The sequence below is a fragment of the Fusarium oxysporum genome, chromosome 6 (genome assembly GCF_000149955.1).
Source record: "Fusarium oxysporum f. sp. lycopersici 4287 chromosome 6, whole genome shotgun sequence".
Classification (NCBI taxonomy): Eukaryota; Fungi; Ascomycota; class Sordariomycetes; order Hypocreales; family Nectriaceae; genus Fusarium; species Fusarium oxysporum.
This window is the reverse complement of record NC_030991.1, coordinates 4,032,497-4,101,663: the sequence shown is the minus strand read 5'-3', so window position 1 is coordinate 4,101,663 and position 69,167 is coordinate 4,032,497. Positions and strand designations below refer to the sequence as shown.

The 69,167-nt window shown below is 45.9% G+C and overlaps 18 protein-coding genes across 18 annotated transcripts; 7 read left to right on the top strand and 11 right to left on the bottom strand.

Annotated features, from left to right (window-relative positions):
• Window positions 1-5,591: 5,591 nt before the first annotated feature.
• FOXG_21424 (uncharacterized protein) lies at window positions 5,592-6,304 on the top strand (the record flags this gene model as incomplete). The annotated part of the gene is made up of 3 exons (XM_018401759.1): window positions 5,592-6,068; window positions 6,177-6,218; window positions 6,272-6,304. 3 exons carry the CDS (start codon window positions 5,592-5,594, stop codon window positions 6,302-6,304), a joined length of 552 nt encoding a protein of 183 aa, XP_018253698.1.
• A 2,064-nt stretch (window positions 6,305-8,368) lies between these two features.
• FOXG_21423 (uncharacterized protein) lies at window positions 8,369-9,551 on the top strand (the record flags this gene model as incomplete). The annotated part of the gene is made up of 2 exons (XM_018401758.1): window positions 8,369-8,476; window positions 8,538-9,551. 2 exons carry the CDS (start codon window positions 8,369-8,371, stop codon window positions 9,549-9,551), a joined length of 1,122 nt encoding a protein of 373 aa, XP_018253697.1.
• A 1,876-nt stretch (window positions 9,552-11,427) lies between these two features.
• FOXG_21422 (uncharacterized protein) lies at window positions 11,428-12,420 on the bottom strand (the record flags this gene model as incomplete). Its single annotated transcript, XM_018401757.1, has 1 exon — window positions 11,428-12,420. One exon carries the CDS (start codon window positions 12,418-12,420, stop codon window positions 11,428-11,430), a length of 993 nt encoding a protein of 330 aa, XP_018253696.1.
• A 1,511-nt stretch (window positions 12,421-13,931) lies between these two features.
• FOXG_14109 (uncharacterized protein) lies at window positions 13,932-14,684 on the top strand (the record flags this gene model as incomplete). The annotated part of the gene is made up of 1 exon (XM_018394172.1): window positions 13,932-14,684. The coding sequence occupies one exon, from the start codon at window positions 13,932-13,934 to the stop codon at window positions 14,682-14,684; it is 753 nt and encodes a 250-aa protein (XP_018253695.1).
• A 3,197-nt stretch (window positions 14,685-17,881) lies between these two features.
• On the bottom strand, window positions 17,882-19,107 carry FOXG_14108 (uncharacterized protein; the record flags this gene model as incomplete). Its single annotated transcript, XM_018394171.1, has 2 exons — window positions 17,882-18,289; window positions 18,346-19,107. 2 exons carry the CDS (start codon window positions 19,105-19,107, stop codon window positions 17,882-17,884), a joined length of 1,170 nt encoding a protein of 389 aa, XP_018253694.1.
• Window positions 19,108-19,800: 693 nt separating this feature from the next.
• FOXG_14107 (uncharacterized protein) lies at window positions 19,801-20,394 on the top strand (the record flags this gene model as incomplete). The annotated part of the gene is made up of 2 exons (XM_018394170.1): window positions 19,801-19,856; window positions 19,962-20,394. 2 exons carry the CDS (start codon window positions 19,801-19,803, stop codon window positions 20,392-20,394), a joined length of 489 nt encoding a protein of 162 aa, XP_018253693.1.
• A 2,347-nt stretch (window positions 20,395-22,741) lies between these two features.
• FOXG_14106 (uncharacterized protein) lies at window positions 22,742-24,094 on the bottom strand (the record flags this gene model as incomplete). The annotated part of the gene is made up of 2 exons (XM_018394169.1): window positions 22,742-23,946; window positions 23,998-24,094. 2 exons carry the CDS (start codon window positions 24,092-24,094, stop codon window positions 22,742-22,744), a joined length of 1,302 nt encoding a protein of 433 aa, XP_018253692.1.
• Window positions 24,095-26,486: 2,392 nt separating this feature from the next.
• On the top strand, window positions 26,487-26,781 carry FOXG_21421 (uncharacterized protein; the record flags this gene model as incomplete). Its single annotated transcript, XM_018401756.1, is given in 2 exon segments — window positions 26,487-26,695; window positions 26,706-26,781. The coding sequence occupies 2 exon segments, from the start codon at window positions 26,487-26,489 to the stop codon at window positions 26,779-26,781; spliced, it is 285 nt and encodes a 94-aa protein (XP_018253691.1).
• Window positions 26,782-30,322: 3,541 nt separating this feature from the next.
• FOXG_21420 (uncharacterized protein) lies at window positions 30,323-31,117 on the bottom strand (the record flags this gene model as incomplete). Its single annotated transcript, XM_018401755.1, has 1 exon — window positions 30,323-31,117. The coding sequence occupies one exon, from the start codon at window positions 31,115-31,117 to the stop codon at window positions 30,323-30,325; it is 795 nt and encodes a 264-aa protein (XP_018253690.1).
• A 3,104-nt stretch (window positions 31,118-34,221) lies between these two features.
• FOXG_21419 (uncharacterized protein) lies at window positions 34,222-34,475 on the top strand (the record flags this gene model as incomplete). The annotated part of the gene is made up of 2 exons (XM_018401754.1): window positions 34,222-34,380; window positions 34,467-34,475. The coding sequence occupies 2 exons, from the start codon at window positions 34,222-34,224 to the stop codon at window positions 34,473-34,475; spliced, it is 168 nt and encodes a 55-aa protein (XP_018253689.1).
• A 1,063-nt stretch (window positions 34,476-35,538) lies between these two features.
• FOXG_14105 (uncharacterized protein) lies at window positions 35,539-37,468 on the top strand (the record flags this gene model as incomplete). Its single annotated transcript, XM_018394168.1, has 7 exons — window positions 35,539-35,600; window positions 35,649-35,765; window positions 35,820-36,259; window positions 36,307-36,386; window positions 36,469-36,952; window positions 37,006-37,212; window positions 37,272-37,468. The coding sequence occupies 7 exons, from the start codon at window positions 35,539-35,541 to the stop codon at window positions 37,466-37,468; spliced, it is 1,587 nt and encodes a 528-aa protein (XP_018253688.1).
• A 1,954-nt stretch (window positions 37,469-39,422) lies between these two features.
• FOXG_14104 (uncharacterized protein) lies at window positions 39,423-41,023 on the bottom strand (the record flags this gene model as incomplete). Its single annotated transcript, XM_018394167.1, has 2 exons — window positions 39,423-40,098; window positions 40,149-41,023. 2 exons carry the CDS (start codon window positions 41,021-41,023, stop codon window positions 39,423-39,425), a joined length of 1,551 nt encoding a protein of 516 aa, XP_018253687.1.
• Window positions 41,024-42,006: 983 nt separating this feature from the next.
• Window positions 42,007-42,320, bottom strand: FOXG_21418 (uncharacterized protein; the record flags this gene model as incomplete). Its single annotated transcript, XM_018401753.1, has 2 exons — window positions 42,007-42,091; window positions 42,232-42,320. 2 exons carry the CDS (start codon window positions 42,318-42,320, stop codon window positions 42,007-42,009), a joined length of 174 nt encoding a protein of 57 aa, XP_018253686.1.
• A 1,651-nt stretch (window positions 42,321-43,971) lies between these two features.
• On the bottom strand, window positions 43,972-44,466 carry FOXG_14103 (uncharacterized protein; the record flags this gene model as incomplete). The annotated part of the gene is made up of 1 exon (XM_018394166.1): window positions 43,972-44,466. The coding sequence occupies one exon, from the start codon at window positions 44,464-44,466 to the stop codon at window positions 43,972-43,974; it is 495 nt and encodes a 164-aa protein (XP_018253685.1).
• A 2,678-nt stretch (window positions 44,467-47,144) lies between these two features.
• On the bottom strand, window positions 47,145-48,647 carry FOXG_14102 (uncharacterized protein; the record flags this gene model as incomplete). The annotated part of the gene is made up of 2 exons (XM_018394165.1): window positions 47,145-48,288; window positions 48,346-48,647. 2 exons carry the CDS (start codon window positions 48,645-48,647, stop codon window positions 47,145-47,147), a joined length of 1,446 nt encoding a protein of 481 aa, XP_018253684.1.
• Window positions 48,648-50,823: 2,176 nt separating this feature from the next.
• On the bottom strand, window positions 50,824-51,441 carry FOXG_21417 (uncharacterized protein; the record flags this gene model as incomplete). Its single annotated transcript, XM_018401752.1, has 1 exon — window positions 50,824-51,441. The coding sequence occupies one exon, from the start codon at window positions 51,439-51,441 to the stop codon at window positions 50,824-50,826; it is 618 nt and encodes a 205-aa protein (XP_018253683.1).
• A 3,531-nt stretch (window positions 51,442-54,972) lies between these two features.
• FOXG_21416 (uncharacterized protein) lies at window positions 54,973-55,826 on the bottom strand (the record flags this gene model as incomplete). The annotated part of the gene is made up of 2 exons (XM_018401751.1): window positions 54,973-55,026; window positions 55,092-55,826. The coding sequence occupies 2 exons, from the start codon at window positions 55,824-55,826 to the stop codon at window positions 54,973-54,975; spliced, it is 789 nt and encodes a 262-aa protein (XP_018253682.1).
• Window positions 55,827-59,288: 3,462 nt separating this feature from the next.
• FOXG_21415 (uncharacterized protein) lies at window positions 59,289-60,372 on the bottom strand (the record flags this gene model as incomplete). The annotated part of the gene is made up of 2 exons (XM_018401750.1): window positions 59,289-59,333; window positions 59,428-60,372. The coding sequence occupies 2 exons, from the start codon at window positions 60,370-60,372 to the stop codon at window positions 59,289-59,291; spliced, it is 990 nt and encodes a 329-aa protein (XP_018253681.1).
• Window positions 60,373-69,167: the final 8,795 nt, after the last annotated feature.

Genomic DNA, 69,167 nt, shown 5'->3' with positions numbered 1-69,167 from the left:
TACACAAGTCCATTATCTAGATATATATCAAATACATCGATCATTGAGATGCTCCTTCGACATCGATAAGTTTGGATATTGCGTTCTGTTTCTGATAGGAGATGAACTCGACTCATCTCGGCATAAATGTTCCACGCGTTTGGAATGGTTCATTAAGGTGTGATATATCGCTGACAATGACAGGCACGTGACGGCTGTCGACATGAAGATGGAAAAAGGAGTGAAATCGACGCCAGTAACCCCGGAGTATCTGCTGGCAAGGTACTGCTGGCCGAGAAAGGAGAAAACGGCCGGGATGAGGTGGGTATAGATGTTGACCGACTCGTTGTGGATATATAGCAAACTGCACATCGAAGCTTGAAACGGACCTGAGATGTCTCTATAGCCGTATAGAATCCCCTCGTTGGATTCATGTTGAAACCATTTCGGCATCTGATCGAGCGAGAGAAGAACCGGTTATGCGGCTTTGGATGCGGTGTCGCTGATGGGTTCCCTTTGTTTCTTTTTGTGCGCCTCAGGCGTCTGCAGGGGCGGAACTCGGATTCGGAGGCCGAATGCCATTTGCTGGTGTACCTGATGATAATGTTAGGTAGGAAGGCCAGAATTTGAAAGTAAGTGGAAATGCAAGATGAATAAAAAGGGATTTTCTTCTTCCTTTATCTCTTGCGCTGCTGTCCTTTTCATAGGTTGTTCTTGGTAAGCGCCAACTGTCCATACCTTTTCATTGTATGTTACAGCCCCGACGGCTCCTGTGTGTAACCGGCCAAGCCAGGACCGAACCAGAATCAACCGCATCGGCGTGTTCAAGCCGCACATGGAGCAATAGGTCCTTGCAGTCGTGTGAGTTTACAAAGCCAACGGGAAGGCCATAGAAGTAGTAGAACTATTAGAACGTGTGGTCGCAAGGAAGAAGGTTATACCGTCTCTAACCCACCCAGGTCAATTATGGTTACAAAGGACACTTCAAGGTTGCTATAAAATTTTGAATGGTTCAACCAGCTAATATTCAAAAGTGCTTGCTGCGTCTACCAAATCTTTTTGTTATGTACCGGATATATTGTTATGGGAGCAGCTACATCATACCAGTTACTACACTTTTCACTCTTCGCATCATGCTATGATTCTTTTCAAGGTACAAGGTCTCCACATAAAAGGATTTGAGTGGCACGACACAACACCCGACTGGCTTACAGGAAGATCATGCTGTTATTGAATGCGAGCCTATCTCGGTCGTTTGGGTGGGACACGATACAATGGACCAATGACAGGTCCACAGTCCACTACTAGGTACAGTCCCTGTTATGATCCGTGCGCGGATGGAAAGCCGATTTCGATCCTTTCTGTATAGAATGCAACGTTTACAAGTAGATATCGTACCGTGGCTGCTTATATGCGCTGCAATTGATTCAATCTTTCTCGTACCTTACGGTAACCCATGAGAACCAAGCACTTATATGGCGCAAGGCCTGTGTAGCTCCCTAAGAGACGGCTGTCCATTGGTCTTGTGCGACTTTTTAACTACCAGGATGAGCTACTTCTTGTTCCGTAGGGTAAGAGAGAAAAAGTGATTCTGAATGATTTCTCACTCTTTGAGGAACTTATATAATGTTAGATAAGTTCACTTGTAGTTACATGGCTTTTATATTATCACTTACCGGTAGCGATCCGTAGCGTAGTGAGTGAACACTAATATAGATGTTTCGTTCCAGGGCTCTGACAAGGCAGTGATGTGTGTGTTATATATCGCAACTTGTTCGTTGTATATACGTATCCGTTAATAGAACAGAGTAAGCCGAGATAGGAGGACGTGAATAACTTCTTGCTGGCCACGGGCTGATATTCTATAATGCTGCTTCTGACGATCAAACATTTAAATATTTCAATCACGTATATCATGGCAGCATGCTTAGCAAGCTGTTGAAGCAGAATGGGTTTGCTCATTTACGAATAAGCAACCCTGCAATCTGTGCGGCGACGTAAAGGGGTGACATAGTCTAGACAAACAGCTGCTAGCTGGAAAATTCGAGATAAATTTGTGTGAGGATAGACTGTGCAAGAACAGGGATTTTAGGACTTTCTGAATGCCTATGTCTGTCAGAGATCCTTGCAGGTCCGTCGTGTCTCGCATGTTTTGTAGCATTGAAATGGCAGACTGGGCGGTCGCTGCATCCTCACCACCCAACTCAATGGTAGAGTGATACAGAGGCTGCAGGACAAAGTCGGCCGCCACTTGGTAACTCAGGTGTTAAGACCAAGTCATGAAAGAAATATTTGATTGGATCGGCAATACTGATAGTATCGATTTTAAAAATAGAGGATACAGGTAAGCCAAAGGAGTGGTATCCAGATTATTTGCGAGGAACTGGAGGTCACCTAAGGCCGCGTTTTTACGACATACTGAAAAACAAAGCGCTAGGTTTGGATCGGGCTGGATGTTCTATGGCATAACCAGATTGAAATCTTGGAGGGAGAGTTGATATCGCTGTACCTATCGCCGTCTATCTATTATCCAGTCTAGACCAACCTAAGGATCTTCAACGATTACACATTACAAGGCAATCATACAACCAAGGTCGAAAGTTCGGCTTGCAGCCTTCACTCAGGTAACCTCAGTTCAACCTCCACCAACCAGTGCATTACAGAAAGAGGACGACGAGATGCAGTCCTGTATTCAAAGGATTCATAGCCGCCGATCCTCAGATTCGAGCTTTTAATAAACGCATAGGTTATTACGACTGAAGGGCCCTACTTTGGCAAATACTGTACTCAATTACAAGGAGAAAAAAGTAATATAACCGCATCTTCCTTCTCAGAGTACAGCTTGAAAGTTGCATGTACTAAACTATTGGCAAGGGTAAATTTCATAGACGTAAATTAAGTACTGTACAAGGGGAACGATGGGGGGATGCAGTATAGAATTAGAAGAAATCCCATTTCGTAAGCCACATAGACCCATCAATCCTCAGAGCATGAATCCTTTACCTATCTCTCTCCACATTTTCTAAAATAGATTAGACTTGCCCTAAAACCATTCTCGAGTAATATCCTGGAATCAAGGCGTGGCCCTAGTAATAAGTAGCTAAACCTTCGCCTTCCAGACAGATTTAAAGTTTCCACATGGAATCTGAAAAGGTCCATTGGGATGATAGGATGGAAAGCCTCATCAGCTTCCTAGAGAACAGCCTCTCGGATCCTAATCAGGGTGTAGCAAGTAGTGCAGAGCCTATGTCCCTGTTGGGTATGTAAATAGATGTATGGAGGAGGGCAGTTGGCGGATGACGCTCCACGACCTGGTCTATGATTATTATGTAAGGCACGAAGGATAGGAACCACATACAGTGGGAGACTGAGGAACCAAGACCTCCTGACTGGTGCCAGAAGATTAATTATTAAGAATAGAAATGGAAGCATACCGTGGCAATAAATCTTCGTTACTCACCGGGCTGTGCAACTTCTAGGTGGTGAAGAGATAGAATGAGTCATCCAAGATGACAATCTCAGAAGGACGTTTCTATTTATAGTGTAAGGAGGGATAGATTAAGTAGGAGTAGTCTTACAATCTATGGGATTGATGCATTGCTCATCGTTCATCTGCTCATTCATTTCCAGGGTTCCAAAAACTAAGTTAACGCGAAAATAGACGATTTTAAGCCGTCAATGCATTGTGATTACGACCTCACTTTCCTTTTTAATTTTGTTTCTTCATTGCTTTCATGGCACATACAGTCAGCGCTTAACCCTTTCGAGACGGAAGGGCATTTTTTACCGTCACGGTCCCACCATCCATTTCGTCGTATTGTCTACGGATAGGAAAGAAAACGCCAATAAAAAACCGATTAAATACACATTGTTCTAACTGCAGAATTCTGCTCGGCAATTTTCGCCCACATTGTGCTTCGAAAAGCAATAACTGCCTTGAGGGTTTCAGACTGTAATGAAACCCTTGTCCGAGATCTCGCCATGTCCAGACAACACGCCGGAAAAGGTCGGTAAAAGAGGACAAGTTCATATTCAAGAAAGTAAAACTCTAGAATCTTTAACCGTATGAAATGGCAAAGTCCTCGCCTTGTAGGCAACAGGTCGATGTATCTTCTAAGAAGTGTTGCTCAAATAACGAACCTGCTTGTCTAGGGTAGTCGACGGCCAATAATGAGCCTGACATTGCCCGGTTTTAACCTAGTGCCAACATCAGCCAGGCCATTCATATCACCAAAGTATACAGCGCTACTACTAAGGGATTTGATGGGCAAGCAGATACCGTGTCTACACGCCCGAATACCATGAACGGAGGCAAGGCGGGTCGGCACCGCGATGACTACTGTTGAATCCGGATCATGTGGCGGCATATTTGTCATCCGCAGAAGTCAGGTGGAGCCATCGGAACTCGTGGGACCAGCCACCTGAGTTACCCTAGATTGGGTTGAATGTTGACGCGTCGATTTCACCCCCAACTCTCTCCTGTAAAAATTCTTTCTTGGCACGCACTGTTAGTGCGGTGCTAGGAGCGGGATTTTCTGCAGGCCACGCGACCACACAAAAACTGCGGGGACGCTATCGGCTCCCTAACAGCAGTTTTCAGAGAAGGAATTTTGGAGAGTTCGCCTTCTCTGACAACACCTTTGTCGGATCTAATGGCGGCACCTCAGAACCAGAACGCCTTAGATATCGGAGGGCGATGCCCCGGGCATTCGTAGCGACATCCTTCCGATCAACGACGCCGATTGCGATGGGTTTTTCTCCTTTAAAGGCAAGCCGCACCGTCGGCCTCTGATCCCTTCCCGAGGTTTTTCCCTGCCGCCGCGACAGTCGACTACGAGCTACAACTTGGTTACTGGAGATTGTGGACTGCGTCAGCAGATGTAGTGATGCGCGAGAGAATTCTGGTCGGTGGAAAAAGTTCGACAATAGATTGCCCTCGAACCCGCTGACGGGTGACGGGCTTGAGAAATACAGCACCTTTTGTGCCATTGGTATGCTGGATGGTGAAGGAAGCGGGGTATCCTGTACCTAGCTAGCTCAGCACGTCTTTTGCTCCAGTAGGAGATTTGGCTTCGTTACAGCCACCCAGACGAAAAATACACATACATACATACATACATAGTCGATTTCACCCCCACCTTTTGGCGCGGTTTCATTAAAGGTTTTAGGACACTGACACTCAACGTACAGGCTGGAGGTGCCAGTGAACTCGTACGCTACTGTGTCTCAATAATCCGCTTGACTTATGCCACGGCTTACTTGCGATTGATATACGTAATAGAGCTACTCACAGACACAAGTGAAGTGATCGAATGTAGAAGCTTCGACGCATTTAACCCAGTAAAGGCACGTTCCATTAACCAAGCTGGTGAATCTACGGTTACCCTTGCTGAGCCTAAAGTCCACATGATTCCTATTGCAAGCGTCTATCTGGTTGAGACTATCTCAAGTATGGGAATGCAGCTAGCTGTCTTATTTCACATAAAGACAGGCACACGACCATAGTCCGCTGCCGCGAAACTGATCTCGCGATTACCAAATACAGCTGAATCCCAGTAAACGCTCTGCATATCTCTTGATAAACTCGTTATTCGAAATTGTGGCTGACCATTATGAGCTCGTCTTTCCCTTACTATCGACCTGGGCTAAGGACCGCCGCCTACGCCGCCTTCACCCAACTCTCACTGTCTGAACAGGCAATTCGAGAAGAGAGCCAGTTGAACCTTTGCCGAGACATCCTTGAGGAGACCCTTTTGATTCTACGCCCTGAATGTCAGTTAACATTGAAGCTTCAAAATGCTCTTGATGAGGTTCGACGTCGATCTCTAGCAATGCTACCTAAAGAGGATGCCCGACAGCGCTATAGCAACTTGAGACACCACCCATCGCCATGTGCCATCAGCGATGATTCTGAATACAAACATTTCGACAACATATCGTGCGCTTCAGCTCAGGATCGCGTTGCATCGATGTCCAGCATTGAGATGGATGTTGACAAGAAAAATAGCACCGCCATGGCCACATCGGTATTCAGAGCTGTGCCGGCCGGAAATCGACACGCAACTCTGAATGACGACATCCAGAAACCCGTATATGCAGGCAAGAGGCATTGGGTAGACGTCAATACTAGAGTTTTTCCCGTCGCAAAGCGACTCAAAATCGGGAGCAATTAGCTATCAAACTGAATGGAATATCAGAAAGTTACTTCAGAATCACTCTACTTCACAATTGACCTGAAAGTCAGCTCCAGAGAAATCTGTCAGTCTGGCTTCCGCAACCATTTACTCCGTAGTGCAATGCGGTCTTCCTCAAGTTTCTCTTCTGAATGGAAAGGACTTCTATTGAGAAATGCGGAATCTAACGTTTGCTGTATCGGAACCAGTACGACTCCGCACAACTGATATCGTTTTATTTCACGCATTCCTACGGGGCTGAGGTTCCAGACCCACACGCGCTAGGCTACTTACTGCAGTATTGAGCGTTTACATTTTCTTCTTTCACATCAACGAGGTTGGTGGAGGCTCTGAGTAAATGTATATGCACTACTCGAGAGCACCCCTGTATGTGGCTGATGATGCTGACATGCCAATCATGCGGCTGCCTATATGGGACATCGCACCTGACATTTAAAGTAGTTCTTGATATGTCAAAGGCCGATAGGGGTGACAAAGACTGTGTTACTATAAATAGGAAGGTGAAAGTGCCCCCTACCGCTGCGCTTGGAGGGGTTAGAAACCGGGCTGCGTGATTTGGTCTGCATTGGCGCAGTGTGAAGGGGGTGTATCCGCTCACTTTTTCTTTCACCATGCAATCCTTTGCACCCAAAATAGACAGTTTCCCAAAGCTACTCACGTTGAAGACGATGGTCGTGGGTACAAATGGTACTGGACCTATAGGATATGCATATGGTACACCACCTCCGCGCGATCGAGTTCAGAATCTCTTGGGCTATTATTAGTCTACGAAAGAGTCTTTCGCTAGCTCTCGCGCCCTGGAGCCTTCGCTGTTTGCGCCATTTCACCAGATGTCTCTGGAGCAAGGTATACTCTCTAATATCTCCACTTGAGGCATGGCGTAATCTGCTTAGAGATTGTTCTGTGACTGCTTGGGAGTTTAGCTCTGATCCATGCATAGCACTACAAAGCTCCTTGCTTTCTGCTAGTAAATTCACGCCAGCCTGCTACGATATATCATCCGCCACCTCCTTCTGAAGCCACGGCTCAAGCTTTCTTGGAACGAGCCTTCTCGCGCCGATTTACTATGTGGAATGGCATCCTAGATGATCCTGTCCATCACAGTTGTATCGGCCACATAACTCTTCATCATGGCAAGGCTGACAGTTTTGCCATTCATGATGACTTGAACCAGTCTTTTGGCAGCCGACGAATGTTGGAGTACTAATGTAGCATAATGCCGTGGTCATTCGTCCTGCGTATGTCTGTCAGCATCCACGCCTAAAGGTCATCAATGTGGAGACATAAGATGTGTGAAAATCGTTCCAAATGACACTAGTTCCGCCACAACAGGAAGTGAGATGCACAGTGTCTGTGAATCAAAGGGCTGGGCACCTGAATGTCTTTGAGCTCCAACCCTTCACCCCAGCTTAGAAGTCACATTGAATAGAGTACAAGGTTCGCCAGTATTCAGGGTGGCAATTTGGGCAGAACGAGTGGGAACGAGAGCGGGCGATGCAGGAGTAATTTAGAAACGGCGAAAGGAGATCTAGTATGGAGAATATGGGTGATACCCACCATGGTGGCCTGTTAGGCGCGGGGCTGAGTGCTCGGAGTCGGCCGGATCATCGAGATGCATGTCTTGGTTCGAGGAGGGCGCATGTAGGCGGGCCACAGAGACAGTCAGAGGCGTTCTCTGTCGATGTCGAACATGAACAGCACACGGGACTGAGATGCTGGTGTGCACCGAGGCGCCAAGAGAAAGTCTCTCATTCTACCTTGGAGTAAAGTAACCATTACAGGACGCAAAAACACGAAGGTAGCCCACGCAGGTATACGGCTTTCGATGGCCATACGGCACTATACTTTGGATTAACTTGCATTTGTCAAGGGGCTACGCGGCTTGCGCCCGCCTTTTTGATTCGAGATAAGCAGTCGGGCCCGAGAATAGCACTTGCTGCGGAAGTATCAGAGAGATGCGGGTGGCAAGCGTATAAATTACACCATGATCTCAAAAATCAGCAAAGCACCAAGCGAACATAAAGTTTACAACCAATTTCACAAATTCATTCTACGGCAAGCCGATAGTTGCTCGACCACCCGGGGCATAATTATAGCTCAGACGTAACGGCTATCAGGATATTAATATGCTTTTCTCCGTTTCTTAGCTCTTCTTCGTCCTTGCTCTCACTTGCACCTAGCGTTAGAGCCGAATCATGACAAACATTGATAACCACCGTGCTAGTGATTCCATGAACCGCGTCGCCAGTACGCATGAATATGCAGAAGATATTTATTCATTCCTTATGGCTAGAGATAAAGAGGTAAAACCCCGTCATCCTTCCATTCGATTATGACTTGTGGCTCACCTGAAACTACCGCCAGCCTCTAGTGTTATACCCAAACTATCTCCGATGGCGAAAGCCCCTCGTGCAGACCATATTCAATACTTCGTTTTCGTTTAAGCTAGAGACCTGCGTGCTTGCAGTTAATCTAATAGACGTTTTTGCGTCAAGGAAAGGCCCATCTACTGTGATAGTAGCTGCCCACCTTCTAGGCCAGTTCGACGCAGAGACCGATGGCTGCATTATAGCGATAGCGACCTGGCAGAGGGACATGATTGCCCACGGAGCGACACAGTGGAGAGCGTTGTCATTGCTAGCCGGCACAGCGCTCATGGTTGCTTCCAAGTATGAGGAAAATCAGAATATCCAGGTAGGGATGACCGTTATAGCTGAGATTCTTCAAATTCATGACTTTACGAAACGGCAAAAGAGGCGACTCGCGATAATTGAAAGGATATTCTTACAGGTGATCGATTGGAATTTGGGTGTTCCAGGGCCTCTGCCATTTCTACAACATTTTATTCACGAGCGAAGAATGAGACCAGAGGCCGTAATTAGTGGCAACGAGACCAATGAGCAATACGAGAATCACCATTCTAATCAAGAATATGCTCGCAAAAGAGCAAGCACGTCAAACGAAGCTCTCGTTGAAGTCGTAGCAGAAAGTTGTATTCGGATTGCGATGACACAACATGATGCTGCCTGGTATGATCCCAATGTGATGGCCGGGATATGTTATCAATTAGCCCTATATGTCGTTCAGAGCGCTAAGCCAGACGGCTACAAGGACTTGTTCACAGAGCATGATGCTAGGATGATATATTTGGTCTCGCGAACGAAACTCAGTGCGTGGCAGGTTAGACGCGCAATACGGACCTTGCTGTTATACATTTTGAACGACCCTTTCTCGGATCCACGCTTTTGCTGGTGGAAGATGCTTCCGGAGATGAGATGCCTAAACAATCAGCTTCTGACCGAAGAGAACCTTTATCTGCAACAGTTATCTCGAAGCTTATGCCACAACGTTTACTCGCCTGAGTTAGCACGCCGTTGATCGGAGTAGAAGGAAGAAGATGTCTTCTAAAGGGTTCAGTGTCTAGAATTCATACTCTTGACCGCCTCGTCGATATACGGATGAGGGCCGTTATCACAAATAGTCAGCTTCTACACAGCAGCAACACAGGCATACCCATTATGGCCGAGAATCTCATCTTTTATTGTAATGACTTCACCGACCCAGATAACTTGGCCACGGCTATGGCCATATGGAAGGTGACGTACTAGCGACCAAACACCTGGTTGATTACATCTTGGAGCCTCGTCAGGTATGCTTCGGGGTTTCTATGACGGCAGAGCAGATGTTTGAGTGTGAGAGACTGGCAGCAATTCTCAACCTTGTACTAAATAAATAGATTATTGTGTGTTTAAATCCTTAGCACTATACTCTTAAAGCTGCGATATTGTTATAGTATGTTATGTAGGATTCTCGTCATTTGACACCGACTGCAGATTTAGCCCCGTTTCGGAATACTGCTCTGAATAAACCGTATAGTATTCAATGTCTGAATCTGAGAGGATGGCCGCCGGCTGTAGATGAGCTGATTTTGTGATCAGACCCTCATCAGCGGAAAGGTTGGCGGGCCGCTGCGAAGCTCGTTCCAACTATGCATTGATTGAATTTGAGTTTGACTTTCTGATCTGCCATTGACCAAATTGACAGCTTAAAAAGAATCCACCTTCCATATATTTCAGCCACTCTGTACGATGTCCTTCTTCGTGGCAACTATCACCCCATTTTCAATCACGTGTAGATCAAGAGAGACACGCAAAACACCAAGTGGAGGAGGCGGCTGGGGGGAATTGCTCATGTACTTATAATTTCCGGCCCCGGTGGCGAAATGATTTATCTACTTGATGTTATCAGTACTCGCTATCGCTGTACCTGGCAATACTGGCCCAGTGTCTCGCCGCGATCTCATATAAAGCATTTTTGGTTGTAGTTGGTAATTATTATCCCATCATCGCCACTATATGTCCTTATTCGGTACAGATTGAGTGAAGCGCAAATGCGCTCCAATTCCTAAAGGGATCATGTTTGACCGAGCCTCCTGAAGGAACCGAAAAACTCAGGCAAGGGCTTTTCCCGCAATATATGCTATGCAATCCAGCCGGCCTTGTGGCTAAATGCTGGTTACAAAGAGAAATCATGCGTATAGTCTTTCCAGCCTCGGTCCTAACCCTCATGATGTACTCCTTTCTTTCGATGAACCTACCAGTAAGCTTTAGCATCAGTTAAGTCCTTATATCCCGTCATCTCTCGCTCGGAAGCTATCCACCCGACTGTGCCACCCGTTCCAGGCCGAGAAAAATGGCGTCTAGATAAACACTACAATAGGTTTGGAATGGGAATTCCACGTGAGAATACCAACGTTTACGGGTTTGAGATTACCATGCATCCAGTTATTCTAACAGAGAAAATCAGTTACGCCGAGAATATCCGCTACAACTATCGTGACAATGGATATCCTGTCTGGCAAGCTCCTGCTTAAAAGTTATTTAGTGTATGTCACCCCCCATCGCCATCTTTGAATAGTCCTACTGTAAGGCCGGTGGAAAGTGTGTCCCGGCAGCTGGCTCTCGGACGAGCCAGATATCTACAAAGCGGTTTACTTACCTCTATATGACAACTATTTTTCTTCGCTCTGACCCCGAGGTCTGTTACCTGGATATTCACTTTCCCATCTTTATACGACATATTTGTATGTAGTCAGCACAACAGCATAGCAATCCAGCTTATCACAGTAAAGCAAAAGTGACTATTGGTAAACAGAATTTCATCACCTGGAATGTATTTTATTTTGGGTTATTTGTAGCATTACTGGATATTGCGTAGCTGTAAATCTTTCAATTTCAGTAGACAATGTATTCTCTTACGTATTAAGCAGAAACTCAACTTCAGTTCCAAACACCCCTTTTTCGAGGTCGTTGAGAAGTTGTCTGATAACAAGGCACCATCGAAGGACTGCTACTTGACGCTCTCTCCTCTCTCGTTCATCTACTAAGAGTTTCATTTTCTGCTTACATCTTTCCATAGACCGTCGTGAAGCTTCTTGCTCTTCGTGCTTCTCTTGCAAGACCAGGTTTATAGCTTCTTCCTTTACCTTTGACCGCCAGGCCTTGAACTTTGCCTGGCTTCTTCGTCCACGCGAATCTGCCTGGTAACCATCGACTCGAAGCTGTTGGATAGAGCTCAGAACAGTATCGAATATACTTTCCACAGTCTCCTCTTTCACTTTGACGTTACTTTCTACAAGTTTAGCTTCAAAAATCTTTGTTTCTGTTGCCTTAGCAAGGCTCTCTGCGTCCTCCAGCCTTTCCATCAATTGTTCGATGGTTCCTAAGGATAGAGCCAGTTTGACGATATGAGTTAAACCGGGCTGAGTGGCATCCCCTCTGCCTTCCTCTCGAGGTATAGTCGATACTATAGCCGTGTCAGGTTCGTTGATTTGCTGGAAGCTGGTGTTGCTTTCTTCATGCCTGGGCTGATACGTCGTGGCGTCGATGCTTGTCGATGAGGCAATTAGCTCAACGGGCTCATCGCGACTTATCCCCCTTGCAGCAATCCGTCCATTCGTCTTGCTCGTCGCGTCTCCCCTCAGGACACGTTGAACCGAGTCATCCGTTCCTAATATGTTGCAGGTCTTCTTGGGTGAGTGATGAGATATATCAGTTGCATTAAGAGCAGATGGGCGTTCCCTACGCTTTGACTTGTCTGTTATTGAGACTTCTTCGATGTCATCGGGGTTGGAATTTAGAGTTTGATATGTGTCTTTGATGTGTGGTTGCCCAAAGTTTTGGCGGGCATTATTTGCACGATTCCCCTCTAATTTGAAATAGAATTTCCCAAAGCGTTGAACGCTCATCCTGGGGAATGTGAATAAAGAGCTTTTTTTAACTCAGAATGATAAAAAGAAAAACAAGGGTAGCCTGTGCTTCAGCTGTATCTTATAGCAAAACGCACGTGGTTTTCCAAAAGAAAAAGGCACAAGTAATGCCCTGACTTATGAAGATTCAGAGACCGGCCAAGCTAGCCTAGAAGATTTTAAAATAACTGAAAAGCCCCTGGTTAGTAATGCTTAACTTATACCAAAATTTGGATATTTCTATATCAAGCAAAATGTCTTAGAAGCGCAATCTATATATATGCGAGCGAGTATTGCTAAGACCATGTTTGTTTGTTTTGTTTGTTTGTTTGTATATTTTTCGTCTGGGTGGCTGTAACGAAGCCAGATCTCCTACTGGAGCAAAAGACGTGCTGAGCTAGCTAGGTACAGGGAAACCCCGCTTCCTTCACCATCCAGCATACCAATGGCACAAAAGGTGCTGTATTTCTCAAGCCCGTCACCCGTCAGCGGGTTCGGGGGCAATCTATTGTCGAACTTTTTCCACCGACCAGAATTCTCTCGCGCATCACTACATCTGCCGACGCAGTCCACAATCTCCAGTAACCAAGTTGTAGCTCGTAGTCGACTGTCGCGGCGGCAGGGAAAAACCTCGGGAAGGAATCAGAGGCCGACGGTGCGGCTTGCCTTCAAAGGAGAAAAACCCATCGCAATCGGCGTCGTTGATCGGGAGGATGTCGCTACCGATGCCATGGGCATCGTCCTCCGATATCTAAGGCGTTCTGGTTCTGAGGTGCCGCCATTAGATCCGACAAAGGTGTTGTCAGAGAAGGCGAACTCTCCAAAATTCCTTCTCTGAAAACTGCTGTTAGGGAGCCGATAGCATCCCCGCAGTTTTGTGTGGTCGCGTGGCCTGCAGAAAATCCCGCTCCTAACACGGCACTAACAGTGCGTGCCAAGAAAGAATTTTTACAGGGGAGAGTTGTTGCTAAGACCATGGGCTCCTTATAGCTACTGGTCTAGGGTATGCTAAAAGGGTTAGTACATGTGATTGAAGTATTGAAGTTTTCTTGATTAGTTTCTAATAAAGTGCCAGCAATTGCCGACTTTAGCAGGTACGGAGAAGAACAGAAAAGAATACTATTTAATCTAAATCTGCAAATAGTTGTATATGTCGTTCCCGATGAGTATGGAAGTGGCGTTGGTTTGGTCCAGAGCATCACAAGTCTAAAGTAAACAGGCGAAATTTCTTGTAACTAACTTCATGCGTTCCCTAAAAAGTGCTTTAGAATCCTTTCAAGGCGAAGTGGCATTAGGGCGACTAGGGATAAGTCTGATTTTGTGCCCTATCCTCTTTCTTCTTTCCTGTTGAGATTCCATCAGTCCTGTCGCTCCTTGCTCTACAAACCTCTCATTCATCTTTCAAATATTCAATCAATAATCTTCCACTTATTAATACGAGTGCTTCTTGAGAACCTAGATCCGTTAATCCAAGTTCATGCTGCCATTAATAACAACAACTCTCCGATAAGATGCGTTTCTCAAGCTACATCGTTTCCCTGATGGCCGCCGGTGCCGTGGCCGCTCCCCACAACGGCAACTGGCAAAATGGCAACAAGAATTCTAAGGTCGTTACCAAGTTCGAGTACGTTACTCACTACGTTGTCGGTGAAGGCAGCTCTCCGCAGACCACCTGCGTCCCTCAGCCTCAGAAATCCGGCTTCAAGCAGTACATTCCCACTCCCGTCTACGCCCAGCCTGCCACTTCCCAGTTCGTCAAGGAACCCAAGCACGCCCCTAACCAGGATTCTAGTTCCAACTTTGGTCCCAGCTATGGTCTCTCCACCGATCAGGAAAAGGCCATTCACCTCCACAACGAGGCCCGTAAGGCCGTTGGCAATGACCCTCTGTCTTGGGACGACACTCTTGCCTCTGGTGCCCAAGAGTGGGCCGACCACCTCGCTTCGAAAGGCTTGCTCAAGCATTCCCAAAGTGACGATGGTGAGAACCTGTACATGGGCACTTCTGATAGTCCTTACTCTGCTGCCGTCAAGGCCTTCCTCGCCGAGGACAGCCAGTACAACGGTGAGGCCATCTCGGGCTCTAACTACATGAGCTTTGGCCATTACACCCAGTGCGTCTGGAAATACACCACCAAAGTCGGCATGGGTGTTTCCAAGGACAGCAGCGGCACCTCCTGGGTCGTCGCCCGCTACCAGAAGCCTGGCAATATGCAAGTCCCTCAGCAACGAAATTTCATGCTATACTCGCTAATATTCATATAGTATCGGTGAAAAGCCTTATTGAAGTGTCAACACGAGTATAGAAGGATGTTCAGGTTCGGACACGGACATACTTCATTAACAGAATCCAGACCCTCAGGATTTATAGTTATAACTTACTGCCGTTAACACCGAGCTATAGGGTCAACTGTAGCCTCAGAACTCTCCAGTGAATCATTTTACGGCTTTTAACTTAAAGAAATCTTATATTCAGGTCCGCTCTAAATAGCAATAACAAAGGCTTTAATCATTCGCTGTACTAACTACTGAAAACTTCTATCTAGACACTAACGTAACAAAGCCTTAGACACTCCTAGAGTCTAGCTTCTACTGTGGCACTTGTAACTCACGAACAGTTCGCTCTCGCGTTCATTAGTAAGTATTAGAGAAGACGATCTCTTAGGAAGTGACACGGCCTCGGGAGGATGGAAGTAAGAAACCTGGAAAGAATATGTCGCTAACTTGGGGAGGGAAGGAGCCCGTGAGAGTGACGCCATCAAATGACAATCGACTGGGGACGTTAAACTTAGACACTTTCTAGATCTCAATAGAAAGGCCTTGCAAGTAGCTGATCATTCGTGGTGATGTTGATGTAGATGGATATTCCAAACTTGGGTACAACCCCCCTTTGCCTTAAGTGACGTGTTTGTTCCGAAACCTGCAGGACAGCGCGCCGCGGCAACTTTGTTACTTTGATTTCATGAGGTCTTAGCAGTGTACGAACTTTGATCAATTTTCACGGTCTGATCCGATCTACAGATACGTATGCATTTGATTACCTGGTGGCCGACAGGCACGATGACCTTAACGTTAACTTCCCTCAGGTCGCGTTGGGACGTCCTTAACAGCCGAACTTCAACCCCTGACATCAACCAACCGCTTTTACGGAACGCGCTTGTCTCTAACTGGTGACGGACTGGGTGCTTGACGGCCTTGTATTTCTTCGCTGATCCCTAGCGGACAGGGTTACCAATGAGTGAGTAAACTGTAGGGTAACAAGCATGAATTCTTTTTATGCAATATTTCGAGGAGAATGTTCGTACTAACGGGTAATTCTGACTCCATAAGCCTGAATATTCAACACACAAATAAAATTCTACTAAAAGTAGCTAACGTGCAAGGTAAGTGGATCAGACAAGTTTACGCATTCGGAAACCATCGTGGGCTCAACGCCCATTGGTGATGTAAATGAGGCATCGCTTAGCAAGGTTTAAGCGTCTACGTAGACCATTGCAGGTATCACCAGGCCTATAAACGGTGAGCTTCCTACCGATTTCTCGCTTGTTGTAATTCATAAAATTGATTGTCTTACCCCGCTTGATAAGGTGTAGAATTGAACTTTGTGAGCTGATTGCATTTCGTCAATCTCTTACATGAAGCAATAACCGCATATAGCACCTGGATTTACAACTTCTACTTTTCTTGCTAATGGGTTTCGCCCACTGGGTTGCGGGGGGTTCAAAGAGGGAATAAGTGAAGCTTAGATACTCTTTGAAAGCAGCTGATACTGATCTATTGGTATCTGCTGGTGTAGCGGGTAAGTAGACCTTGAGAACGCCTAGCCTCCAGTCTAGCCGCCGCTCTGCCTGACTAACAAGTTGGAGTTAACGAGAGCGTGTGGCGTCGTTGGGTATAGGGTAGTACTCAGAGGAAGATGCGTCGATGATTCTGGATAACCCCGAATCACCTCTGCATACTCTTTGTATTTTACCACCGCTGTCCTCCTTGCCTCCTCCACCTTGGCGACTCCCCTCAGCTCCTGTGGCCATCGCGACTCAGACGGCGATATCTTCCCAAACTTTGACCGCTACTCGGACTGGGCGATCTGCAAGGGCAAGATCACCAAGGACCGCTTCCCCAACCTTCAGGCGCCCAATCGTGAGGGCGGCTGCGTCCGGTACTACCAGGGTATCGACATGACAGGCGTCGTCACAGAGCAACACTTCTTCTTCAAGGACGGCTTCAAGACAGCTTGCGACTGCGCCGCCAAGTGCCTAGAGGAACCCAATAAGTGCATGAGCTGGGTGTGGAAGCATACCTGTATGCCGGAAGATGGTGGCAAGGGGTCGTGCACTCAGTACAGCAGTCCTAACCTGCCGACTAACGTCACGCTCAAATACGACTTGGCGAACAGCAAGGGCGCTATCCAAACGGTCAACAAACGGACAACAGTTGGTGATGATGGCCAATCGATCCCACCCCCTACTCTCCTATTCTTAATTGTCGTGTGCCCCAAACTGTCCCCTACCCCTGTTTATTCTCACATATGTGTCTATCTACGACCGATTTTCATCCATCGATCTCAGCGACTACAATCGCTCTTTTGCACCTGGTCTTACAGTCCAAAATCAACTCTCGTAGAATTAATTGATTTGCCCCACATCGCATGGGGTAGAATTCATTTTTGACCGGGAGTAGAGTTGAATATACTAAAGTCACTAGCCGGGGGTAGGTTTGAGTTTCTGACTGACGCTTGATTACACATCGCAATACAACGACACCATGATGCAGTGCCTACATGAAGATCCCTTCTGTAATGTAAAGTACGGGTGAGGCCGTGATCCATTAGGTTTGGGGGCCAAGGTGTCTGGATTTAGGAGGTTCAACGAGGATAGGAGGGGCTTAAGGCCATGCCGAGCAGATCTAGCAATGCCGTGCTTTTTGCCCAGATGCCCCGATGCACGTTTAGGACTCAAAGCAAAACCGTATTTAGTACATATAATAGCTGCTTCCGGCAAATTGGAATAAAGGCTGAGCCTTTTGAGCTTCTGCAGCTTGGCCGGGAGCGAAGTAGGATGGCTATGTTGCCTATTAATAGAGGAGCTGGCCAGTATGACTAAGTATATGTAAATATGATAGACGGGATGGAATGGCGGAGATGGAGTAGATACTATACGGAGATGATAAATACGTGAGTTTCAGTAGACGATGGTGATGAATATTGTTTAGGTCTGTAGTCAGACTGTTGAACTAGACAAGGGTTAACCGACGGAAGCGCGACGTGTTTCGTGCTTTAGGTTTTCTAATTGCAAGTGCGTTTCCATCGAGGAAAATATGGGGCGAAGATACTAGACGGTGAGCGGTCAAAAACAGGAAACGCAACGTTTCTGCTGATAATTCTTGGGTAGGGTATCATCCAACTCCCTTGCTAATCATCTACAACTCATGATCTGTCCAGAACACCTGTGCAATCCAAAAAATCAAGAACAATCGCCCCGGCTCGCCTCTTGAGCACGCTTCTTGCGAGGCTCAAAAGTCATGTTTTCAAGATTCTTGGGGGGCTTGTAAGCTCCGTCGACACGATCCTCCTTGTCATTTGCATCGTCTGCCTCATCGGAGTATCGATTCTCATCGTCTTCCGCCATCCGGTCCTCTGAGCTTTCTGAATAGCGTCGCTTATTAACAACGCGGATTGAGGGCTCCGGCACCTCCTTTTGTTCTCGTAGCAGTTTGCGCCGTTCGGCCTTAGCCATCATGTCTGACATGTCGCGGTATGAGATTAAGAAGGCAGTGTTGGGACAGCCTTGACATAGATTGTCAGGCGCAAAGTCGTGAAGGTGTAGTGTCAAGGACCCAGTTACAGGGTTCTTGTTGGCGTCTCGAAAAGGCTGAATCAGTCAGCTTGTTCCTTTCACGTATGAAGCCGAAAGAACACAAGATATACCTGTGACTGAACAACTTGCTCAATGTCCATGTCAACTCCATCACCATTTTGTGCTGGGCTGAACGTGGGCTTCCACGCTGATATGGTGGACTCTTTGTCTTCATTGAGATCAATGCCAAGAACCACTTTGATCTGTCCATCGGTATAATAGATGTACCGTTTGGCAATCCGTCGCAACTCCTTCGCGTCTTGAGTCAATGCAACCTCGACAACTAAGCCAGGGTATCGGGCTTCGTGATGCTCGAGCTGCGCATCCGGTTGTTGTTCCCATTTGTCATCGCCATCGTTCAGAAGAACACGAGATGACAAAGCATTGTCGATGCTCTCGGTGAAGGCGCGAGCTTGTCGGTTCTGGCGTCCGATTTCGCGAATTTTATTCAAGATAGCGCTTCCAAAGAATGAAATGAATAAGTCGTGGAGCGCGGAAGGCATGCGAAAGCTGATAAGTTGACGTCGAGGGTTGTAATCGAAGCGTCGAAAGGTAGCCTGGATCTCGTCGTGAAGGCGGGTGTAATCAGCCTTGCTAAGGTGAAAATTCGTCAGCGGCGAGTAGTCGCCAGTCCTACACTTGCGCTTGAACTCGACAAGCCCTTGGGGTAGTTCATCAGCGGTAGCGGTCGAGGCCCGTTTGCGTTCGTCAGAGGCTGGAGGCGAAGGCAGAGACTTGCGCTCGGGCGGGGTGATCCTTCGTTGGTACTTGACGGGATGCGAAAGAGGCGCCTTTGGTGATGATTCGGGTGATGGATGATGCGTATCGTCCATGCTTGGAGTGCACGCGCGTGGGAAAGCGATGCGCTGCGCTGTGATGATGGTGATCGTGTGTTTAGGTTTGGATTGAATGATGAGGGCGGAGCGCGTTATCTTATCAGCGCGGCGGTGACTAAGGCCAACGTGTACCTTGGCCAATCAGAGCTCTCTGCCAGCCACAGCCGCTTGCAACAGCTACAATAGCATCAACAGTGAAATTCCCGCTAACTTCAAAAGCTTTAATTACGCTCAAGTTCAAGGTAATATAAGTTTTATAAGTTCATAAAGTTCGCAAATTCTCATTAGCGTATACGATAAGCAAGCGAGACAGACAAGCGAGCGAGGCACCCCACTTTTTACCTTCAAAGCTTATTTTTAAAACATCACTCAAATTGTCTGCAGACATATGTAAGCTATGATTATGAAATCCGAGGTGTTTTCTTAACAGTTACTATCCATCACTTAGACTTGGGTAGTCCCGTAGTCTATCATTGCAGTGATCGTCAGAACAATTGCCACTCGAGCTTCCCAACTCACCGGTCCATTGAACATGTCACTATCTGATTGCATGTGGAGGTGGACTTTTGATATCCTTTCCCTAGTGCTGTCTCCTGCATCATCTCTTTCGCTCACTGTATACAGTAGCATATGTGAATAACACCCCAACGACCACCTCACCATCTGGAGCAAAGAGGCAAAGAACATCCAATGCTCTACCACAACTGTCTCAAGTGCCTGGAGCAATCAATTGGGACGGAGGCTTGGTGAGAACCTTCCCTTCTAACTTTTCCTACAATGAACCTAACCATCTGCAGCCCTCTGGAGACGAGATCGAAGAAAGGTTGAAAAATGCTTCCAATACCATAAAGCCATTCGCGCAGAGGTTTGAAGAACTGTTGGCCCGACATCGACGACGAGCATCGCAGGCTCTCTGACGTTCAGTGCAGCCTTGTCCGTAAAAAGAATCACTACACAAATTTCCAAAAGAGAGTCCAGGGCGCTCTCAAAGACGTTGAGAAATCCATAGCCAACGAGAACACGACGCTCAGACGTCTCGAGGAAGCTCACCAAAAGGACCCTGAGGATGCTGAGATCCGCAGCCTGATCAACAAGCGGAAACAGACTATTCGCGAGCACCAGGAGGTATACGGCATCGTCAAAAGCCAGCTCGAGAAGAACATCGCTAGACTATACGAGACCGATTATGGGATTGCGGTTGTTACTGAGAGAGTCGGACAGCTTGATACTGAAAGGGCGGATGCTCTGAGAGAGAAGGAGGGTGCTGTCAAGGCAGCACAATGAATGTATGGAATGTATCTCATCATGACGCTTAGATAGCAAAATCCAGTAGATACGCTTGAGGATCTTGGGGTCCTTGCGGTTCCAGGAGTTTAAAGAAATGCTTTCAAAGAAGGACATCTCTTACAATAAGTACTTGTTAGGCCTTTGATCTCTAGGGCAGAGGCTGCATGGTATTTATAAGATAGAATATCTTATATATTTAATAAAGTATTATATCTCCAAGGCCTTGAGGTATATTGTAGTAAACACATTGAGTCTATCGTCTAAAGTGGCAAATACTAACCTAGCAGAGACATGGGGAGATTATATAGGTGTACTTGGGGTTGTCAGTAACTTTAACGACTTCACGTGGCTCACTCCTTTCTAACACGCTAGACAGCCAGAAAGACTCCGGCATAGCTAAAGCTACAAGCAATTCATATATGTTTTTCTCTGCAGCGAACCACCCGGCTTCCCTTTTTCTTTTTTTCTTTCTGAAAAGAAAAAAAAAAGAATTAGTTTACCTCTGACTTGCTGGCGCCCCGAATGCTTGCAGCTAAATACCCAGAGAACACCTCTAATCTACAACTTTCCCTCTTCAACTTCTAATTGGCCGCTTGTAGCCAGCCAGCTAAGTAGCTAGTTACAGCGTTATGTGACTGGATGACGTCTATAGGCCAGTTGAGATGTGGATCGTCGATTGAGAACCCTGAACGAGATCTTTAAGCTGGTAAGCATATAGCACATATTTGGCATTGATGGCCTTCATAGCTTGATCACAAGACGTAATCAGGCAGTTGTGAAGGGCAAGATTGCACGTCAGGGCAAGACCCTTCATCACATACGAAGTAACTGAAGAAAATGGAACCCGGCGCCGCGCGAGGAGTCCCACGATTGCCTGAATATACCGTTGAGCATTAAGGACATTCCGAAGAGCACTGTCGGATGGCTAGAGTGCTATATATGAGTCTATGGACGGCTGCGTCGATTGCTGTAAGTTTCGAGACGTCTCACTAGCCTGGATAAGTTGCCGGTGTCGATTTTGTGCATGGGTTATGGCATTGCTCGTGTATCTGTTGCTCCAGCAAGTTGAGAAGTGAAGATAGTGAGACGTATTCCCTTTGACCCTAAGACTTCCGAACCATTCCAATGTGAGTCTTGTTCTTCTCAGGACACTCAACACGGAAGAAGCTGTAGAAGTCCTAGCCCAGCCGCCCGAAGGCCGTTAATTGAGCAGATGCTGAATTGATAGGTAGAGCTAACGATAGTCGAGGTTCTCAGAATGAGTGCTTAAACCTATGGCACACTAATGCTGTCTAAAGCGGCTAGAACTTGCAGCGAAATTCGCAGAGTCAACAACAATAGACAGGATAGCTAGGCTATCTATATTGCTACCTTATATATAATTATACTCCTACCAGCTCCTATTCAATCTCTCAATATATTTGTATATTCATAGCTAGTACAACACCTACTTACTCCAAGGCTTTTTTTTTCTTTTTCATGATTTTACTTACATAATATGTAGATCATACTGCAAACCAAATCCGTAAATAGTAAATATTTACAGTATCATTCAGAAACTGTAAATCTGGATTAACCCAACTATGTACTTAGGTCTTGAATTCAAGGATTAACATTGCGTGACATTGTGGCATCTTCTCTGGCTCGTCCGCTATCTGGCTAACCTGGGGCTAGTTGACTACCGCTTGGGAAAGAAGAACAAGCAAAGTGGGAACAATGACTAGAAGGAACAAGATAATAGACTGTCTTTGAAATGACACTTCATACCCTGCTGTAGTTGGATTGTAATTGGCAGAGGCACATAGCTATTAGCAGAGACACAGATCAAAAATCAGAGAACTATTGCGCAGCATGAAACTCAATTTAATTGAAGATAGGCATATGCAGCGACTCTAATCACAATGCTGAGTGGTGCAAATATCTGTTCTCTATTTGTAATAAAGGCTTACATGATCTCCTTCATATAAGGACAAATAGAATAGGTCATTAACTTAAAAGCATAATGCCTGGTTGATCTCCATAATGGCGGTATTATTCTACAAAAACCATCAAATTATCTCTAAAGACTCAACTGCCAAAGCCAATAAGCCTCCAATCTCAGTAGTAGAGAAATGGCGGTGATAAAAATCGCCCTAGTACAAATAGTGATGAAAGTCACGGTAGTGGAATCAATTGCTCGTACCACGCGACATATCTTCACATGGTACCTTCTACCCTCCAAACCCAAGATCGCCTATCATAGTAGTAGTTGGCGCTTACCTGGAATCTCCGTTTCTGGCAATCAGCACTTATTTGTCTCGATGTCCAGTGTTTGAGGATGAGAGAGCATACACAAAATGAATTTCTACATTTGAAACAAAATCATGAACTGTCTGAACTGTCTGAACTGTATTTCGTGCTCTTCGACTGCTGCTATGAATAGACCACGTATTTCAGCATCCTGTACAAGCCAGTCGGAGTATTGTTGTATATCGCCACTCCCTGAATTTTGTAGGTTGGTAATAGTTCCTTTCCGCGCAAGAAAATGGCCGATAATTTGGTTTTTGAACAAGTTCCATTCCTTCAAGTAGGTTTTAAAATCTTCTAAATAAGTGTCCTTATCAATCTCGCTTGGCTGTACCCCATCGATGGAGGCGGGAATTTGAGGAGCGGTAGGTGGTGTTGGAAACTCCCTACCACCCCCAGACCCCTCTTTATCCGAGTCGAAAGGTGTTTTCGGATTGACTGGTCTATTTTGATTAGTATTGGGAGTTTCTACGTTGTCTGACTGCAACTCAGCCCTGGTGGACTCATCATTGGTATCTTGAGGGGCAGGTGGCATAGGTATCGTGCCGGTAGACTGTTTTGATTCTGCGGGTTGTTCAGATCGTTTCGGAGGCTCAACAGGATGAGGAGAAGCCGTAGTCTGTGCCGGCTGCGGGCACGGAAACTCACGTGGCCGAGGTGGCGGCGTTGAAGTCGGAGTAGGAGTGTTATCTTTGTTCATGGCCTGGGGACTCTCGGTAACAGGTGGATCAGTCGTCGCAGTCGAGGTTGGCCCCTGGGGAACGGGTCGGGGCCTCGAGCTATAATTGCTGCTTGTTGCGGGTGCTTCATCCTTCTGAGTCGCCCAAGGATGGAAGCCATTCCTTCTCGAGCCAAAAGAGGCTTCCTTACGGTGTCTAGCAGACGCTGTAGGTGGTGGAGGAGGGTGAGGGGTACGGCGCTTCCCCCCCGTCGTTGTGGCCGATGCACCATTGCGTGGTTGAGCAGCTTCAGCTTTGGATTTGGTATACTGCTTTGAGTTGGGAACACCCGCGGAAAATCGTTGGTCTTGTGCGCGCCATGGTGTAGGTCGAGCTTTTGCTTGATTGGGTTGCTGAGGAGTCACTTTCGACCACGGATTATCCTCATGACATGAAGGACCTTGATATCTCCTATGGCGTCGCGATGCGTCATATTCAGCCTTTTTGCCAGGATCAGAAAGGATATCGTATGCCTTTTTGATTGCGCAAAACTTTTCATTGGCCTTTTCGTCTTTTGAGTTATGATCTGGATGAACGCGTAAAGCTGTATTTCAGGTAAGCGATTGTGGAGCGAAATGAAACCACGCCGTTGTACCAAGGTCTCTGAAATTCTTTTTGATACTCTCTGTATCTGCTGTCGGTGGCAGCTGTAAGTCTGCATAGAGGTCCTGTGACTCCCGGCATATGTTCATTTCAGGTGATGATATAGTCACGCGGTGAGTAGAGGGTATTATTATACGTGGTGGTACCCCTGGTAGCTATGAATCGAGTGAAAAAAGAGTATGAAATGAAAAGCAGTGTTCTTTATGGAATACAAGAAGGTTGTCGTCAATGTGGTCTATATCGAATCGCGCTTCGGCTTGGCAAAGGAGTTGTTTTCGACTTCAATTGTCGTCACTGCCCAGCCGGGGTCCCGCACTTTATTAGTAGAGCGAATTCCCAATTACGACATACAACGGAGTATTTTTAATTTACATATTCCTGGTTAATATGGAAAACCATAGAAAGTCGCCCTTAAAATAACCTGGTCAAGCTAGGGTCCTGCGGTTCATAGCAAAGATCTTCAAAGGCTGACTGTCTCCCATGGATGTAGCCGTTACGATCTCAAGGAGTCGTCTGGTCGCCGATTTTACTGTCATCCACCTGGCCGCTTAAAAAGATCAGAACAAAGCCTACCGATACAATAGGTATTACCCAGCTCAGCCCCTTTACCTGACGCCAATCACGATTTCTTTTCTCATTTCATTCGCCTTGCGAGAGTGGAATGGCTCATTTTTCTTTCAGCCTCGCTTGGCTAGCCGTGATTTCGCCGTCATAGCGTCGTTCCTCACAGATCCGGCTCTGATCTTCACTATCAAGTTCGATGAGGTATATGTCTATCTTGGTGACAATTAGGGACAGAGCGGAGAAAGAGTACAACAGACTAGACTGGATTACGACAACAGTGACCGAGTATTCTTTTCAATACCGCAGATGTTCATGTCCAAATGCAATACTAGACCTACCACTATTGCCGATCCCGAAATAGCCAGTAAGAGAGAATTGAACAGGAATACGGCCGCTATTGGAACTTTCAATGAAGTTGTGGCATTGAGCTGAGACAACAATATTACTGTGTACGACCTTACCCTCTTTCAGCCGGTTTGGCAATCCTTTCATTCAAAGTCTCTGAGCCTTTCCATCTGTCACAATAACTATGCGTTTCGCTTTGCTCCTGAGCCTTTGTGCCCCCACTATCATGGCGGCCAGACCGCGAAACGTTTTCGCGTAACTAGATTATGTCTGCCGATATTCAAGATCTATATCGGGAATCGTACACTGATTCAGGTTAGTCTATAAGGTACATAGCTGTATGGCCGTGAAAAGATGTCAACTGGAGAGCGCTCTGGAGACCTGTCTTTGTGGCATTAGCATTCAAATTCGCTTCCAGAAAAGCTCGATAATATCTGAGTCGCCACTTTTTGCTGCAATCTCTATAGCGCGCAGGAAGCGTCTGTGGCGCATATCAACGTCAACCCTGTTTTGCAAAAGCGCTCTACTAATACTGAATTGCTCGGTAGTCGCAGCTATACAGAGTGTTCGTATCAAATTGACTCTGCACGCGCATTAACAGGTTGGACCATGGTTAGGGCATTCTTGTTTATAGGCTTTAAGAGTGTTTTCTGCGATTATTTCATATCCTGAGACGGCAATAGGGCGCATGCTTTTGGTGTCAAAAGTAGAAAAAGAAATTCGGTAATCTGATGTGCTCGCTCAGTGGGCAAGCCGAGATTGAGTAGGTCTCTATCATTATGCGAGATATACTCGTGATTAATGCACAGATTGAAGCCATAGCGAGAGAGAGCCTCGCCGCTCCTATTATAATACATAGAACTTGATACGTTACCCGCCAATCTCAGTGAGTCCTGAGAAGTCGCTGAGTTAATGGCACCACTGATTCGACATGCGTCTTGTGCCAAAACGACCGTTGAAATGGCTGTAATGCTGACAAGTTACGATTGGGACCTTGGATAGTGCGAATTATTGTAATGAAGGAAGCACCTACTATGTCAAAAGTAATCGTTTTGATCACAGCAATGTATTCTTTGCTCCAGGTCTCGCTTGGGTACGAACAGGGGCATATATGTGAATCCAACTACTAGCGTGTGAAACCTGTTCCTAGTGCTTACCTCTGGGCCCATCGGCGGGTGACAGGTAGTAGAGTTGATACAAGACTACTTCTTATATCAAATTTGTTCAAGAGCAGGCATTTCATGTATTTAATAAGATACTCCACTTGTAGGTATTCTTCCTTTATTCTATGGCTTTATGTTTTGCCTCGGATCTTCCACCTCTAGCGTTTCCTCTTCAGGTAATGCTAACAACAGCTCAACCACCAATCCCCTTGACTATCGAACGCGAATAGCCCCTTTCCATTTCTTGCCGAATTCTTGTATTCCTTCTTCAGACGTATAGAAGATATTTCTCCCAATCGAGTGGGAGCAACTCAGATGTCAGTACCTGACGAAGTGTGCTCAGCGAATTTTCTCACGCGACGTGTCGTCTTTAGGTGTGAAATTCACAGGTGAAGAGCCCTCATTCAACATGGCAATTATCACACGTGGTCACTCAGCAAAGCTCTTATCATATTCACCAAGGGCTAATTCCCGTCGCTCTACACGAGCGGCGAGACCCTCGCCTCAGCCACACAATATCAAGCGCAAGAGTCAGGCGAGTCGAGATCTGCGCAAGGAAGCTGTTCGCCTTGCCAGGAAGGAAGCCAAAGATTACTTCTCTAAAATTACACACGACAGGTATGAACAGCATGGAGTCCTACTGGTTGAAGCAAAGCCTAGATGATAGTCATGCCGAGGTCCTACAGGATGGACAATATTATTAGTTGAAAGCCTGTTGTTCATTTGCTCCAACTTCCCTCGTTCGTTTGCCTTTATACAGACATATGCGACGGGGGAATTTATATGCGAGTAGACCGTGACAACACAGATATCTACTCTGTAAGGCCCCCGGCCTGTAGTCGGCCAGCTATTGAAGGTCCAATCAACACATTTGCCACTGGTCAGCTCCTGGCCTGGCTGAAACCTTTAAGTTAAGATCATCGAGACGCTCGCAGTATGTAGCAGATTATAATTTGCTTCGTAATAGCCATATTCAAGTTGACAATTTCTTTAATTTTCTCTTCTCTCTTCTTTTTCCATTCCGTTATATGTAGTCTGTATCGTCTCAGAGTACCCTCGAAGTAAGTATCAGCCTCTCATATGGTCAAATTAGACCTTATGCTATAGCACACTGTAATTATTGTTTTGCAGTCTTGCAACTGGTAGAGTAATTGGCTTCCGACTTCCTCCAATTGCGCGATCGCTATGGTTACTCTAAGAGGAAGGTACGTGTGAATCTTTAGCGTTGAACTGATTGATTGGAGCGAGGGTTAAGCGAGCACCGACTTCACAGGACTTGTGAATAGGGCAAATGCTTCTGTATCGGCTTCATCATCACAAGTTCTTCAACAGGAGCGCAAAATGTACATCAATCGCTAACATTTGGAATCTGCTAAACTAGGGCCTGCCGGATCGGTGATGGCGCGGATGAGAGGATCCTGCCACTGCCTTGAAGCCGTTGCACGCGAAAACTCTGTCATGGCGAATCAACCTGGTAAAAATAGGATCTAGAAGCTATCTCTGACGTGATCACAGGGTTATAGTATTTAAAAGAATTTTCAAGGTCACACAAGTCTTTGCAGCTGCTCCATAGACAATGCACACTTAATTCTAGGACAATGTACTGAGGACCTGACTATACTGAGCATCTGTCCTTCAGGTATCCGCCAGGGAAGTCAGGTCAATACTTATAATCATCTTGGAAGCATATCTTCGTTACATTGTAGTTTACTGAGGCCGTCTCCGCCACCTGAACGAAACGATCAGTCTCCCTTCCATCTAACCAAAAACAATATTAATTTTGCATAAACAATGGAACCTCAATGTCAGCATCAGGCCCAACACACAGCCGGCGATGAGTCACGGCCGTCACTATTGCTAACTGAGCTTCATTGTTTGGCGGTGTCAGGAAAGCATGGGAAGCGCCCGATGAACTCTTCCCGCCTTTTAGCGTTGGAAGGGGTCGTAAGCCAAAAGGTGGCGAAAACGGCCTCCCCAAATGTACCCAAGAATGTAAGCGTTGAGCGACGACCAAAAGTGGCTATAACTCTTGTTGGAAACGAAATGTGAGGCATTCTTTCCACATTACTCATCTCATCTATCGCTAGATGAAGCCTATAGATTCACTGCAGAGACTCTCGAATGTTGAAGTAATTCATTCACGGTCACTCGGTAAGACAGGATAGATCTTCCGCAATATCCAAGTCTCATTGTCCGCTCCAAACCCACGTCAGTCACAGAGAAGCGGACAGTGGGAGGACTCACTGGCGATATTGGACAAACAATCGCTTCGACAAGCAGTTCTGTCAGAATCGCCCTTTCAGAGCTAGCTACGGCGTTCAATCATGTGTATTAATGATAAGGATATGATAATGTAGACAAATAGGTTATAGATACTTAGCTTACTCTGACAAGCTGGTAGAATTATGTGTTAAGAAAGGAGGTAAAGTCAAAAGAATTAGGCAGCACCCAACTAAGAATTTCAATCGCACACGATGGGGTTCATGTTGATGTTTAAATTTGCCTAGCAGAGCTGTCGACCCGTTCCTAAAATTAAAGTTAGGCTAAGAGAGCAGCACTGTAGTTTGACTGGGGTTTTATCTCTTGATAGGGATAAGTGTCACTACGCCGAACTGATTCATGCAATACTATGAATTTCATGTGTGAACTCATCTGTGAGCTCATAGTAGGGAAGGGACTCATAGGCTAAGTTCGCCAGCGTATTGACAACACTACTGAGTGGGGTGTATTCACGATTAAATCAAGGAGGATAAATCCATTCCCTTAAAAGTGAAAGCCGTTTATCATCGATATCTGCCCGAAGACGACGCTAACAACCATATAATTATGGCACGTTTCTAGGTATCTACCGGTCAAACTGGTCTCTACCGCTTCATAGGGCGTTCAACCCCCTTCTGGCGTGACCCTAGCCAAAGTTCCTCTTCGAAAATCGAGTAGGGTGGCGTACGACCCCGACCTTACCCTAGCATGATCCACCGTTTTACATGATATTCATATAATGGTTCACCAAGTTCACGGATTAGTGGAGTGACTTCACATTAGCGTGGTTACATCGGTACCTATGGTTAAGACGCTACAACCCTCAAATCGACTGGGAAACTGGCCAGACGATCCGCAAGGATCATCACTCAGACGATGAATTAAATGATTCTGAACACGACGACACGAGATCTCAAACTTCGACCGAGGAAGGCAAAGACATGCGCGGCCGAACACCGCCCTTTCCAAAGGAACCCGACACAAATATGACAAAGGCAGAGTCAAGCATATCAGACGAATGATAGCTAGTTACAAAAAATAGTTTAAACAACTGAACCAAAATCTCAAAAAGATAAAACAGATTGACAAAGGAGAATCTGACGAACGACTCAAGAACATCCTCCAAGGTATTTGATTTGAAAAAGGGTGTTGCATTATACCGCCCATATGATGGTAAAAGCCGGCATGGCCAAACCATGGACGCAAAATCTGTAATACCCAGCCTCTTTCAGTGACCAAAATGACTAATTAATGGATTCCTTGGCGACTATATGACCTTTATTATAAGCAAGCCGTGCCGGATTATTTTTTAAATGGAAATAACTATTTCAATCTTACTGTTATTAGTAACAAGTTGTTTCCCCTCTACGGGTATTCGTCTGATGTCAATAGCCTCCATGCCTATCAGATCAGTTTTCTGGGTCACTTTGTTAGTACAGATATTTTCACTCTGAATGTACCTATGACTGGAAATTAATTATCAGCTGAAGCTATGAAGCCCAACACTAGGTGTGACTAGGACAAACCTGGCGTGGCCGAGAGCTAACACGTCCCCACTTCTCTCCCCTGCCTCCTCCTTCTATGAGAGGCTTTAGAAAACTTCGCTATTCGCTTGGCTCTGACTTCGAGATGAAGAAGTTTGCAGTCAACCTCGATAATAGAGCTAAATAACTGTCGTAGTGGCAAGAAAAGAGGAAAAAGATCAGACTTCTCGATCATAAATATATAAACTATTATTCGCATAGGAAAGTCCCTATCATCTGTGTGAGCAGCCTAAAGTTTACCCTTATTGGCAGTTACATGCATGGTTCCATGCACAGCGAGAGCCCCTCCTTCATTAAACTATCTCTTCAACCTCACGTTTCGTCGTTTTATTTGTTACAGGCCATTTTGATTTAGCTAAATAACAATTAGTCTTAGAGGTTTAAAATAACTTAAACATAATGATATTTAAAAGGCCTACAGATATAAACTAAATTCTTTATATTAAATCAACTTCCCTCCGTCAGTGAGCAAATTTATTTTCCAGATTGTAGTATCTACGCCAACTCTGCGAATTCCATTAAAGTACGAACAATCACCTAGGTCCCAGCCATACTCTTCCATCCACTCCTTTCCAGTGCGCCGCTGACTCTTTGGCGAATCATCGTATTTACGTGGTTTCATATAGCCGTTCTGATCCTTTTTATGTAAGTACCACCACTTGTCATTTGCTGTAGAATAGATCGACCCAATTTCTGTCAAGATGTTTCTCACTGTAGGGACTTCTACCTCAATTATCAGATCATGCTCATCATATCTATCATATAGGCGTATCGAAATTGGGTGGCTAAAAACTTCCTCTTCAAGATCAATAGAGCTATAGCCCCGGCTATTTGCTCGGCGGGCTGTCTCCGGATCTTCTACAACCGACCATTCAATGTCTTCAAGTATCGAAGAGGGTGGCTCTGGGTAGATTTCAAAAACCCGGTTTAGATGCCACATTGCTTCTAGCAGATATTTCTCTCCGCTTCTGTCAAGCAACCGCTCTCCGGCCTCTCCTTTGTCTAGCATCTCTAGATGAGATTCAACGATTGTTCCGAGTCCCCCTATTTTGGCGGCTGTGAGTTTCTGTCGGCAGCGGACTATTTCTGCTTGTCGTGATCGTACTGACTCTTCCTCAGGCCACAGTATATGGCAACTCTTTGGTTCCCTGTTACCATCTTCACGCTGGCCTTCAATAACATCCAACAACCATTCAAGGTTGCATATTATTGTACGGCGTTCCATGGCCAGTTTCATGGTCTCCGTCCTTGATTTGCTATCCCATACAGCCTGTTCACAAACTAAATGAGTTGGCAATTCTCTAGGGTTGCCAGAGATACTAAATCTCGGCAAACTCGAAATAAGGCATTTGAGCTTGTGTTGATTATATCCGGGCCGAAACCTGCCAGAAAGTATAATTTTATACTCCTTGAAATTAGCTACTTCTGCCATGTTGCGTTTAGTTAATTTATAAAATACAAACTTTAATAAGGAGAAGCGGTCTTTTTATATTGACATAAATTTTATTAATACGTTAAAAATATAAACACTATCGTGGGTTTACATGGTTATATATAACGTTATTCTTATGTACGGAAATATGTTTAACTAACAATATTAATTTCAACAAGTTAAAAATAAGGTTTCTTGTAAGAATCATATTTTTAAGTCTTTTATATTAAAGTCTGTAATTTCTCCAACAACACCTCAAAAAGCGACACTTGGTAGGCCTAGGCTTTCCAAACAGAATCGCCCACACTCTGCCACTACGCCTAGTCTCGTGATGTAAAGATCATATATAGGGCACTATCATGCGATTCCAGAATATGATACTTCACGACTCATACTGACTATGATCCCTAAGCCACTGCCTAATACTTTCATCTCGTTTTTTAACAGCAAACGAGCTATTAGGATCAGCTTCACTCTGTTAAGACCACCTTTATGATTGGGCGTGTCTAATAGCAAAACCGTGCAGCCTCTGAGACATCTCTTGCCCGTTCTTTACAAGTAGCAAGTAAGGCGCGTGATGTAAGCGTCAGCTGTCTGGTCCATCAACTAAAAATAACACCCTCACAAACACAGTTCAGGAAGCAAACCAACTGCCCACACAAATGCCCAAGATAAGCTTCTCAGCATATCTGATGAAGTCTGGTGTGTAAAGAGAGCTCTAAATATATTCCCCAAGGGATAAAAGGCTCTAGCTCCCCTCATGGCTCCAACCCAACATCAAAGCCACTTCCCAATCACTGCCGCAAGACTATCATTGCAATTATTTTGATGCGCTTCATAACGCTCAGCTACGGACAAAGTCTCCAGTGAAAGCCCAGTGGTGATGGACGACTGTATTCGCCTCAGTGGCATAGTGCTTCGTTCACTAACTTTGTCAAGCTTCATGCCTTACCCTCGTGGCTCGATCTAGGCTGGGCTGTCCTGCTCGTTGGTGACGGTAGTGTCGTAAGGCCTAGATGAAGTAAGGTCGGGCTTAAGAATCGATGAGAAAGAAGAACACACGCAGAGGTCCTGGTATGTTGTTGGTATGTTGCTGAGGAGTTAATGATACCCGGAGTAAAGGGAATAATGCTGTGGTGACCATGATGATATAATACTGTGAGCAGGGAAGAACGAATATTTGATTGTATGAGAATATGATGAGATAACGATATAGTCAGGGGCCGTATAAAGTCAGTCCAAGAAGAGTACTCCTTTAGAATCAAGAAATGGAAGTATGTACCAAGGCTATGGTAGCGAAGTGAGAGAATGTGGCTAATGGTATTTGCCTTTCACTGAAAGAATGATCTATAGATAAGAGCAACGATCGAGAAGTAGATGTGTAAGTTTCATAAGACGATTACAATTTGGTCAAATAAGTTTTATCTTTGGAACTTCAGGTGACTATAATATAGTAATGTCGATGCCACGATCTTATCCCTATCCATTTTTATAATTCTTGCAATGGTCGACTCCTTACCCTCAAGCCCCCCTACATCAATGTGTAAATACTCAACGCACCGCAAGTCCCTGGCTAAGATCCAGTATCGCGCGTACTCCACATGCCTGTTGATCGGTTACTTCTGGTTATCTAATGTAAGGCTCAGCATAGTAGCTTGGGGACGGCAATATTAATGTTTTAGTTGTCTCGTCGTGCGGCAAGAAGCTGTGTTGGATCGTGGGCGGGAAAAGAGAAAGACAGGGCTATTCGTACCTAGAGTCTTCGTTTAACAAGATACTACGCAGCCTGAAGCTATAGCTCATGCGGGAAGAAGATTGAGAAGTCCTCCAACGATATCTCCTCTCGTCATTGGTGATGCCTCAAGCTATCAGCTTTCGCCATTCTTTACATGTATGGATTTGTAAGCAATAACCATCGAGTAGCAAATACTCCTATGTCTTTGAGGCATTCAGCATTGAATTAGAAAGTCTCAAAAGCTCATAGAAACAGCCACACAGATATTATTAATGCTATTGTTAAATACTTGACTTAGGGAGATTAAAACCTGATGTATATAAAGGACCTGGAAGGTTTACAACACAACAGTATTATGAGCGATCTTCAGTGATAGTTCAACAATCCTGCACTGAGTAGGCCGGATATAATAATCTAATCAACAATAGCACAGGTTGAAGGCGGGAGCCAAGATTCACTAGCAACTGAAGCAGTGAAGAATCAGGTGCCGTGTTCAACGCCCCCCCGCCCCCCCCCCCCCGGGCACACCACTGGTTAGAGAACATGACCAGATGGTCTAATGGCTGTGTTGGCAAGAAAGCACCATATATAGATCCTGGCGACAATTGTAGTAACGATCTATTGTTTTACCAGATGGGTGTTGACGGGCGAAATTCAGGTCGCTCAGCGGTGCAATATCTGGATGTGTGGAAACAACTCAAAATAGGAGGACGCGATGGCCGACGGTGGAATGGGGACTGCAATCTTGGGGGATATAGTTCAGGTAGCTAACACTGGTGTTGGAGGGAGTCGGTTTCTTGTGGCTCTGACCAAGTGGCCAGACCTAGGATGTAGGGGAGAGGAATGATATCATGACGAAGGCAGAAACGGCTGTATCACAAAGAGATTTTGGACCCTGAAATCTCGAGATATTTTGTAATCCTTGCCTCTGGAAAGCGGAAGACAAGTCAGCAAATATACAGTTTATTCGCCGCCACAACCACCAATAACGGGGCCGAATTCGTCGTAATGAAAACCGGGCATTACAGTGGCCTTACTCGAGCACTTTGGGATTCGGGTTGCGTTCAGGAATGATAAGAACCTGCTTCGAGCGAATCTCAAGTTGTGGACTTTAGGTGAACAACTAGAGAAATGGCGTAGTGTTGATTGTCAGCTCTGTTACATCTGCGGCGATATGGGCTTGGATAACGAAGTTGACGACTGCACCACTGCAGGTTCCGTAGGGGCCCACGGTAACTGCGGTCTCTGCACAGAAACAATATGCGGGTACATAACCATAGGACTTCAGGTATCTGATGCAAGCGCCGAGGAAGAGAAGAATTATTGGAAGCAGGTATGCACAGCAGTAACCAATACGGGGGGCCTCTGCAGTAGCAAGCCAGCTACACGAAGTGCGATACTAACCCCTTTCATATCTAGAAAGAATAACGTGGATCTGACTATAAAAAGCCAGGGTGTCGAGTAGTTCGAACAAATGCTCCCAATGGAGAGACCTAAATACCACTACTCCTTATGGTCTTCTACGTCTTGCTAGGAGAGGTGTAAACCAGCTTCTCATGCATGCTCTGGCATATGACATTTCACTCTTGCGTTGCGGCGACAGGTGTATGCAGTTCCCAAACAGCTTTTCCCTTCTTAACATCCCTTCGCTAAGTTCGAACAAAGAGTGTTCCAGGCAGGACTAGATCAAAGTTGCGAACCGATAACCAATCAAATCCTATCACCTTTTTTGGGGTAAGACCTCTGCGCCAAATGAGACAATAACAAAAGGCTCGCGGGGCACAGAGTAAGCAAGCATCACGCCGAATTGAAAAATAAATTCTTCTTCATTGACGAGTTCACAGGATTCTTGAATCAGGCAAATGCCCTTGCATTGGCTTCAAGGCCAAAGGTTCCCAGCGAGAGTGGTAGCTCCACATCAATCATGCTAAGATTCAACATCTGTTAGATTAGAACCTAAATTATGGGTCGGTGTTGGCGCGGACGAACGGATCTTGCCACTGCCAGAAGTGGCCTTAACACCCACTATAGTTTCTCCTTTCGCGACGGCTTGAAGCCGGCGCAGGCGGCACAATCAGCCATGGTAAACTGGTCTGGAGTAAATGAGATCTAGGGGCTGCCTCTGACGTAAATTCACATTTGTAGGGGGTGAATATGCTTTCAGAGGTCTCACATGTCTGTGAACTCAGTCTTGTGCAATTCTGCTGAAACCACAGAGATCCAGGGGGGACGTCCCAAACAGGCCATGTTTGGTCAATCTTCAGTAATTCTGGTGATATCACAGAGGCTGGCTACCGATGCTTGGCCCGTAGCTTTTCATACTCAGACCGATATCGTTATAGAACATACACATCACCCATGCTTTCATGAAGGAGAACTTCCGTGGCATAAGAAGCGTCATTCCAAACCTTGGCCGGTCAGGACAGTTGCAAGTCGAGATCCTACGCAATATCACATCCGTTCTTTCATTTCCTGGTAGTGCAGTTTCAACATGGAGTTATCCGCAACAGCATTTGTTCCGAAGCCCATTCGTATTGTCGTTATAGGTGCTGGGTAAGTATATCACCGGTTTCAACTTGGATTTGCAATTAAGCGTTGCAGGATATCCGGCATCCAGTTTTTGAAAGACGCAACCACACGATTGCCAAACATTAGCATCACTGTTTATGACAAGAACAGTCAAGAAGGCGGAACTTGGGCCGAGAACAGATACCCCGGGTAAGCATTCCATTCACCAGTAACTGATCACGGGCAACTGCTGAAAGCTACAAGATGTGCCTGCGACATCCCATCGCATGCCTACCAGTACAGCTGGAACCCCAATCCCCGGTGGAGCCGCCTGTATGCGGAAGCGGCTGAAATCTTAGAGTATCTCAAATCAACAGTGACCAAGTTCAATCTCCGTCGCTATATCCAGTTCAGTACAACATGCACTGGTGCAAACTGGGATGAGAACAACTCCGAATGGAATGTTACTTTGCAAAGGAACGAGACACCTAACGATGAAATGTCTGTCAAATGCGACGTTTTTATCATTGCTATAGGAAGGCTGAATAACTGGAAGCTGCCAGCAATAGAAGGCCTTGACACGTTCCAGGGGCGCGTAATACACACGGCCAACTGGCCCCAGGGTTTGGATTATCACGGCAAGGATATCGCAGTGATAGGAAATGGTGCCAGCTCAACCCAGTGTTTACCTAGCTTACACAAAGGTGAGCCTCTTGATTGTAGAAATCCCAATGATTGCTAACAGCTCCAGATGCGAGATCCATCGGTAATTTTGTTCGTGGGCCAACATGGCTAGTTCCACACGTATTTTCTCGCAACGGGGAAGCGCAGGTCAATTGTAGGCACTCTCTCCTCTACTATACTGACTCTAAGCACATCTAATACGGCGGCAGATCCCCACGATTTAATCAAGAAGTTGGAAATCGACCCCGATTCGTACTTCCAATTTCGCTTAGGGATCGAGAAAAAGCTAGCCTATAGCTTTAGAGGTCTCTGGGCCAACTCAAACGCGGCTCAAGAATTTACTAAGAATGCAAAGCAGCACATGATCAAGAAGATTGGGGACCCACAGGCCTTGAAGGCCCTCGTTCCTACTGATTATAAAGCTGGTTGTCGTCGCTTCACGCCTGCAGACAAATATATCGAGGCTCTAAATACGTCAAATGTAGAGCTCATTTCTACCCAGATCAAACAGGTGGAAGGAAATGCTATCATCACCACTGATGATCAGCGGCGAACATATGACATAATTGTTTGTGGAACAGGCTTCGAGCCATACGCGCCGAGGTTTCCGATCGAAGGGCGCGGAACAGCTAACTTGTCAGATCTATGGACAATGAATGGGGGCTATGAGAGTTACTTGGCAGCAACAGTCGCTGGTTTCCCTAATTTTTTCGGTACGTGAACCCACTTACAAGATCTTCCCAAAAAGCTAAACTCTGCTTCCAAGCTTTTAATCCGCCTATTTGTCCGGTCAACGGCTCAGCATATCCTGGGATTGAGCGCACGAGTGACTACATTATCAGAGTCATCGACAGGCTACAGAAGGATCGCCTAAGATCGGTCTGTGTCAAGCAATCAGCCCAAGGCGCTTTCAACCGATGGGTTCAATCACGTATGCCAGAGATGGTCTGGTCGGAGCCATGCGCATCATGGTGTAAGTCGGCCTCTGTTACCCATCATTTACATTCGTCAGACTGAACAATTATAATGCAGATAAGGACAGTAACAAAAAGGTTATTGTTCCATGGCCGGGGACAATACTTCACTACTACGCCGCAACCGAAATAGTGCGATGGGAGGACTATGACCTTGAGTTTGATGAGGATAACCAAAAGTTTGCAAGTTTTGGGAATGGGATTACAGTAGAAGGGTTTACTCCTGATAGTATACCTTGGCTGCGACGCAATTAAAGTATAGAAGCAACACACAAGATTAAAGGCAATATGGTTCATAGGAGCTGTATCTTGACTAATATAAGTCAAAGTGTTTATTGATCTCATAACAAAATAAACCAACACTAATTAACGAATGCTTTCTTACTTCTCCTCCTACCAGTGATTGTAATGGCAAATAGGTGCTATTTATCTACCCTAACCTATTCTATCCTACTAAAGGATTCTAATCGGGAATGGGCCACGTTCCAACATGCGGTGAAATATAATTCTCCTGCTCTGACATGTTGCCCCATGCCCAGTCTCCGGCTAGTACCTGTACCTGTACCGGTCGCTCAAAGAGCTAGCAGTGCTGCTGTATACGTAGCCTCTATTTACCAGAGCTACCAGAGCCATTCATTTTGCCGATACGGCTATAGTGGAGAACTCAAGCAATTCCAATGGCAGAAGCAATCGAAGAATATAGTATTACGACGCAAATCAGCTGTCATACCGTCGATAATGCCTCTGCAAACGGTATCTTTTAAAACATCTCTCTCTCAAATGCCACAGGATAAATACCATGCATCTTGAACAAGGCTTAGAGTGAGATCGAGGTGAGGTAAGGCAGGGCCATTGATATGTAGGCGGAGGAACAGGCGGAAGAATGCCCAAGCCCGCATTCGAGCTTTTCGATCAAGCTCCTGGGACGTATAGAAGAGTAACTCTTACTAGTTGGGGCTTGTCTACATTACTGCAACACCCCCAACAACAACATTAAGATCAAAAGTAGATGCGGGGAACAGGAGACACGGCAGACCCCACCTTCCGCTCCTCTATCACTTTTGAGCCCTTGGCAGCCATCAGTTGGAATAACTTCAATTAAGACGCTCCATCAATCTGCTTAAACTTCTTTATTCCGATAGAGATGTAAAGCTACTCATTATTCGCAATCTTACTTCTATGTCGTCGCAACTACTTGAATGGGCGATGGCAGTCACCCTTTGGCGTAGCAACTATAAATATAACAAAAGAAAGGGCAGTAGCAACACAATATGTACATAGATGAGGGACCCTGCCTATAATCTCGGTACCAATACTATATATCACACCAGGCAAGTACGATAATAAGAAAGTTTAAAGAGAACGTAGAGTGACCAGTGTAACCAATATGCTAGAGAATAAAAATCAACAGGAGGGAGCTTGCTCGCCAAAGACGCACAAAAGACGCACAAAAGGCAACAAGATGACTGGTTTGAGGCACTAGGCATCCAATTGCCATTTCTGTCACATAAATGTCCATGTCTGAATAGACAATCAATTATGCATAGGCGAGCGCGTTTCGAGCGAATAACCCCCAAAGATATCTAGCCACAGCCAGCTTATGTGTTTATTTATGGATTTCTCAGATTGAAGCCATAAAGTGTTGACTTTGATAGGATTGTAGTGCTGGGAGGGGGAGGGTGCTGTCGTTGGAGGCTGATACTCCACCAAAGTGACAAAGCGGAGTGCACAGATGTACAAGTGGATCTCCAAGGATATCGTTTCGAATGGCCATAAGGACATCACCGCTTAACTGGTGTGGACAGATAAAGATCTGGAGATGCTTCATGGCTACTGCTTTATTTACGAAGTGCGCCCAATGCTAAAGGTCTCGGTAAATGTGTGCACTCATAGAGTGCCAGGACAGAAATTGGTAACTCTCCAGGGGCTTGGAAAGTACATTTGGAACCCGTCAGAGCTACACAAGGAAACGCTCTGAAACGATCGATCGGTATAGGTATGGCGCCAAGAACAAGCGGGCGGTGAGACTCGAGGGACTTCAAAGCTGCCGCTTGTAACAGTGGCCGTACGTCTGCTCCTTCATATGTAATTCGGCATGACCTGCATAGCACCCTTTCGGCCGTACCGGTATAACTTTCTACGTTAATACTGTTGATTTTGTTAAGGACGGAGCCTGGAAATGACCCTGCCAGATTGCAGAAAAGGATGCTCATATGGTAATCTCCTCCTCTAACGTTATATCGTACTTTTCTGGGACTGAGAACTGGCGTGCTTCTTCATCCCAGCGGAGCCATTTTTCCGTGGTTGCAATCCTGTACCCAAGGGATATAATGCGGTCTTTACGCTCTTCTGAAGCGGACGGTAGCTCAAAATACCTCTCGTCGTCGTCTATACTGTCATTCTGGAACCAGTCGTTTGGAAAATAGGCCTCAGAGTAAATCAGACCTCGCATGGCAAAATCTTCGGGCAACGGACGTGGGAGCTGGTTCTTCCTCGCGAGACGGAAATGGCTCTGAATCTCGTATCCAGGCTCGCAACTCCCCAACAAAGTATTAAGCATAAAAGTGATATATTTCCAGGGGACCTTTTCTTCCAGAGAGGAAATAGCTGCTTGATGTTGTGTCATATGGTTCATGAAGACCAGGATGCAATGAACGAACGGTAACGTATGGATGTCTCCCTGGTGCTTAAGTACCGTTTCGATCGTCTTTGTCGCAAAATCTAGAGCGAGGCCAAACGTCTCGTCCGGGATCGCTTCCGAAATAGTGCTTCCATCCATAGTCACGTCGGTCTCCTTGGGCTTCTTGGAGATGGCCCGCATGAGGACATTGGATTCAGCACCATAACCAAGAAGAGAGCATGCTAGTGAAATCCCAGTGTAGTACCTGCATGAGTCAGTATGATTAGTCCAGAAACTTTCTCAATACTAACTAACCCTTTTTCCAGCCATTGCTTAGGCGACTTCTTAATAAAAGGACCGAGCAAACCAATAAAAGTCTCTATCGCCTCGTCAAGTTGATCCCGAGGCTTTCCAGAAAACAGTATACTATGAGCGCGCACGAATGCAGCATCAAGCGGGGCAAGACGAGTCGGTCCGCCGCTTGGCGTAGAATTGAACAACGTCATTATGCTTTCCCGTGCGCTCGAAAAAGGAATGGGGACACAGAGGGACTTGGTATAGTAATACAGCTGCTGGAGCGCGTTGGGACGCGCCAAGATGGCGAGATGGTGATAAAGTCTACCCGTGGTAGGAGATCTATCTGATGCTTTGCTGTACCAGTGACGACTTACGCCAACCCAAACTTCGCGTTCTCTGATGTCATTGTTCTCAATAGCCATGCGATATCGACCAAGGTCTCCAAGGCACTCAATCCAAGTATCTTCGAAAGCAGGCACAGTTTCACAGAGCAAGGCCATCATACTGAAAGCGAGGTACAAGAAAGTCAGCATATGCTCTCGAGAGGCGGGCAAACGATGTCGAAGAAGTTCAAGGAACGACTGAATGCCGTGCCTCCACATACGTGCAGGCATGGCATACTTCGAGGCCAATCTTTGTAGAGCAGGACTGGCGGAGGGATGTTGACTTGTAAGAAAGAAGTCATGATGTTCGTGAAGGAGTGTTCTGTGTAGTGCGATCATAGCCTGCCATTGTTCGTTGTTCAACTTTGAGTTGGTATCAGTGTTGGACGATTGTGCATTATCCACCTCGATGCACTTTGTCTCAACCATCACCAGTCCGGCGTAGATACCTTTAACTTCTGCGACAAGCTGATCCTGTGAGATAGGCCTCGTCTCTGGTTGACGCATCATCTTGGAACTGAAATCGTTATCATTGGATGGTGGTCGAGAGGACTGTTGTGCCGTAGACTGGGGTCTGTTGGCCCTCAGTCTCCGCGAACGACGGAGCCGACCTTGCCCTTGGCCCTGCCACTTTGGTGGAAGACTACCATTGTAGGTCCGGTGTTTTGAGCCTGGTGTGTTATTATGAGACTTGCTCTTGTAGACCTTCCAGGAGTCATGCGGATGTGAAAGTGGTCGCGGCTCTGCCTGATGGCCGTTGGCACGTTCCCCATTGTCCTTTGTGCTTGCCCTGTTCAGCTATAACCATATATGGAAAAGATATGCCGAGCCCAATGGATATGAGAATTTGGAACAAAAGTAAAACGGGGATGAAATAAACTTTGCGACAGAAAATTCAGGCTTTTCGAGTTGGGTTAAGCAAGAAGGTAATGGTTCGCAAAGGGAGCACACAGCCACAATGGTTCGCAAAGAGGAAACACCAGGATGCTTCATGGCTGCAGGCTTATTGCTATATTATTCTGCTGCTTGGAGACGTGTAACGCGCAAATCTTGTTATCTTTTCCCTTTTTTCAGGCTCTATAGCTTGCTAGTAGTTCCCTCCGGTTGAAACGTTAACTTCCCAGCGTTATTTCATTTTCTCTTCTCTATTTCTTTCGACCGTATAAAGGCATACAGGAATACAACCGACCTATCTGTTTTATCTGAATTGCTATATTTCAATTCCAAAGTGAAAATGTGCTTTAGCTGCCATAGGCCTCTCTGTCGGAGCGTACTACTCGCCATGAAGACGAGCTTAGTGTTGGGGAAGGGATGGAGCAACTGCCGAGGCAGTCAACTTCTACCAATCCTCTATCGCCGATACATTGTCCTTCTTACTTCATTTTCTGCAAAGAGACCACATGTGTTCTATTTATAACTCTCCGTGACGTCGTCACACTAACTTCTGGTTGATAATTAGTCGTTCTGAAATCCTGTGAAAACATGACCGCAATTTACTCCCAGCTAACGCTAACCGTTGGGTTGACAATAAGTACTTTCATAGACAGACTACAGGTGACTGAGTCAAACCCGGGTTTCCTGTTGACAAGGCATTCCTGTCAGGCAGGCTATATGTTGCGAAGGTGCCTCACGCACCAGCACCCACACCGGTTTCTAGTTCGCCTGATCATTCCCCCAGCTAGGAAGCTCCGACTTATTATCATCCCCGTTTTCCTTACTGCCTGATTTCACACTTTTTCAGAACAATTGTGGAGGCAACCTTTAGGACTTGGCCTTTAAGCCCATGTAAGCCGCCCTCGCGTGTCATTCCACCAGTCTCGTGGGTCCCTGGCGGGAAAGAAGGTAGGACGCCCTAGTATTCAGGGATTTTGATTTTTCTCCTAGCTTAAGGCTACCTGGCTCATCCCATTTTCCAATATTGGCCATCTGATCTTCGGATCAGTGGTAGCACCGAGGAACAGGTCCTTCCGCTGCTGTCATCGCGCTTAGAAAGCATGCTGTAGGTCACTGATTCATGTAGGCATGCCAGCTGTTGTTAAAACGAGCCTTGTTTTTCTTTGTCCTGAGTTCCCCATTGAAGATGACAAAGTGAAGCACAATCCCATCGTTTTAAATTTGCGATTGACGCATGAGAGCTACTTCTTATGGCACACCTTACCCAGTAGAATTGGTCTGTGGGCACCTCACCGTGTCTCACTTACGCTCTGGCATAATGGCTAAACGCCTAAGTATCCCCTCCTGCAATCGCACATGCGAAGGGGGCAGTTGTGGGTAACCTTCTTCATGGTAAATTGTCAGGAAGTTCATCATGGCTAGCTTGGAGCTACTGCAAGCCTTATACCCTCTTGGTGTTTTAACAATGTTTTTATCAGCCAGTATAATAGCCCGTCCGCTCAGGATGCCTGTGAGAGTTATCACTTAAATCCGTGTCTATTCTCAACGCCATTAAAGAGGGGCGTCCACTCTTCGATATCACCCAAAAGCTCGTACTTCATGCTCTCGCTGCAAATGTCGCGTTCGTCATCTCCGTATTGGTGGACTTTTCATTCAAGGATGATAGTTGTATCTCATCATGTGTATTTATTCCGGTGAAGATTGATCACCTGAATGCTTCTGGTAACTGGAGCATTCACTGTGTTCCTGCTTTGGATCTTTTAAAAATGCCCAGCTACCCTATCCCCGTAACCAATACGGTAGCAGAATGTTCTCTTTGTCGCACAGCTGAAGGCCACTAGCGAAAAACCCCGAGGTCCTTAGTCAATACTGAGGCTAATCACAAACCAGGCAAGTGAGAGAGCTGTATATACCGAGCTCCAAGAAGACACAGGACAGCACCTGGCCTTGCCGTACCTATGATCTAGGGTTACTTTGGGCGAATATAAGAAATCAACCACAAGTCTCGGCTGCAAATAACACATTTCTTACCTAGGACCAAGGTGCCAGAAGAAAGTCCTTCCAGAGATGTACTTAATGGATTCGCTCACCCTACGGTAGGTGGTAATTTAATTCGCTCTGTAAAGATGGGTAATGGTCTCGAAAAGAGACCAAGTAAGAAGAGAAAAAGGTGGAAACCATAAGAGTATGCTAGCATGTGCGATTACAGGAATTCTCAGCGATAATAATGTCTTTTAGGCAGCTAAGGATGAACGGCGGGTGGTCAGCGTTAGCTCTCAGCCAGATGCAACTCTAAGTAACACTTCTACCAAACCACGTTAAAGCCTCGCCTCCATTCGTGGTCGTAAGCATGAATATCAGGACCTCAGACTTTCTCAATACACATATAACCTTACATAGGGGCTTCACAGGTATCGGACCAGAGGCCCTAGCTTATATTAACGCTGTGTAGAGTTGCACCAATCCTAAAGGATATAAGATAATTGAATTCCCTAATTCCAACCTCCTCTCAATGCTGAAGACATTTTATACACAAGCTGTGACCATATAAGTTTCCTGTGGCACTATGAGGTGACTTCAAGGCGATTAATCCCGCTTCTGAAGCCGTGGAATCTTTCCAGCTCGACATGGGCAACTTTGCGCAGCTTGGACTCTTTTTCCCAAGTCACCTCGTTTTCAGAAGCCGGGTAACCAACCCACTGAACAAGATATTTCTTTGTCTGACCAATGACGTCAATGACGTCCAGAATCTTGAAGACATGATCGGATGTGAAGCCGGTCGCTTCTCTTCGCCCTCCTAGTCCCTCCCAGTATTTGAAAACAAGTGTTGGAATATCCTGTTGTAGTATCCACTCTGGTTCCTTCGTCGTTTTGCCGTTAGCCCACTTCACATAAAACTCAACCGTTGACGTCTCCTCATCCAGCTTGTGGCCAATGAGACAATCCACAGTATGTTTTTCTGACTCCCAATTAACGTCACTAGTTGCGTCTTTGTTGCTGTCTGGTGGTACTTCATCGCCTTGACCGCATATCTCGTTAACAAGTGGAACAGGAACCATGATGTTTTGGCTCGACTAAGCCAAAGCAGAAAACCATCGAAAACTGTTTTATTAGCACATCTACCATGGCACCATATTGATTTAAAATTACCTTTATGCGAGATTCAATTTAATTAAAGGGAAATGGGTCGCGATACTAATAGCTGTATGATTACCAGAGTAGTAGATTATAGGTATTATAGATGTTTTGCCGTTCTATGTAGGCTCTACCTTAATAGATGCTAGAGATTGTGGATTAAAGGAACACTTATACTTTTATAATACGGCTGTGGACTGCATATTGAAGATAGATCCAATTTCATTTACCTACAGATAAATGCTACTACTGTCGTATGTCTGTGAACCCAGTGAACGCAGCGGTGTCACTTGCATTAGCGCCTTGGAGAAGGAATGAAGGCCGATTCCGTCTTTTGGTAGGAAGGCAATCCTTCCTTCAACTAATGCCATTTTGGTTATTTTGAGACTTGAATGTTCGGATCTTCGCAGATAAGAAGGTTTGGTCACTGGTGTGGCCTACTGGAGTGGGGACCAAGAGGAGCTGCTCATCTATACGGATACGAGTTGACCATAAAGGCTGGGAATTAGCTAGTTACTGAAATCCACATCTATGCGTTTACAGGCGAGTTCACAGGCGAGTTCACAGGCGAGTTCACAGACGAGTTCACAGACGAGTTCACAGAAAGATCCATAATCTTGCCTAAATTAGCTTAGTGTAAAGACGCTACAGTGGGTCGGCAAATGTCCCGACATATTCCGGATCAACCCCAACCACCTCGATTGCAACCTGCCATTTCACTCTGCAACTGAATGGGCAATAGTTATTTAACTTTAATAAGATACATGTCAGTCTATAGAGAATTAAAAAGAGATTCCAGCCATGTAGATTACTACTTGGTATAATAGCTATTTGCATTATAACACGCCTCCAGTCGGTCGGGCATCGATTTTATCACGTTCCTGACTATATCATCTTCAACCTCAGTCCAAGCCTCTTCCGCAGCTGCAATAAGTCGTTCCATAGCCTCAGCCTTCTTTGGATAAGCGGAAATTTCAGGATAAGTTTCACGTATCCTCTGTTTGAGGATTTTCCAGAGAGTCTCAATGGGATTTAGCTCAGGACTGTACGGAGGCCAGTCAGCAAGAAAGACTCCTGTTCTTCTTGCCTAGGGGCGCATCCATTCTTGAACTCTCTTACAAGTAAATGTGCGGGCGTTGTCGTGCTGAAAAGTCTCTCCTCCCTCAATAAGTCCGGGGAGATAGGACTGTAGACAGGGTAGAATACGCCGGCCTGTTACGCCTCCCCTCTCAGACTGAGGATTCACGGGAAGAGGGACGATCCGGGACGGTTTATCATAGTTAATTGCACCATAAAACCTCTGTGAGTGTCTTGAAGGACGTCTACGAGCTTGGACTATATCTCTATGAAGACTCTCGCCCTGTGGTGTTGTCAGAAGAAGCTTTTGAAATAGAAGTCCCTGGACTTACGGCAGAATAAAATGGCCACTTGGTATAGTCACTGTCTGTACGGTCGATCGTGACCTCATCAGAAAACCACCAACTGTACCAAAAAGACTCATCTTCATGAAGGTATTTGTCAGAGAATGATTTCCTCAATTGAGCAGCTTCGTCGCTGAGAAACGGGCGTCGAAGTGCAAGCCTATTAAGCCATAAATGTTGATTGTGTCTGAAGAACCTACCTCGTATATCAGCCGGACCTTTCGGACCGAGCCCATTTCTAGCCACAGTTAATACACACACGTTCCTCTCTACAATCCCTCTGAGGACGATAAGGCACAAGTGATGTATTTCTGTGGGGCCTGCTCCCGTATTGACCGGCTGCTGATCGATCCGCCACACTTACCAGCCTCTAGGAGGCACAGCAGCGAGACTCATGGGCGCGGTCTGCACTCTGCATTATCGGGGACGAACCCGGTGGAGCAGTGGTCAACGACAGGCGAATCCTTATGCGAACGTGGGAACTCGCAGGGACATACGATAGTTGGAACTTTGGAGCGGACATGAGAATATCGAATTTGGGAGTGAGGCATTCCTTTGGTGTTGTGGCTAACAACAAAAAGGAACAGGAGTCGTCTGTTACAGGAGATAGTTACGGGGACCCCACAGTAGGCTTAGTCGACCTGTAGTGGAAAGGCTAAGCCGCCGAAGGTTTTGTTGGCTAAGTCATCCGGACTGGAAAAGTTAAACTGTCGAGGGTTTTCTTGATGTGAGCCACATCCGAGCGACTGGAAGCTTCCATAGCTGAGAGAATACAGGGCTGATCAACTTCATAAGATTGATACACGATGATTTAAACACGATGTTTTCAGTTGAACAGATCCGCGAAAGTCTGGACAATTACAAGGCAAAGTAGAAGATATATGCCAGAAATACAACAGTCAACAAGAATTGCGAAAAGAAGAAATTAACCGCTTGAGCGAGGGACAGAAGAAGAAATACAAGTACGATACAAACAACCACGGCAAGCCTATGCATAACCTACTTCCTTCACAGCTTACTAGCCTTGCGCTGATACGAAAGCTATACGCGCCTGCGACGGTGGCGAAACCTGCTTAGAATCCCAGACAAATTCCAGACAATGTATTGCGTATTCCAAATGCGCGTCCTGCTTACCCTTCATCCCAGCTTATTTCATGTCATATACGGCAAAGAGCCCGCTTTCAATTCACCACGCCGACTGGTGTGCCCTCGTTTAGACACTGTTTCTTGAAGACGAAGGCTGGCTCTTCTTCAGTGTCTTCTTCGAACTTTCTGTTAGCAACCTTTTTGAGAACATCTCGCTTTCGCTTCTCGCCGCCTGGTTTTTTGGGGTCTTTCTCCCATGTCTCCATCAAATTTGGGTTGAAAGATCCGACGATCTCATGGCCTAAAGCTTTGCCCAGTCTCTCTTTGAGACCGAGAATAGGCCAGATAGGAACCCTTGTGTATTCAATCTTGAGACCAGTCACCATAGCATCATCGTCATCGGCAGGAGCCTTAAAAGGATCATGGAACTTCTCCAAAAATTCCTTTGTTATATTTCCCGTGTAGACAATAAACTCAGCTCTCTCGGTGTCATGTGTGAGAATCTTCAACTTGATATTGTGGAAGTTAGGGCATGGAGGGATGCCTTGTCCTGGTGCAATTGCATTGCCAATGCGCGAGTCACGTCTGTCACTCAGAGGTGGGGTAGGGTAGAAGTGCTTTTGTGCCATCACTAGAAAAACGCCCACAAGATGGGCATCATGATCGCAATTCGAGGGCACGAGCATACGCGCTCGCATCTGTTGGAGGCGAAGCACGGGTTCGTTCCGTGTGCCGTTGGGACCAGATGCGAGACGAAAAATGTTGGTTCGGACTGAGGCCAATTGAGTCTTGCTAATGTAGCAGATCATGGGTAAATTAGCGGGGCTGTAGCTAGGTGAAGATTGTGTTGAGATGTTGAATGATTCAGCAGGTTGCGTCGAGACTGACTTGAATGATGAATGTGAAGACTTTGCCTTTTCAGATGGGTAATTCCACATAAGTTGACTGCGAACAGCATCGCGGTAGACGCGACCGCCAAAATATAGATGGAGCTCGGGCAAGTACTGCGGGCTGTTGAAAGCTGTAGGCCATAGGGTGTTGAGCACTTTCTTGACAGCCCGGGAGCACAGAATAGGATGCAGAGGATCAGGTAGAAGAATCCGCGTGAGCGATTTGCTGAGATTGATGATAGTAGTCGAAGGATTTAAATGTCCTGGCGATGGCGGTGTGCCTGGAGCCGCTGAAGGCTGCGGTGTATCGCATGGTGGCAATTCATCCCACGTCGTGCCGAGGAGTTTACTGTGTAGATCTGTCCAAGAAATAGGTCGCACAAAGAGCGATGTGCCGGCGTATTACTGAAGGATATCGTAGAGAGAATTCTTCGCGGGCCGGTAGATGCGCTGTAGACTCCTCTTTCCCGGGGTGACAGTGGGCGCTTGTGAAGTACAAGCCGTTGTGTGTAGTGACGTGATATTACCGTTACTTCTGCGCGCCGATGAAGGCACAGAACTAAAAGGCTGAGAAGTTGCCATGTCCACCAAACCACTGGGCCGTCCTGGTAGTGCTATTAGAGAAAAGTGCGCTTTCATGATAATAGTGCCAGCGAGCATATTCTTAACAGGGTCCACGATGTACATAAAGACGAAACGGATATTCATCGATTAGAAACCTCTTAGTGTCCATACAGTGGTGAAAAGATTGATATGTCAAGGAGGGATTGTGTAGAAGTTGTAAGAGCACTAAAAGGCGAAAGGGGAAGCCTGCTCTTTTTGAAGTTTGTCTCTTACATAAATGCCACTTGCGCACAAGGTCACCTCACCTAGGCACAAGCACCTTTACATTGGCAGTTGACTGTTTATTCCTCTTATGTCTGATAGGTAACTTAATAGCTAGCGCAACAATCTTTAAAACGGTCCTTGGACACCTCGCTATCCCAATAATTAGTGTTAGTAGGTTAGTCCCAATAGCTGACGTAGGTAATTTTAACCCTGGAGCCGGCGCACAAACACACACACATACATACATACACACACATATATATATATATATACTCAGGACGGTTGAATTTTTATTCTTCCTTACATCCTGGATGGTCTCACGCTTTGTTCGACGGTATACGACACACAGGGCTCAGCGGCAGAGGGACTGAGTAATTCTGCTTCGAAGGCCTAGAACATCCCAGGCGTTGCTTTGTGTAATGTCAAAGGAATTTCGGAAGTTATCCGAGATATATGGGACAAAGATCGCATCCAGGTTATGTTTTGCTATACCTACCCATCGGGCTTAACAATTACCTCAGGCCAGCCGCTATCATTACCGCCATAACTTCATCCAGTTGATGATCGGTTTCAAAAGGATGGCCCAGAGGCCAGCACGAATAAACAAACTCCCGACGCCTGTAATGCTTCACTAAAAATCACACCGAGAGAAAGTCCAGACTTTTCCCTGAAATCTACCGCTCTCGAGTAATAATCCAACCAGGGGTTTCATGCATCTGTATCAGTCTACTGCAATTTCAATCTTTCAAGCTAACAAGTCTCCCATGCTGATATCCATTCAAGGGAACCAGAGTTTTGGATTTTCCTTAAGGATAACCAAGATCCTTCTAGTGAATGGTCTTCATCACGGATGAGTGCCCCTAAGTCATAGTGGCTGTATGAGTTGAGTACATGCCAGTAGGATGCTATATTTTGGGTGTGTTCAAATTGGGATTACCTTCCAGCAGCTATATATCAAATCGATGGCTATCATAAAGCCGAAGAGTTTGAGGGCCAAAGAACTTCAAAGTTAGAAAACATATATACACCAATATAGGGTAGAGGATATAAATTCACAGAAGGATTAACAATTACTGAGAATGGGGTCTAAAATATGTGACATGGCTGATGATTGGCGCACCGCGCAATCTCGCGTTTGTCTCCAGCCACGAGTGCTACAATAGCAGGTAGGGCGCAAGGAAGCAAAAAGGAAACTAAATGCACACAATCGCGGCGGAAATGAGAGGTAGATCCTCGTTTCTCTGGTGACAATTCTGCTCGCGTTTGTGCAGAACACTTCATGTCAATATTTTCATGCTGTCTTTGACATAGAGCCGGAACGTTATGCTGAGTCTCATATTGAACCTGGAGGTATTGGTGAGATGAGACATCGTTCGGTATGCTGATAATGGCGCTGAGACGGCGATCAGTTGCGGCACCGATCAACTTGCCATCTTGGAAATCAACGACAAAGACCAGGGCAAAGCTGTTACACGTGGTCATTGAAAGATGGTGTATCGATGACCAGACCGGTCACTGCAGCCTTGGGATCCGGGGGTTATGATACTGATGGCGATGTTGACAGTGAAACAGCAGGGAGCAAATGAAGTACCTCCAGAGCCTCCTATCGTTGGGCATTATCACATGCATACTCAGGGATATCTAACATCTGTTATCTTACAAGACTTGACCCATAAAGTGTCGGCAGCGACTTCCTACTAACTTCAGAAGGACCAGGAACCGACGTCTTATAAAGCCGGTGAAATCTTGGTTTTATCGGACACGTCCACTTCCTGTGATCAACCACCTTCTTAATCTGAAAAGCAGCATCTCTGACATTGACCTTCGATGGATGCCCAGGCGCCTGGTTATGGTACTCGTGATGCTTCCTATTCCGGACTCTACATGTGACGGTACTTCCTGGGGATTCAGAACTGGAATTTGATGTCCCCATAAGATCCCGCAAGGGCGTAGAAGATGAGTCGGCCGAGACTCGATCTGCAATAATGATAGGTTCGTCGTCAGAGGATGATTCATCAGCGCCAAATGTATCCTGCTCCTTTGTCTGGCTCTCCCATCAAGGCAGGCTGGGATGACTAATACTATGCCTGTGGTTCCGTTCATCTTGTTCAACCGTTGCATGTATGTGAGCCTTCCTCCTTGAATCGATGGTGAACTTGACAGGCTTCCAGATCGTCGGATATAGCAGCGCTGGTGTTCCGGCTATAGAGGCCAAATTTGACAGGCGAGTTACAGCGGGAGCAATCGTTTGCACGGTATACTGACGAGCATTACCTGACGGATGTGGAAATATGGGCTGCAGAGCAGCGCTCGATATAGGTATGCCCAAGGATGAGATCATCGGCTTTGGTGTAAGAGCACGGTCAAACTGGACTGCGTGAGAAGTACCTGAACCTGGCGGTTTGAATGGAGCAAGTAATTCTTCGCTGCTCCAGTCGGAAAATCTTGTGCACTCGCAATCATGTTGTATGTGCGCTGTCTGAGATGCCGGGGCGGGCGGCGCACTGAACTGAAAAGGGGAGACCATTAAGGTATTGTGTAGTGTATCAGATACTGCTATGGAATTCTGTGACATATCGTCAGGGGGGGCAAGTAAGGCTGCAATATCGTCCTGTTGCTGCTGTTTGGGGTTGTCGGCGAACTCGAATTGGTAAATGTTCTGATCATTTTGCATCTTGAGATTGTTGGCGAGCCTCTGCACTTCCTTACATGCAGTGGGCTAATCACTTGTTGCACTCGAGAACACAGATACTGGCCATGTCAGATCATCGGACGAATCTTCCAAGTAGTTTAAAGATTAGAGGAAAAATAGAATAGAGTGAATATGATACAAGTGCCACCCCAGAACGACTTTGACACATTTGAATAGCCTAGTCAAGTGTCACCATGACGGAAGTACCAGTCAGATTAACATCCGCTTCGCTCCCCATCGCAAGCACGCTGGAAGAAAGGCAAAGTGTATAGTCAGCGTAGGCCCAGGCAGAAAACTCTTTTCCTGGATGTACGATACTCCTGGGTTGTCAGCAAATCTCTTCGCCGCGTCTGATAGTAGTATCGCTCTCCATATCGCGATTTCGCGTGCCTATGTCCTTGGCGGCGGTGCATATGTTTAGTATCGTAAGCTTTACGCTTCTGCGGCCCCGCGTACTGAGACTGGTGAGGTATGACATTATGACTCTTATGGTGAGACTGTTGCTCAGGCTTAGTATTAGGTCTAGACTGAGGATTTTTGTGGTCACGTTTGGGTCGCTTCATTTTATGGAGGGGAGTCTTAGACTTCTGAGGATGGGCGGACTCCGGCTGATAAGATTTGGGTTTGGGCTTGGTGTATTGGGGCCTCAAATGAGTGTCGGTCTTTGGGCTATGGTGTGATTTTATCCCTTCAGGTGAGTTGTAGCTCGCAAGCGAAGCATCATATCCAGCCATAGCGATAGGGGCAGCGACGATCACTGTAGCAAAACTTGTTAGTATAGAAATAGACAGCTTCATGTTTATAGATCTCGCAAAATGGAGAAAGGCTTTCCTTTTTCTAACCAGCCGCACTAGCTAGTTTTAAGCCTGGGTTACTTAGACTGAGCAATCTGATCTGGTCGGGTTGCTATTTTCGGAACCATATTTGGTAAGAGATTAGCGTGGCCATGTGTCTGTTACGTTCCGTATTCTAAGCACTGCAACCCCTTTTTGGAAGAGTTAAGTGTAACAGATGCAACTATCCATCGAAAATGATGAGTGGATCACATCTAAAGCAATCGTCAGTTGCTGTCTTGCCAGTGCCATTGCAATGGATGCTTTATGCACACGAGGCACCCGAATGACTGAACCTAGATCAGAAGGCCAAGGCGGCACTCATGACAGTTAATAAAATAGTTTCGTTGTGTTATGAATAAGTCTACTTCGTTAAGCTCAAGGAAACGTGCTTTAGAGTTGTATGTAATCGATTTGTCGTTATCGCTTTCTCTCAATGTCTCGGTACTGCTGGGTTCTAGTCTATATCCTGTCGATTTTCGATATCAGACGAGAAAATTGTTGTCGACCTCTATCGCATGGTCTACATGCGCAACCTTGTGGTGGTTCAATAGATCAGTCCGGCATGGTCATGCCTGTCCCGAGTTGTGTTAACAAGCTGTCATCCCCATGGGGCAACCAAGAGGGTAAAGTGTAAAGCAGGAACGACAATGACAGCAACCCCTCCCAAGGATTGGTATCAGAACCTATCATTGTCCTGCTGACATTTCTCAGAACGCAAGGATCGAAGACGAAAAACCTTTAGCTAAAGCTGATTGATATTTTTCAGTGTTTTGGCTTGCTATGTGTCGTTGAGGCGTCATAAGCTTTAACTATCAATCAATCCATAAGGCTCAGCTGCATAATAGTCATGTCTATTTCTTCTATTCGCTACTTCCTTCACCGCCTACCTTTAATTCTCTTTGGCCTTCGTATGATAACTCCTCATTGACATCCTTCGCGCCATTTAAGATATGAGGCTCTCCGTTTGAAGGCATCATCTAGCTTTTTCGAATTCTGCTGCCAGAACTTCTGTGCATCTTCCTTGCTAAGTGCCCTATTTAACGTAGTCTTTGACAGCACGAATAACTGGTGTTCTCCACGAAGTCCTCCAAATAAACTAATCGCGTTCCCACCCCCTACCGCAATGTTTTTAACCTCGAAATCGAGGAGATTTACTCCAAGGAGAGATTGAGCGTCTTTTCTTTCCAGTTGTTTGACATCTCCTTTGAGATTCTCCAGGATATGGGGTATGTCTGTTCTGCAAACAATATATGCATTTCCCGGGCGTCTTCTATCGCATAGCCTCAACTCCCCGCGAGGCATCATACCCTCAATCTGCAAATCTTCGAAACTTATATCCAAGAAGCGTCTTTCTCTAGGCTGGCTACTTAATTTCTTTGCCACTGTTAAGCCATTCTGCTTTCTTGTATCGGGTCTATCATCCTCATTCGAGTCATCCGTTCTTTTAGATGAAACAACCCCTGATACTGAATCCGCAGAGTTGACAGCCTCTATATGGGCTGCCACACGCTTTGCAATGTCAAATTTCTTAATTTTGTTTAATAGTTTTTTCTTGTTTCTGTCATGGATAAGCTTATCGACCCTCATTGCTATGATCCAGATAGAGACATTTTGATCCTTTAGTGGTTCAACACCTTCAAGAATACTACCTCGTAAGGACATCTCCGTCTCCTTGCCAATAAAATCGAATTTGACTCGTTTTTTTTTGCAAGCCTTCGGAAAACAGCAATCCTCATCATTCACTCTTAGCGCTCCACATATCTTTGGGATATTGATGGCTCTACATTTGCGATCTTGCACATTCCAACACCCTACTGCGAGGCTTCGATCCTGAGAAATACTAACGATAAACCTTTTTTTAATTGGTTCTCGTAGAGAGGCTATTTTGAGTAGAGGAATCTTATACGTTTTAAACTTAGATTGATAGAATTCCGGACCAGTAAGGACGAACAGACCGTTTTGTCGCAGCGTTTTGAGATGCTTAGCGTCTTGGCTTTCGAAGTTCTGATTGATGAAAATGTCATACACCTCAGACAGCTGGTGCAGATTCTTTACATGATTCAAGTCGACGAGGTTACCTTTATTGCTTAATATTCTGTGTATCAGGTCAAACGCTGTACTGGCTTCAACAAAATCTTCCTCTTTCCCCATAAGCATGTCTTTTGTATTTTCGGTGATCTTCATTGCAACAGTGCAGATTAAGACTTCTTCCTTCCTGAATAACGGCAGATGATCGAGACAGAAATGCCGCAGAGAACGCTCTGATACTTGCTGCTGTTCCCAGAGTCCATCTGGATTTAACTCCCGTTGTAAATATTCACAGCAGTTCGGATCTGTCGTATATACTGAGCCATCTCCTCTGTGAACATTCACTGCAAGTTTTACATCAGCTATCAAGTTAGAGACAAAGTCGGATCTTGGGTCGTCTGGGACAACAAATTCAAGACATGGAAGCCGTCGGTATTCCTTGTGTGTGGACTGGAATGTGCGACCACCCCGCCAATCTGGTCCTCTATCCGGCCCTTGCCCACCAAGAACCAGTAATCCATTGTCGGTAAGACGAACCAATGATCTATATTCCTCTTCCTTTTCGCAGTCCTGCCTAGGATAACCTAAGTATGGAGAGTCGAAAGAAGCCGACTGATTCTTCTCATGACTATCCTGAAGGAAACTCTTATTACACTCCAGGAGATCTGGCCATGATTGTTTGATCCTTGTCCACCGTATCAGTCTGCGAAAATGCTTGAAAATTCTGTCCGACAGTTCGAAATCTTCTATTTCTAAAGACTCGTTTACGTTCATTGCAACGGCAAAGATAAAAAGACTCTTATCGTCTGAATGCTTCACGTGGTCGAAACGTAAAAGGTCTGATGATAGATATTCCGCATCTCGATAAAGCGTCTCCCAGGCATCATCTCCGTCTGCTCGTCGGCGCTGAAGATATGGTACCTTTTCACCGTAAAATGAACCCTCTCGTTCGTCCCACAACCCTACTGTAAGTCGGGGGTCATATTCTAAGCCTGCGAATATGTTTTTCATCCGGTTTGGGGTCTCATGGATGATATACTCAAGATATGGGATCGGTCTGAGTTCGTAGTCCTCCATGGCGAATAAGTTCAATTGGTACGTATCAATCTCCTCGTATGTATCACTGTATGTATCACTCTCCTCAGACTTATCACTCTCCTCGGACGGATCACTCTCCTCGGACGGATCACTCTCCTCGGACGCATCACTCTCGCACACATCACTCTCCTCGCATGCATCACTCTCCTCGCACGTATCACTCTCCTCGCACGTATCACTCTCCTCGCACGTATCACTCTCCTCGCACGTATCACTCTTTACACCTCCATCCCATGTGCTAATCGCCGGGTGACGGCAGTCTGCTTTCTGTTTGTAATATCTTCTAGGTTGCTCATCGTACGGTGAAAAGCAGTCACACTCAATCGTAAGCCGAGCGTAACACTGGTTTGAAAGCAATAGATGCTTAACCTCCTCATAAGTAGACTCCCATTCAGTATCACGCATTTTGGTAAGCCGGAAGCTGATACAAATATTTTTTCGTTTTAAAGCTTGGTTTCATGCAATAAATACAAATATCTCAGTGTAAGCTATGTATAGCAATTTATATTTATCGCTTCAGGATCCTGTCCTAGCTCGGTTGAGGGTAGTAACCCTACAAGGAGGGCCATTCCTGCATTACGTCAAGGCGGTCCCCGATCATCGTCCTCAGGTGTATTGACATGTTTTCATAGTGTTCCGAAATGGTCATCCAAAAACAAACCTCCTTTATTTCCCAAGAGCCTCACAATCGTACAATCTTGCCATGACTTCGGTTAGCTTTTTTCTCCGCTTCTATATTAATCACTAAAGTATTGTTACCGCGATACCTAGGTATAGTGGCTGTAAATAGATTTCCTTATTTACTACTTAAGCTTTCTTAACCTAGAAAACTCAGTAAGTAAGTATAGAATTAGACGGGAAATATAGGTATCTGGGTTTTTTAAGGTGGGGCTGTTACAAGTTAATAAAAGAACTTCGCCAACTCTGGATGGGCGCAATGCTCTTCTTTTACCGTCCCCTAATTATCTTTATGCACTACGACTCCACTACTAACACTAAAACCTTGCATCAGTCTCCAGCTCACCATAAACTACCGTTCAGGGGGTTTGGATAATTTGGTGATCTACCAGGTAGCACCGGTGCTCCTTATGGCAAACCAAGCCTTGGTTTCGAGCAAGCTGCTTCGCATCATGATGACCAAAATCTTATGCCACCTGTGCAAGATTAGGAGGCTTAGTGGTTTTCGGTTGTCCATGGGGCTGTATCAGCGGCGTCTAAATACCTAGAGAGATGAGGACTGATCTACAATGATGCGGAGGAGCCGATAGTAGCTCAAGCAGCTAGTATTATTCCTCGACTTACTAACCTATACTGTGCATTATCTCTGGAAGCATTTCTGTTTTTGTTAATTTTGACTTACAGAAACATGTGAGGGAACGAAAGCCCGACCACTGACTGACACGTAGCCCGAAGGGGCATTGGAAATGGTTTCAGTAAAGCAGATTATATATGTGACATATGGTCCCAACACCCTCTTCGACACCAGGTTGGGCGCTTTTCACCACAATAAAAGGGTACCTTAAGCTCTGATGAAGGTTAAAACACCAACGAGAATTCGCTAGAACCAGGCTATCTCAGAATCAATTGTTGCGGGGTTGTATCGAAACATCATGCTATCTCAAGTATTGCTATAAGGAAGATAGTCTACAGAGTCGCCTGAGGATAAAGTTGAGTACAGCCGTAGTTGCTAATCATAATGAAAACCGAGGGGAGATCTATTCAAGGTCTTAAGAGCGGCCCTATGGAGGAATGCCTAGGCTTTTTGTGGTAACGATAAGCTCTTAGCAGCAAGGCTTATAATAATGAATAGGCTATAATAAATAATGCCGCATAAAGTTATTCAACTAACAAAAACGAGAGGGGTAGTAAGGCAACTTGCGGCCTGAAAAGCAGCGTGTAGGTATTTCATCGCGGGGACCAATTTATGATAGCTCTCATAATCATTCTGCCATCTTGTTTCCCTTCAATTTTGAAATTTCTTAGATAATATGCATTTCGAAACTGGCAGTATCTGAGAACTATTACCGAGGCATATTAAATCTGCGAGCTACAATGAGGGCATCCAAACCTTCAGGGAACAGTTGGCAGGTGATGGAAAAGTCGGCAGATAAAATAAAGGAACAGGTTGACGACCTAGAAGAGTCAAAACAACTTTACATCTCCGATACGATAGAGAAAAAACCTCTTCAATCGATGGTCCACGAATAGCACCGCCGCAACGAACATTCAACAGTGGCGATTTTCGACTACATATAGGCCGCCTATATGCCAGCATAACCGAAATCGTCCCGAGAGGATCTCGGAGTCTGTTCTATATCTGCTATTCCTCATATAACCGCTGCAGTAAAAAGAAACGTTTGATGGAGAGGCGCCTGAACATCATGATCACTGTCAACCGGCAATAGTTAACAGAGACAATCCGTTTAACTTTGGGAATCGACTCGACTTCTAGTGATATGCAAGAAAACACTGAAGCAGGGAGCTCAGAAATGAAATTGATGTTTCGGCTACTTCATATACTCATCGGGTGGTATCGGCTTCCTAGTGCGTTAGATGGCCCGGTGAGGTTGCTGTCCCTCTACAATGAACCTTTCTTTGACCTAGAACTGGTTCGGTAGACTATTTCTGGATGCGCTACTGATAAAATGGAGTGGGTACGATCACAGTCAATGTCGACGTCTTCCCTGTGATATACATGCAGATGATATGTTTGAGGGTCACGTAGCTGGGCAGTATGGGTAGAAGAAGCAACGCAATTAAACACAAGCCATGAAGTTGCACAAGGCAATAAGACAAATCAAAGAAGAATTGACAGAGCTCTTTGCCGACCCGAATTAGAAGCCAATTAGTTCATCACCACGATTATTGGCTTTTGTGGTACGGGGCTGAATCGCTTTGAAGGATGTAAAGATGATCCACCCGCTCCAGAGATTCATCAGAAGACGTGCGAACTACAACATGTTGCACTGCTCGTCTCAGAATTCAATATGCAGTCTAACAAGACTGTTGGCATATCAGCTACTGTAAGCTGACGACGTACAGGAAACCAGCTCTATCATAATATCACAAATCAAAGTGCTAGGCGCGACTGAGAGCGGTTGGGTTAAGAACTCTTTGGGGGCTGGTCTTGTTGACAAGTGCACTACGGGACCAAACTACCAGCTATGATTTTCCAAAGGGCCATTTCGTTGTTGACCTTGTGATTGTTGTCAACAGGCTTTCGCCGTGGCTTTCCCAATTTCCTGTTTCTGTCTCTCAGTTCTATAAGCTCTCAACCATAGGTCCTCAATGTAGCCAAGATATCTATGTATAGGTTAAGGACATACTACTTCCTTTATTTTGATTTGCCCCTCCTTGAACGATATGCGCCAGCGGTGGCCGAATCCCGTTGTTGATTTATTTGCTCTGTCGCCTTAAGTATTTTCGCGGCTCCTCCCTTTTCAGCATTCATCAATCGCTTCAGTTTGATAAAGAGTTTGAAAATATCTGTGTAGCTCTCCAACCAGGGATCGCTAAATACTTGCTTCCCCTCCAATGTCATGCTAGCCAAGGCTCTAGACAGTGATTCATTTGTATATCTTCCTGTTTCAATGGCCTTGTCAATCAAGGCCAAGTTTTTGTCTTTAACATTGTCCTTAACTATTTCCGATGAATAAATAGTCTCAACCTTTAACAAGGACTTGAGGGTCAAGGAAGCCTCGTCCCCAGTTGATGATATGGCAGAGAGTGGACGTAAAAGTATGGTAAGCCTAAAAGTTTCAAGACGTAGTGAAATATGATCAACACTCCTGGTTATCTTTTCACCCGACGCTCCTAACGAACTGGCACTATCAATCATTTTATCCGGTACAACAGCTGACGTATCTGTTACCAAGGGTCTTGGAGGCTGGCAATATGTTTTCCCGCTAGCCACTACTATTGTATCCACCGGGCTGTTAGTAGAATGACACTCAGGAGATTTTGCCTGGAAATGCCTTTCCTCTGTATCGGATCTTTGAGCTCCTACATGCCCAAAGGACGGCGTAGGGACGATTTCCGTATAGTTACCGGTGTCTAAGCCGGCTTTATTGGGTTCGACTGGCTTTTCTATCGCCGGGTGCGATCGACATCCAGCGACTTTCAGTAAACCTTGTTCAATAAGACATCTGACCTTTTCTGCAACCCGCCCCTCTGGACCCTCGTGAGATATACTGTACTTTGGAAAAGTAGGTAAGACGTGAACAGAGGCCAATTGAAGTTCATCCGCACAGATATCTACTCTAGTTTCAATCTCTTGTAGCTCTGCAAGGAGGGCTTCTATTCGGCCATGTAGGGCCTTCACTTGACTTCCATCGCTCTTGCAATGGTCAGAGAATAGCTTCAAGACCTCGCTGTTCTTGTTGACCTTCACTATCAGATCACCTAACTGACTGTTTAGCTGAAGGTCTTCGTCTCTTAATTTTGCTTCGAGGGATAGATTCTCGGATCTCGCCTTCCCTAACTCATCTTTCAATCGATTATTCTCAGTTTGGAATTCCGCAGCCTCATCCAGTACACCCTCCATTCTGGCCTCGAGTAAAGAGACAGATTCTCGCAGTTTCGCCATTTCGCCTTGCTCGTCTCCAATCCTAATATCAGAGTCGTTCGAAGAGCGTGGATTCTTTTTATCCACATTTGTAGCTTCCTCTGGCGCGGGTATCATTCTATGCATAGAGTCGATCTCCGTTTTCACAGTTGATAAGAATTGCCGCACTTCATCAAGGTCTTTAGTTGCTTTCCATAGCTCATTCTCTTTCTTTCTCATTCGTTCCGTTTCTTGTTGTCTCGTCAGATTGCACTCCCTATCATGTCTTTCAATCTCCGATTTCAATCCAGAAATGATGTCTTTCAGACATTCGATCTGGCTATCATATGACCCAGTGTGCACTTGTGGGTCATCTTGTGTGAGTTTGTACAGGGACCTTGTCTCCATTTGAGTTATCCCGGTAAATGTTGGAAAATCCGGGAATCCCCTTCCCTTCAGGATTCAGACTGTTAGTCTGAAAGTCCTAGATTTAAAGTTCAAAGTCCTAGATACAATCATCTAGAGATATAAACCCGAGAATAACTCTCAGCTCAATAATGAACAACCAAGTTTCATAAAAATACATTTTCACCCAGCACTACTGCGCAATATAAACAACAGGTTATGAGCCCGGGTTAGCAAACACCGGGTTTCTCTTCTGAATCAAAGAACCAAACTTTAACTTCAACTCAAGATGACGTCACGACGAGCCCCACCTTCCACCATGCGAACTCGCAACACAATCAGAGTATCGCCTGCATCCGAATCGTCGCAACCTGGTGCTTCAGGTCAAGACCACACACCATCCTCAATGTATGACAGTACCACGGTCATCTCTGAAAAGAATACTCTTTTCCTTCCGCAAGAGCTCAAGCTAGGCGGCCCCTCCAATTGGGAGCAATATTGCCCAGCTCAGAAGGCCATTCTTCGGATCAATGGCCTCGAAGATGCTGTCTTTGGTGATTACCCTCCCGAGGAACAGCAGACTATGGATCAAAAGATCAGGGCGGCAAAAGCTGCCGTCTCCATCCGAGGTAACTGCACTGGAGAAGCACTCAGTCAACTAGTCGGGATTGAGAATCCCCAGGAGATGTTCAACCTTCTCCAGGCCTATTGTATTGGCACGGGCCCAGTTCTTCTGCAGACAACACTTTACCAGTTCATCCGGATCAAAACAAGCTCTTACGAGACAATTCCACAATTTAATGTCGACTTTGAACGACTCGTCAAACTTCTCCTCGAGCAGAAAGAACCAATCTCAGATACCCTCAAAAAGGTTGTTTATCTGACTGCCTGCGAGAACGAGTACCCTGACTGGACTGCCAGACAGCGCGCTCTCCTACGCTCGGAGCATCCGCCAACACTACGATCAATGCAGCAAGATCTCATTGATGAAAACAGGTCATCAGATGATGATGACAGTCATGGTACTGCCTCCACGTACTGGGCTCACAGTAAAAAGACTGGAAGGAAGGGCCCGGCCGCAAGAAAGCAAGAGGCAAGTGGCCGGAGGAGAGGATCTTCAAAGAACCAGCGAGCCGCGAACAAGTCTAGCCAGGAAACCAATCATCGAGTCGGCAAGAACAAGGAACATACCTGCACGAACTGCAAGAAGAGAGGACATCATGAAAATGATTGTTGGTTCGCCCATAAGGATAAGCGACCCGACTGGGCAGTCCGTCTCGCCAAGGAACTCATGGAGCATGATCTTCAACGCGACAGCACCAAGAATCTCCATATCAAGGAATCAAATCACATGACAGTTGAGCGATCTTTTCTGATTCTTGAAGACAGCGTCTCAGACGAGCTACCTATGGACAATACAGAGACGTGTAAAGTCTCCCTTGATAACATCTCTTCAACCGCAGAATGGCTGTTCGACACAGGTTCATCAGTCCACATCTGCAACGACCAAAGCCTATTCACAGAACTGCAGCCTGCAACCCGAACGGTCCTCGTTACGGGCGGTGGGAAGGTGTACCCATTCGGTAAGGGGACAGTCAAAATTTGCTTCATAAACAAATGGGGTGAGCAGGTCACAATTAACCTCAAAGACACGCTGTTCATCCCTGAGTTTCCGGTAAATGTCATGTCAGGACTCAGGCTATACAAGAACGGCGGCTGGATAGACGGGAACGACATGTACGACCCAACAGGAGATGTCTTTGGTCTCCTCCGCATAGGAAGGGACGGTCTGTACGTGAACACTGAGGTCGGAAAGACTACTGTTTCAAACCAGGCCGTCTCGGAACTCCAGCCAGAACCATGCAATCATCACACTGCTTCATCAAACCAATGCCTGAATGTCGACCTTTGGCACCGAAGACTCGGCCATGTTAACGCATATCAGGTGTCACAGACTGCCAAAATGACCAGAGGAATGTACTGTGACGGCCACCACGACCATCAGCCTTTCAATTACTGCCTCGCCTGCGACATCGCAAAGGCCCTACGATGGACTCCGCGAAATAAACGGAAACGAGCCTCCAGGGCCGGGTTCATTCATGTTGACACCTTCAAAGTCAATCCACCGGGCATTAGAGGCGAACGATGGGGAATGATTGCCACAGATGACAGGCATAGAATGAGATGGGCCTACACGTTCACGAGGAAGGGGATGGCTTCGGAACTTCTAGGCCAGCTCATCTCCAAGATACGAACTCAGTATGGCATCCGAGTGTACGCAATCCAAATGGATGGCGGCTCTGAGCTCTATGGTGCGTCTCTCAAAAACCTCGAGTACACTCACGGCGTCAAGATCATCAAGACGACACCATATACTCCTGAATTTAACGGAGTTGCTGAGCGCTCTAACCGCATCATCTTTGACAAAGTCAGAGCAACCATGGAATCGGAAAGAATCCCGATAGAGCTCTGGCCATTGGTCCTGGAAGATATGGTGCGCAAGACAAACGTGACAGCCACCAGGGCAATTGATGGCCTCACTCCCATGGAAAGCTTTCTCAACGAGGCCTTCCCCGGACAAGACAACAAGCCGGATCTGTCCGGAGAACGAATCTGCGGCTCACAAGTCACGATACACATACCGCAGGAACGAAGATTGAGATCACACAAGTTTGGCCCAAGAGGAGAGGCTGGAATCTACCTATGCATGGAAGGTTCACAGATCTACACCTGCTGGGTGCCCTCTCGCAGGAAGGGACATCAGATCGTCCGTTCTGCAAATGTACAATTCTACGAAAAGGTTGGGGAGACAGAACTCCTGACCGAAACTGAGCATGATGTTGAGCCGGAAATCCGCAAGAACGGAGCTCCCATCTCAAGCCGGCCACAGTCCGTCACGGAGCAGACAAAGACTCCAAGGCCACAAAGGTCTGAAGTGAACAATCTTCAGCATGCTGAGGTGCATAATCCTCAGCATGGACAGACGACAACATCCATGACATCAGCTAAGCTGCCCGATCTCCGAAAAGAGGTGATCACTGAGCCCAAAACAATGACTGAAGCGCTTCAAGGTCCGCAAAGGGAGCATTGGCTCAGAGCAATACACAGTGAGCTGCGCAGTCTCCTCACGAAAGGAACTTGGCGCATGCTGGACCGCAACCAAGCTCACAATAGGCCACTTACCGTCAAATGGGTATTCAAGGTCAAGAAAAACGAGGACGGCAACCTCGACAAGTTCAAGGCGCGGCTGGTGGTCAGAGGCTTTGAACAACAGTTCGGCTTTGACTACAACCAGACCTTTGCCTCTGTTGCCAAAGCGGCGACTTGGAGAATCCTCCTCACCGTTGCTGCCTGTCTTGACTGGGAGATTGAGCAGATGGACGTGTCGACGGCGTTCCTGGAAGGGGACCTCGAGGAAGAAGTCTTCATCGAAATGCCGGAAGGGCTTGTAGAGTATTTCGACCAACACCCAGAAGACCGTCCGCCAGGATTCTCAACCGAGAAGATCTGCAAACTGATCAAATCCCTCTATGGACTCAAACAGGCGCCTCGGCAATGGCAAAAGAAGCTGAAGGAGGCCTTGGAATCCCTTGACTTTCGACAAGTAACGTCTGACACGGCCGTATATCACAATCCCACAACGGGAGTGATCATCATCACATATGTGGATGACTTCCTCATCATGGGCAGCAACAAGGAAGCAATCCAAGGGTACAAAGCCCGCCTGGGAGAGATCTTCACAATGACTGATCTCGGTCCCGCCAGCCATTTTCTTGGAGTAAGAATAACCCGAGACAGGAACTCAAGGCTGATCTACCTTTCCCAGGATGCATATTTTACCAGAATACTGAAGAAATTCGGCTTAGAGGATTGTCGACCGGTCAAGACCCCGATGGAGCGAAATTCACTCTCGACACTGCAACCAAGAGACAATGGCGACTCGGCTTCTCCAGAAGAACGAGAAGACTATAGCTCGAAAACCGGCTCGCTGATGTATGGAATGACCCAAACCAGACCCGATTTAGCTTTCCTACTCTCGGTACTCTCAAGATACATGTCGAATCCATCACCAACACATTCACGAATGATCAAAAGAGGTCTCCGCTATCTACAGCAGACAAGAGACCACGGCCTGGTGCTTGGGGGCGTCAAGAAAGATCCTGAATCCGCTTGGAGCATCACAGCTTGGGCCGACTCGGATTGGAAAGGCGACACTGTTACGGGAAGATCGACGTTTGGATGGCTTGTTCAACTTGAAGGATCTACAGTCTCATGGAGGGCCAAACGGCACGAAACAGTGGCACTATCGACTACCGAGGCTGAATATACAGCACTCTCCCAGTGTGCCAGAGAATTGGCCTGGACTAGGAACCTCTTCTCTGAACTGCTCCTTCCGCTACATATGCCTATCCCACTGAACGGCGACAACCAGGGTTCCCTAAAGCTATGCAGAAACCCTGAGCTTCACCAACGGACAAAGCACATTCCGTTAACCGAGCACCATATCCGAGAAGAAGTTGAAGCCGGGAATATTGATGTGCAATACGTCAGCACACATGAGCAGGTAGCAGACGGACTCACTAAACCATTGAACGCCGTCAGCCACGGTCACTTTCTAGAAGCAATTCGAGTCAGTGCATGTCCGATCGAGGAAGCAGGTCGTATTATTTGGAGTACTGAAGTCCACGATGACTCTGTGCCCTGAAGACAAGGTGGATGGGGGCGTGTTGGAAAATCCGGGAATCCCCTTCCCTTCAGGATTCAGACTGTTAGTCTGAAAGTCCTAGATTTAAAGTTCAAAGTCCTAGATACAATCATCTAGAGATATAAACCCGAGAATAACTCTCAGCTCAATAATGAACAACCAAGTTTCATAAAAATACATTTTCACCCAGCACTACTGCGCAATATAAACAACAGTAAAAGCAGAACGAATGCTTCTTTGCAAGATCGCTTCGGGGGACGAACTGGCACCAGCTTGGAGTAAGTAGAATATGAGTTATGTTATTATAATTAAATCTATGGGGAAGTATCCTATAACTAATCATAATGAATACATGTCCTTAGATAAGACTGTATAAGGATAGTGAATTAGCTAATAATATACTTTCGTTATGTTAAAATTATTTGCCTTATATAACTGCCTTTTTAATATGAAAGTACTTATAGGTATATATTAATAATAAATCTTATATAGGCTGTTGACATTGGCTTTAAGTAATAATTAATAATACTATATTAAGTGTGAGCATATCAACAACCTACACAACAGACTAATCCTTTATCCGGTTGGGTCATGCAGGGTAGACAAGGCCCAAGGTTCCTTGGTCAGTGTCTACTTACCTCATATCTCTATTGTGTCGTAAGTTGAGCTCGCATTTATCCTTAACCCGACTCTACTGGGCAATCCGCCCCTAAACAGAACAGGGAAGGATAAGTAATCTAAAGCAATTAAGCCGAGTCCCTAAAACGATGCTTTCAAACTTAAGTTTCCTTGGACCAGAGGCTCAGATACATCATGATAAGAGACAGTCGGTATAAGACAGAGCGCCGCGCGTAGCATATTGTACTGTACTATATTGCATAGTCTACTCCAAAATTCCTCACCCCTTGTGAACGACGTAATGTATGGGCAATATTGTCGGCATGTTAGGGGTTCGGCTGACTGATGAGGGATCGAAATCGCAATCGCTCATGTCTTTATATTGAGCAAAGTATCCAAGTCTGTAAAGAGTCCTTTCAACATTCAGATCGGAAACACGACAGCATAGATCCATCTAGGGCAGCCTCTGACCTGCCGGGGCCAGGGGCTTGAGTTGTTACAGAGAGGTCTTGCATGCTTATTCAGCAAGCCATAATTTTTATTTACTGTAAGATACGAGAAGTACTTTGCATAATATCAGCCTATGAGAAAAGCACAATGCTAATCCTGGCAGTATGATTCGCATAGTGGTTAGGCATGGGCTCGGTACCTTATGTCTTTTCATAATCGCAGCGAGTTTGGCATTGGTATCCTCTAATCACAGCGACGTCAAAGTTAATGTACCTATATGTAATAGCAACGGATGGTGAAAAGATTAAGGAGGCTAAGATGGTGGTATAGCTGCTAAGCCTGATGGTATTGATGATTCTCGTGGCAGCTCGTACATGTTGGTAACATATTAAATCTAAATTGATTTCAACAACGTATAACGTAACATTGACCTGAGGAGGTAAGCGCATGAACTGCGAAATCTCGCCTCCTTCCGCCTGGAGGGTCGTGTTGTGGTGATACATGCCTAGGCGGCTCTATTGGGCTCGGTGTATCCGCCATACCAATATCTCGAGAGCTGTCAGAGCTAGAGAACCATTGTAGAAGTCAGTAGCATAGATGTTAGTCTATTTAGGGACTATGAGTCGATAAATTTCGTACTTAGCGAAAGTAATTTCACTTAGTTACTAGCGGGTCTACTTTACTTGCAGTGATGGAGGGCATAGTTGCTTCATAGCCAGGATGTACATGTTGACGCCAAGCTAGACATATCCTTACGATGACTATTCGTGGTATGCAAATATGACGCCCTATTGAGGCAAGTCACTATTATGACTGGTTGTGACTCATTTTCCTCCCCTGAGTCTGGCGGTTGATTTATGACCCGACTGAATCCGCATTCGAATCCCGGAGGAAGGTCTTTTAGTTCGTGTTTCTTCCAACAACATGTGTTGATCAGATCACTGTACATGGTTATTGGAACCAGTAAGCTTACATCATGCGCAAGCTCGTGATGTGAATGCGATTCTGCCAGTAAGGTTGGCCGGATGTTACGTTTGCCAAGTGACTGGTGCATCAAGCCCAATGTGAAAACATATACAGAATCGAAGTTATGCGTTAATGTGATAGTTTCCGCGTTTCTTTTGTAATTCAACCACAAGCCGTCACCTGGAACCCTCCGAAGAAGGAAGGTGGTACAGGGATTTCGGTCCTGCTGATCATTGCATCCATAGTCGGCGAGAAGGTAGTCGATGTCCTGTAGCATCTCTGCCATGGGATCTCGTGACCTAATAGCTGGCTTTCGTCTAAGGCTTGCGCTAGCACGCGGTAAAGGAGGCGGAGGGAGGCCTCTTTGGCTGCCCTTAGTTACAGCAAGTGCTTCCGTTCTGGGTTTGAGTGGATTGGCTCGGCCTGGTTCAATGTATGATGGCGGCGGGAACATTGCCTTGCAAAAGCCATGGCCTTCGCCCGTTGGCGGCAAAGCACCTTTGAAAAGATTGAAGTGCATGACCATAGTGTGAGGGCAATTACTTTGAACGCGGTATTTTCATAAACCTTGTCAATGCATCTTATATAGAATCGGCACCTCTCGCTATCGTGCTTGGCTATATTGGGGCGCAATATCCAAGCTTGGTCACTCTAAGAATAGGAAGATTATAGTGTGACAGTCTTGCCCTTACGCATATGCGTCGCTACTCCTACCGATTGTGAGATTCTGATTATAAGCCGACATGTATTACTGCAGCTACTAGTACGGTGCTAACCAGGGACTGTGAGACGAAACAAAGAGGTGAGTATTTAAAAATCCGCAACTTTTAATCGTATGAACTTGGAAACTACGTCAATCAATTTAGAGTAGCGACGATGTGTTTATTATATGAAGGAATAATATAAAATAAAAATACATACCTATTAATGTCTGGTACTGGATGATTCAGTTATAAGAATACTATCACAAGCCATATTTGTAATATGTTGATGATAGTACAGGTCATAAGGGCTCCTAATGCTGAATCCCGCCACATGCTAGATATCTTCGCCAGAGGTGTTTAAGATGTAGAAGATTAGAACATGCTGCTGTCGGTCCAAATGGACCATCCACTCACAGAAGCACATGATTCAATATTTGGAGCTATCGTGGCTTATACTAATAACGGTTGGATCTGATGAACCATGATTAATCGCAGTGACTGAGTTATGGGGCGCGCCAACAGAGGCCGAGGCACCCCTAGCTGTTGTCAGCTGTAGCAGATGTGTTACCCGGGGTTATATGGGGTCCGGTCGGCTGCTTGCAGCAAACTCTGTGGGTTACTTACAGAGGGGTGATTGAAATGGAGAGCTATAATTGGTCCAGGCTGAATAAAGCCCGATTTTCCCTGCCCATCAGGTTGAACGGTATAATTATGGATAGCCAATGAAATGTGTTGTGGTCAAGATGTGAGGGAGGTTAGGATCCCTGTAGTTAGCACAGGTAGCTAATAACAACCCTATTCACAAGAGGCGTTTGTCATACAGTCTTGTTTATCTCTAAAAGAGGGTTAAAACATTATATGACCCTTCTATTTTGGGAAAAGAAGATTGTTTAGCCAAAATGCCCTGACAATTACCCGACGGTTTAACAGTAACCGACCCATTATCTCAGCGCTAGTAGTGGGAAGGGTCTGGTCTACCTACTTGCACAGCCCATCAAGGCAGGGCCATGCATGTGTAAGACGTGAACCGGCACCTACCGTACGAAAACTTCTATCCTACCGGCTGAATTTTTCATAGCTATCTGCAAAGTCAGAACAAGGTTACTTCCGACATCAGTTCAAGGGGTGTGTTTCACAGCTTGCAGAAGATGCCCCACTTAAAATTATTCGAGCTAAATTATCTAACGATTCATCTTACGCTGGTATGCTTAATGACTTTTCATAATTAACTAGAAAGAGTTTGTTGTAACGTGGCCAAGAACTGACTCCCCTTTGACTACTAAGCATGGTTGGTAGATCTCTGTACATCGCCGAATTACTTGACTTGACTCTGAAGGTAGGGAACGCACCACTTT